The sequence below is a fragment of the Sardina pilchardus genome, chromosome 16 (assembly GCF_963854185.1).
Source record: "Sardina pilchardus chromosome 16, fSarPil1.1, whole genome shotgun sequence".
Classification (NCBI taxonomy): Eukaryota; Metazoa; Chordata; class Actinopteri; order Clupeiformes; family Clupeidae; genus Sardina; species Sardina pilchardus.
Window position 1 is genome coordinate 11614393 of NC_085009.1, and position 60948 is coordinate 11675340.

General features: G+C 41.4%; 6 protein-coding genes across 8 annotated transcripts in view; 3 read left to right on the forward strand and 3 right to left on the reverse strand.

Moving 5' to 3' along the window:
• Positions 1–2492, forward strand: part of LOC134060111 (GTPase IMAP family member 8-like) — an 8326-nt gene extending 5834 nt beyond the window's left edge. For 2 of the 3 annotated variants that reach the window (XM_062516713.1, XM_062516712.1), the window contains exons 6-7: positions 1–20; positions 799–2492. The exon at positions 1–20 is cut by the window's left edge and continues 58 nt beyond it. In XM_062516713.1, the coding sequence (XP_062372697.1) occupies positions 1–20; positions 799–1805 (1027 nt within the window). In that variant the 3' untranslated portion in view covers positions 1806–2492. The remainder of the gene's footprint in view (positions 21–798) is intronic. The other variant, XM_062516714.1, reaches the window with a different exon arrangement.
• A 10447-nt stretch (positions 2493–12939) lies between these two features.
• Positions 12940–19595, forward strand: loxa (lysyl oxidase a). Its single transcript, XM_062515819.1, has 7 exons — positions 12940–13777; positions 13884–13992; positions 14465–14596; positions 16250–16406; positions 17963–18058; positions 18781–18896; positions 19053–19595. Exons 1-7 carry the CDS (start codon positions 13144–13146, stop codon positions 19057–19059), a joined length of 1251 nt encoding a protein of 416 aa, XP_062371803.1. The 5' UTR covers positions 12940–13143; the 3' UTR covers positions 19060–19595.
• A 642-nt stretch (positions 19596–20237) lies between these two features.
• snx24 (sorting nexin 24) lies at positions 20238–29238 on the forward strand. The gene is made up of 7 exons (XM_062515820.1): positions 20238–20432; positions 23941–24024; positions 24429–24533; positions 25582–25676; positions 26129–26158; positions 26324–26388; positions 27491–29238. The coding sequence occupies exons 1-7, from the start codon at positions 20364–20366 to the stop codon at positions 27559–27561; spliced, it is 519 nt and encodes a 172-aa protein (XP_062371804.1). The 5' UTR covers positions 20238–20363; the 3' UTR covers positions 27562–29238.
• ggcx (gamma-glutamyl carboxylase) lies at positions 29187–39471 on the reverse strand. Its single transcript, XM_062515818.1, has 15 exons — positions 39266–39471; positions 38667–38885; positions 37954–38112; positions 37249–37414; positions 37078–37156; positions 36839–36945; positions 35183–35346; positions 34660–34964; positions 33244–33375; positions 32888–33039; positions 32174–32343; positions 31612–31742; positions 31213–31360; positions 30663–30867; positions 29187–30113 (listed from the first exon to the last, which is right to left on the reverse strand). Exons 1-15 carry the CDS (start codon positions 39294–39296, stop codon positions 29954–29956), a joined length of 2328 nt encoding a protein of 775 aa, XP_062371802.1. The 5' UTR covers positions 39297–39471; the 3' UTR covers positions 29187–29953.
• A 911-nt stretch (positions 39472–40382) lies between these two features.
• On the reverse strand, positions 40383–53542 carry LOC134059429 (phospholipase DDHD2-like). Its single transcript, XM_062515822.1, has 18 exons — positions 53393–53542; positions 52462–52712; positions 51076–51271; positions 50420–50610; positions 49906–49995; positions 49412–49532; positions 48898–48987; positions 47945–48086; positions 47458–47666; positions 47260–47327; positions 46934–47056; positions 46754–46849; positions 46334–46483; positions 45026–45181; positions 44807–44909; positions 43317–43490; positions 42687–42834; positions 40383–42318 (listed from the first exon to the last, which is right to left on the reverse strand). The coding sequence occupies exons 2-18, from the start codon at positions 52594–52596 to the stop codon at positions 42237–42239; spliced, it is 2274 nt and encodes a 757-aa protein (XP_062371806.1). The 5' UTR covers positions 52597–52712; positions 53393–53542; the 3' UTR covers positions 40383–42236.
• Positions 53543–53791: 249 nt separating this feature from the next.
• On the reverse strand, positions 53792–60644 carry plbd2 (phospholipase B domain containing 2). Its single transcript, XM_062515824.1, has 12 exons — positions 60415–60644; positions 59752–59845; positions 58784–58942; positions 58389–58489; positions 57342–57556; positions 56772–56866; positions 56410–56570; positions 55874–55969; positions 55674–55745; positions 55163–55315; positions 54882–55044; positions 53792–54313 (listed from the first exon to the last, which is right to left on the reverse strand). Exons 1-12 carry the CDS (start codon positions 60618–60620, stop codon positions 54140–54142), a joined length of 1689 nt encoding a protein of 562 aa, XP_062371808.1. The 5' UTR covers positions 60621–60644; the 3' UTR covers positions 53792–54139.
• Between the last annotated feature and the right edge of the window lie 304 nt (positions 60645–60948).

The window sequence follows — 60948 nt, forward strand, 5'->3', positions numbered from 1 at the left end:
ATTCCACCACATAACTAAAGGTAGGCTACATTTAAAGACACACTGCCACTCTTTGATAAATGAGCTTATCTGTCGTCCATCCTAGAGTTACAGTAGATAAGAAGGTACATAGGCGACCTTTCTCTTCTCTGTGTACTATGCAATAATGCTGTCTGACAACCCCTCAGCTAGCCTGGCTTAGCATAATTAATTGGGAATGGGTTAGATCTGTTTAGTGCTCCTAAAATAGATGAAATAAAACTTCCTAACAAGTCCAAAATGTTCTTATTTATATCTTGTGACTTGACGAAGAACAGCCATGTGGGCAGTCATTTTATGAGAACATGAGAATACAATTACGTGTTGGCCTATGTGCCTGCTTTTGAAATTCCTGTGTCTCATTTTACATTATTAATTATGTCTAAATGTGGTAAATACACAGATCACAACAACAGAACACAACCAGAACACAACCATTTTGGAGTTGTTAGGAAGTTTACTTTGTCACTTTTGAGAGTTGTAGGCTAAAGGCATTGAACCCACCTCCAGTAAATGATGCTGAGCTATGCTAACAGTGTTACCGTGTACTGTTAGTTCAGCCACAGGGAAGGGAGGGGTATGTATCAGAGAATGTCTCTTATCGAACCCTGGGGGAGGATAATTTCCCAATTTCCAATTCCTTGGAAACTGTGTTAACTAACTACACTGATAATGTATCTAACAACACACACACACACACACACACACACACACACACACACACACACACACACACACACACACACACACTTACATTTCACTGTCATTGTGTTCCCACAGGTCCTGTTGACCTTCCTGAGGTGAGTGTGATGTTGTTGGGGAAGACTGGGGCAGGAAAGAGTGCATCAGGAAACACCATCTTGGGCAGAGAGGCGTTTAAGTCTGAGATGTCTGCTTTACCAGTGGCCGAATACTGTGAGAGTCAACATGGAGTTGTGGAAGGAAGAAACATCACTGTTATTGACACACCAGGAATCGCAGTAGAGAAGGGTTCATGGCTGTCAGAGAAGGCAAAGACAAGTCTAGGACCCCACATTTTCTTATTGGTGATTCACCTGGACAGATTCGAAGAGGAGAACGACACCACATTGAAGTGGATCCAGACTAACTTGGGAGAGGAGGCTCTGAAGTTCACCATTATTTTGTTCACGGGAGGAGACCTGATGGAGACACGTGTGGAGAGATTTTTGGAAGAGAGCTCTGGACTTAAGACTCTGGTCAGTAGTGCTGGTGGAGGATATCACATCTTCAAAAATATAAATCTAGAAGGGAAGCAACAGGTTAAGGGGCTGCTGGAGAAGATGGAGGCCATGCTGAGATCGAATGCAGGCTACTCCTATTCCCGTGGCCTGCGTGAACAGGTGAAAACAACTGTTAGGGATGAAGAAGACCGGAAGAGGCGGGAGATGGAAAGATACTTTCGAGAGGCTGAAATGGAACAACAAAAGATGGAGCAGAAGATTAACAAACAGATTAAACACGAGATGACTGCCATGATTGCAAATGCAACCGCTCTTTCTAATGAATTAAGGGAGAACATCACGGCAACAAGAGAGCAGAATTGGAGGGATCTGATCGGGTTTGTTAGTGGAGGTATATCACATGCTATTTTCTTGAGGAGAGTACAGGATATAAAATGTGAATATAATCTAAAGTGGTTGTTTGTGTGTGTGCTCTCTCTGAGTGGATTTATGCAGAATTATCTTACTTTTCTGATTGGGTTCTTAAGTGGTGCAATTGTGCACACTGGATTTCCCTTTTTGTGTGCCTGGTTTTCCTACCATTGAACTAAGGCTTCGACTAGTTGCACTCAGTAAATTGCATCTTAGATTTTTCGTTTGCAAACTTTGCTAAGCCTACTATGAACTACATGCACTTTATTATTTCATGTGAATTTAAATTGGGACACAGTGGACAGGATCAGCTACTGTTACTGGCCGGGTTTCCCAAATTTGTTAAGAAGCTCTTAAGTGCTAAGAACTTCTTAGAAGCGCTCTAAGAACGTTCGAAGAACGCTCCTATGAAGTTCTTAGTACTTTTCAACGAATCTGTGTGTTGCTTGGGAGAGCACACTTTCATAAACACACCTTATCCACAAGGAGGCGCCAGCTTGCTTCTTTCACCTGATGGCTACTGTCATCAGGTGAAACTATACAAGCCTTGAAGTGTTTTTAATGATGGATGAGTTGGGCTGGATTTATTAAGGGGCATAGCAGTGTTGGTAATATGCAAAAACAAAGCTTTTTAAGTGACGCTCCTACGGCCAAAGTTTGTTGAAGCTTTGACACAATGCACCACAGCCCCATCTGGTGGTTTAGATAAACTACTGCATCAACTATGTCACCCAGATATATGTATAAATCATTGTCTTCATTTGTATTTTAATTTAACCTTTACGTTTTCTTCATTTTGTTAATTTTTTGATAAAAAAATAAATCACATAAGTTGGCTATTGATAATGTTTGTCATCGTTTATATCCTAATCCTATGCAGAATGCATGTTATTCTATTGAATTTAAGGACATTGAGGAGTCATGCACAATCATTATTTTGTGCCTTCTTGACAGAACAACAATATCCTACATACACGCATATTGTTTAGAGCACAAAAAAATGCATTTATATATTTTCATTTAAGAATGCAATTGGGGGTGGCGCTGTGGCGCAACAGGCTACAGCGGTCATACCACATACAGGACCGAGTGCCCACGGGGACTCCAGGTTCAAGTCTGACCTGCGGTCATTTCCCGAATCCACCCCATCTTTCTCTCCACTTGCTTCCTGTCACTCTATTCACTGTCCTATGAACAAAGGCGAAAATGCCCCCCCCCCCCAAAAAAAAAAAAAAAATATGATTTGGTATAACACATCCTATCCGGTCAAACCTTTCTCCTATGAGGTGGTGTCCTTGTGGCCCACTCCGAGCCTGTTGTCCAGTGATGTGTATGTGTAGTACAGAGTATATGAAATGGACAGAACTGATCAAATATATTCAGCTTCGTCAGTGAAAAGGGTCTGGAATAAACCAGGGCTCATGCCAAGACCGAATGACAAAACCTATAACAATTACAAGCAAAATCACATGTATATATGTGAAATGTTTTCTTCTTTACCCTGAAGCTCTATTATTTATTCTAAACATTAGTAAGTGTTGGAAACTAGTATTGCAAACAAGTAAGTTTGGAAACTAGTTTTGCAAACAAGTGTTTAACAGCACTAGATGGCCTCAGAGAGTTGTAGATATAGCCTAAATGTATACACATTCTGATAAATTGTCTGTATTTGTCAAGCCAAGTCCTTAAAAATGGGATTTACATAAAAATACTCGATAAGAAGTCCAATTTCAAAATATAGCCTATGAATAATTTCATATTGAGTTTTGAAAATTAGATTTATTTGGGCACCCTAATTGAATGAGAAATCCATATTTTAATCTTGCATTTAAAATGAAAATGTCCATTTCGGTTCTCAGTTTTCCAGCAGCCTTTTCTTTTCCTACTCAGTTTCAGTCCAAAGAATCGTTGGTATAGGGCCAGCCTACCCCATACTACATCACACAGCTGTAGCCATGGAGTTAGCATTGGGGGGACCGGGGACCAAATGTGCATGGTGGGTGAAATCAGTTCCTGCCATTCTATTACATCTACAAACAAAACGGGGTACATGTGTTACGCTTCTTTAAATAAATAAATAAACAAATAAAACGTTATATTACTGTCTATCTTATGCCATTATGAGCCTTTGATACAGTAGATCACAACATCCTTCTCTCTATACTCTCAAACATGGGCATCTCCGGCTCAGCTCTCTGCTGGTTTGCATCCTAACTCACAGGACGCTCGTTTAATGTATCATGGCTTGGACAACTGTGGGCCTCACTTTCTCTCCACAGGGTTCCCCCAGGGTTTAGTGCTGGGCTCCCTTCTCTTTGCTACTGTATCTACACCACCTCCTTGGGACAGATCATCTGTTCGCATGGCTTCTCATACCACTGCTATGCAGACAACACACAGCTCTATCTGTCCTTTCCACCTGATGACCCCCTGGTCTCAACACGAATCTCAGATTGGCACACCACCTCACGGTCCTCCCAGCCAAACATATCATACAGTACATCATGACATCAACATCAAAATTGATTCCTTATCTGTTGCACCTATACCAGGACTGCAAGAAAGAGTCGTTTTCGACAACCAACTAACCTTCTCCGATCATGTGGCGTCAGTAGTCAGGTCGTGCCGATACGCACTCTACACTCCTGGTACAGGCAATAGTCATCTCACGACTTGACTACTGCAATGCCCTCCTGACAGGTATCACAGTCTACATAGTGAAACCCCTTCAAATGATCCAGAATGCAGAAGCTCGCTTGGTCTACAACCAACCCAAAAGGGCACATGTCACCCCATTGCTCATCCAGCTACACTGGCTACCGTTGGCCGCCCGCATCAAATTCAAGACATAACGCTAACCTACAAAGTACTCTCTGGCACTGCGCCCACCTATTTGAATGCCCTCATCCAGGCATGCTACCACGACCGTTGTGCTCCTAAGTTGAGCGACGTCTTCCACGATGATGGCGCCATTTGGGCAGAGATATAAGGTGGCATGGAGATATGTAAGGAGAAACAAACAGACTTTGACTTATCTTGTTTAAAAAAAAAGTGTCCAGGTGTGTTGGTTTTGGTATTGTTTACATTATCACATAAGATCATGTATGATCTCCCCCATGACATAAGACAAGAGTGAGCAATACTTACTCAAATGCCACAGGAGATGAAGGGTGGAAAAGTCATTTCTCAGAAATAATGACCAATCCGTACATCTGGTGTGTATCAATCGGTATTTCATAGTTCCATGGTATTCTACCACTTTCACATACAGGGGTGAGTAAGTATCAAGGTATCTAGTTAAAAGGTGTCATGGCTTAGTCTAGGGGGCAGTTGTTTTGGTTTGAATATTGTTACTATGATCACATAAGATCATGTACTGTATATGACCAAAGATCCTTGATTACTGACTGCTCCGCTTTAACCCTCTCTGATATGACCTCCTCCGTGACAATAGTTAACAATGCTTTGTAGTAACTAGTAGTTAAGCAGTAGTTAAGGTCATAGATCAAATGCTGCAGGAGACTAAGGGCAGAAAAGTCATTTCTCAGAAATAATGACTAATCCGCACATCTGGTGTTTATCAATCGGCATTTCGTAATTGTATGGTATTCTACAGGTTTCACCTACAGTAGGCCGGAGCATCGGCTCATGAGGGGATTATTGTGCAAGACAAATCAGTGGTTTCCCAGCAATTCTCTGCAATCAGGTTCTTCACTCAACTGAGATCATCTCACCTCTGCGCTCACATTCAGCTATTTAACCATTTAGTACAAGTACAAGTCCAAGTAAACCACAGTAGGTGATACTACTGTAATAGCATTTTCTGTCTCGTATTGGGGGGGGGGGGGGGTCATATTATGATTATAGCCTTGTTACACAGGCTGCCATATTTGTGCTACAATTACAGACTGGTAAAAGAACACCAAAAGCGAATAATCTGAAGAAATGTATATGGGATATGACGAGTGTAATGGACCCATCCCTATAATTCCGATTGAAATTCCAATCGGATTGGGCCATTTTATTCCAATCATGTGTTCATACGCATATTTTTCCCCATAGAGCCATGAATCCAACTCTAATCACAACTGAATGTGTTGAATGTGATTTCTCAAAACTATAAGGGCCAGGCTTCTCGAATTGGGACAAAAATCTAAAAAAAATTAAAAACCTGATAAACCTGTAAAAACCTGATAATAACTGGGAATCATGGACTGCATTAAACATGGACATATACAGATTACTATCTACAGTACATAAGTGAGTAAATAAATGGCATTGAAGAGCGCTGACAGACATCGCTGAGTTCTTACACCAGACATATAAAAAAGCAGACTGGGATCATTCATATAAGTGCTTCCTGGTCTTTGGGTTACACAAGGTATCTTTAAGAGCTGGGAATATACTGACCTAATCCGTTGGGTCTTATGGGATTCCCTTAAAAGTTTTTACTGTCTTTTCACCCACTGGGTCCAGGCATGATGGGAGCAAACTTTACAGAGTCCTCATAACACATTTACAGTGTCCTTGAAATTCCTTTGAAATTTGCTTCGAGGGGATGATTCTTATTGAGTGGGGCATGGTTGGATTTAAGAAGAGTGAAAGTACACTTACTGAAATGTGTAGCAGATGTCAGTGAATTAAAGTATTAGCCTTTACGGTGCACAACTTTGTGTAAATACAATTTGTACAGTAAATGTGAACGAAGATCATACCACTTTGACCTTCTAGGATGTTGTGAACATCTGACTGTAACCCTGACCATGAGGTTGGAGGTGGCAAATGGTCAGGTGGGCCGGGTTTCCCTAAGAACTTCTTAGGAGCGCTCTAAGAATGCTCCTAAGAAGTTCTTAGCACTTAAGAGCTTCTTAACAAATCTGGGAAACCCGGCCCAGATTATATTCATTACAGTGACTATCTGCAGGCGATGCTTTTAAGCGATATTTCAAAGTCATTAAAGATATTTTTAAGTCAGTGTTTTTTTAAGTTCAACAAATGTAAAAGCAAGTGAACTTAAAATGTTAAAGACACTCTAAGCGATGTTGGGTAACGTCATTTCTGTTGACGTTCAAACAAAACCCTCCCTCCAGCTCCTTCCTGTGCAATAGGCTACGTGGACGAAAGTTTCAGTTTGTTTCCGGTAGAGCCAGGTGTGTTTGAACCTGGCTCTAGTTAATGTTAGCGTCTACTCAGACCCGATTGGGTGTTGCCCCTTGTGAATCAGCATGTTCCGATAAAAAAGGATCAATGCGTTATTATTGTTATTATTGGGCAAACACGATATTCAGTGTCAACATGAAGAGGAGCCGAATATAACAAAAGATGCCGTTACAACACAGTTAACGCTCCACTGGAAAGAAATGAGTGACTGAAAGAGCCTTTCATACATGTACTGTAGCATAGTGAAACTCCTATAAATGCACATCTCGTCGGCATTGGCCTGGTTTGTTATGTTTTTATGGTCCAGGTTGGACCAGGGTTTTTTTGTTGCCGTTTTTGGCGTCTATAGGCTGTCCACAGAGACTTTTTTTACAGTGTATTCAGGGCACATGCAGATAGTGGATGGTGAGGTGATGTTTGTTGTATCTGTCAAAAAAAATTTTTATGTTATAAACAGCGTTACATCGCTTAGAGCACCTTAGATCTCAAAGAAGGCAAAACTCCAGCTGATGTAACCTATTTTTTGTTGCTTTCACTTGTTCACTTTCAACAGAATATTAGCCTACTTTGATCAGAGGTGTTAAATACACTGTAATATCTGATGAAGGTCAAAAGGTTATGTCATTTAGTCTCACTGCCTTTCGTGGCCTATGGTTTTCACCACAGCTCTACTCTGAAAGACCTCCCACATAACTGAGAGAAAATTCCCAGTGGTTCAGAGAAAGTATGATTGTTGACCCTTTTGACAACACCAAACAATAATTCTTTATTGTGTAGGAAAGGATCCCTCGATCATGTACAATCACAGAGGAAATTGCCGAGAGCTTGGGCCAACGCTCCGCAGAATATGTCCAAGAATTTGGGAAGATACACATCTGGACGTGTGGACTTTTGGCTTCTCTGCTGCTGTCAGATGTTTCTCTTTCAGGCGAATGCAAGTTTTGTTTGTAATCAGTGTCTGTGGACTGCTCGAGGCAGTTTGTCTTTCAGAATTCCTCAGGGATAAATGTGCAATGTCTTCCAGAGGGCCTAGAGAGAAAAATCGAATGTTGACTTTGCGAAGAATTTATTGTATGTTGCTCTTTCTTAATCCAAATCCTTTAAAGAAAGAACAAGGCGGAATGATGGTTATAAGATGATGGAAGGAGCACGGGTTTAGAATGTTGATTTTTGAGTTGGGTAAGCACTTAGGAACTGCTCTGGTCGAGGCAAGGAACTCCTCCTCTTGTTCTCCTTCTGTGGTAAATGGGGCCTGACTTCACGTGCAGATTGCCACGTAGGCTAATGTGTGTGCGTAAGAGTGCGTATGAGAGACGGCGAGAAAGAGGCAGACATTGAGAGATGGAGAGAGAGAGAGGGGGGGGCGAATGAGAGAGAGAGGGAACGAATGAGAGGGATGAGGAGACAGACAGTGAAGAAGAGGAAGTAAAAAGAAAAGGAGAGAGAGAGAGAGAGAGAGAGAGAGAGAGAGAGAGAGAGAGAGAGAGAGAGAGCAACCTGTCGGCTGAGTTTGAGATTCTGGAGTAATGGAAAACTTCTGTTTGCTCAGGAAAAGCATCTGCAAAGGGGAATGTAGGCTGGATAAGCAAGCAGCTCAGCACAAGGCTTTTGTAATGGCTTTTATTGCTCACAAGGAGTTCTCTTTTCATATTTAGCCGACGAAAAAAATAAATAAATAAAATGAAATAATTGCACAGGGCTGGTTTATATACAGCATAGTCACTAACTTTCAAAAATCCTACTTGAAATGTTAAGACAAGATCGTGAACTAGGCTTCAATAGATTCTTAATTATCGTTTGTAATTTTTATGTCAGGAAAAACTCACTTGGATTGTTGGATAATCACTCGGACCCAAATTGACCCAACACACGATATCACTTGAATCCTTTTCTAAGGATTTGTCTGTGCTTTGGAGATCTTAAGCATGCATCCTCTTCTAAAACATCTGTGTAAATTAACTGAAAAGGCTATTTCGATGTTTATTTCAGCTATGCTGTGCCTTGACATAATGAAATACAGTGAGTATTACAACTACACCCGAGCTGTGGACCTTTGATTTATGAGTCCATTGCATAGTACGAGGCACTCCTTTTTTTAAAAAAATAAAATAAAGTTCCTTCTGTCCATCCGAGCAAACTCCTCTAAGATATCTGCAGCGACGTGGACCTTGTTGACTTTCTCTGGCATCTCTGTCCTCTTTCTCTCACTGTGCCCAGACTAATCCAAACAAAAAAACTTCTCACCACTGCCAGTCTCTTGGCCCAATATCAAAAGAGGATAAATCCAGCAACGTGGACAGAGGAACTGGGTTAATTGCTTGCAGATGTGTTTCCACTGTCTGAGAGAGAGAGAGAGAGAGAGAGAGAGAGAGAGAGCGAGAGAGAGACAGACAGAGAAAGAGAGAAAGAGAGAGGGAGGGAGACGGCGTTTTCCTTGCCAGTTCCAGTGAGACACGGGGAAGGAGAGGAAGAGAGAGAGAAAACATCTTTGTGTGGCAGAGAGAGAGAGAGAGAGAGAGAGAGAGAGGGAGAAAAAGAAAGGACCAAAAGTAGATGAAGAAAAGAAAGAACTTTTGACCTAGGACAGATGGTCCTGATCTGGTATGCAACAAATCTCAGATATTTTAAATGTATTCATTTCCAAAGAATCTGGTGGAGATGTTAATAGCCTACCTGAACTGGAGTCAGTGGAGTGTGCGCTGTTTTAATGAAATCTACAGATTTTGTGTTATACTCGTGGTGCGAGAGTAGAGCGGCGTCTCTTGGGCAAACCGCATTCCCCAGTTATATTTCCCATATTTCCCAAAGTCCCAGTCATATTTCTAATGGATGAAAACACATATGATTTATGGCCTAACACTGAATGTAATAACATCTGGGCTGGCAGATATGAATAAATAGGCTCCAAAGCCGTTTGTGACAATCACAACACTTTGTTGTGTATTTAGAGACTGAACGGTTAGATGGGATACCTGTCAGACCGTTCTCTTTTTTTTAACCAAATGTACTGCATGAATAACTCAGAGCTGTCCAGACATAGCCTAAGTCTGCAGTCACTGGCTGGCTTTTATAAACACACTGCGTCCCAAGTCTGCAACTGATCACAGTTCTCAGAGTGTCCAAGAACTTTTGTCAGGAATCATATAACAGCTCTTTCTTTTTCAGCTCGTTTTTTTGGCAGATTTCTGCCCTTACACAAGCTGTACCACAAGGTCACGTGACTAAAACGTGTGCATTACTCCCTTAGTTGAGTAAGACTTGGACATGGCTGTTTTCCTGCTGGTCTGTGTTCTTATTGAGACTGAGGAAAAATATTTGAGTGATAGGTCTAACAAGGAATCATAGATCTCTACACATCACCCCTCCCCAGGCTCATAGCTTTATGTGATAAATCGAACAGTAAATTAGACTACTTTTTCAAAACAGCTATGAATAATTTTCTTTCAGTTCTTTGCCAGATACTTGGACCAATTTAAAAGTAACTCTAAAATTGTCTTGCCTGCAGACAAAACATGACAGGCAATACAAAATATTCAATGCACATTGCTAGCACAGTGCAGACACATAGTGATGTTTGTTAGACAGTTATATCGCTGGCTGTATTGCCGTTCATATTATGCCATTCTCAATTGGAGCTGATGAGACAGCTGCCAATAATGACTGGGTCACACTTACTGACATGACTTACATGACACATCAGTGGTCCTCGTCATCCAAGACAGGGTTCCCCACATCAGATGACAAGACATAGGGTTCATGACAAGACATAGGGTTCTCCACATCAGATGACAAGAAAGACATAGGGTTCATGACAAGACACAGGGTTCTCCACATCAGATGACAAGACATAGGGTTCCCCACATCAGATGACAAGACATACAGTAGGGTTCATGACAAGACATAGGATTCTCCACATCAGATGACAAGACATAGGGTTCCCCACATCCGATGACAAGACAGATCTATAAGGATAACTGTCATGATAATTTATTTGCAGTATATCATTTGCATGTTTGCTCTCTGGAGTAAGTAAGTAAGTAAGTAAGTAGGTAAATATCACAATTAAATTCTGTGTGTGTGTGTGTGTGTGTGTGTGTGTGTGTGTTTGTCGGGGCAGCTACTGCAATCCTGTGTTTGTACTGTTCTTCACAGATCTTCCCAAACTCTTGGACATATTCTGCGGAGCGTTGGCCCAAGCTCTCAGCAATTTCCTCTGTGATTGTACATGATTGAGGGATCCTTTCCTACACAATAAAGAATTATTGTTTGGTGTTGTCAAAAGGGTCAACAATCATCCTTTCTCTGAACCACTGGAATTTTCTCTTAGTTGTGTGGGAGGTCTTGAGCTGTGGTGAAAACCATAGGCCACGAAAGGCAATGAGACTAAATGACATAACCTTTTGACATTCATCAGATATTACAGGACATTAACTGACATGACTAAAATGACCTTCACAGTATATCGGTCAGTGATGCTGAAAGGCAGTGAGACTAAATGACATAACCTTTTGACCTTCATCAGATATTACAGGACATTAACTGACATGACTAAAATGACCTCCACAGTATATCTGTCAGTGATGCTGAAAGCTCGGTGCTACAGTACAGTATGCAGTGATGAACGAAGTGAACAAAGTGCCACCTAGTGTACATCTGAGAGCACAATTCCTCATTAGAGCAGAATGCTTCACACCTGATGAGAACCTCAGGAGGGACAACACTTTAAAGTAACATGTTGCATTTTATTAAGTATTGCATTGGAGGTATAATGGTATAGACACCTGAGGTATATTTTATAAACTTGCGTTGGAGGTGTAATGGTATAGACACCTAAAGTATATCTTTATACTTTTTTGACGTTATTTGGTGGTTCAACTAACAGGGAAACGTGGCATTTCTTTGCTAACGGGAAACCGACTACATTTCATAAACTCATATGGGTGGTCACGGACGGTGGTTTAAGATGAAAAGTACAGTGAGCAGAACCACTTATTATGTTTCCCAAGCTGGCAGTTTGTTGTCAAGTGTCAGCAAGAGGTCAGTGGTACAAGTCAACGATGCAAGTCAATGCTGCAACATCGCACTGCGTAAAAAGAAAAAGCATAACTTATACAACTGAATGTGAAAGACGGTCACTGACAGGAGGACTATAAGAGACAAAGACAATGTCATGACGTTTCGTCCAACATTGATGCAGAGCTGTAGCTGTGTACATTATGTGTTTCTGACAGATAACTGACAGAAAGAACAGAACAGAACAGAAAGGTTGGTTTAGAGCAGAAAGTATATGATATACAGGCATGCTTATCAACAAGCTTACATTTGTCAAGACTGATATAAGCAGTGCTGGATGTACAGGTGCTCTGTGGTAGTGGCAGCCATTTTGTATCTACATAGTGATTCAAGATTATTATGTTTGTGTATTATACTGAAACTTCTAACAATTCTTGTTTTTATCATTATTTGATTGTGTTGATTTGTTGGATTGCTTTTTATCTATGTCATTGCTTCATATTGATAGATAGATAGATAGATAGAGAGATAGAGAGGCAGAGAGATCGACAGATGCTGTAGATAGAGATAGATAGATAGATACTTTATTGATCCCCAAATATCAATAGAGTATCTCATCATGATGTATAGAAGCATGCCAACCTTGGATGGCAGGTGTCTGACTGATGGACATTACTTATAAGGGAAGAACTACACTGGAAATACCCTGGAAATGCACTTCCAAGTAATTGGTATAGCTTCAAAGTAGTTGACATCATATTATGTCAGCTGATCCAAAAAAAAAAAAAACATATAATAAAATGCTAGACTCCATATGTCCTGGAATACAGATCAGATGAATATAAGGGTGCTTGCAGGGAAAAATCATGGACACTAGGTAGGCCAACAAATGTAGGCTAGTAGGCTACTCTGTCTCCCTTGATGTCTTAAACATTCCGAGAACGCAATTTCAATGCCAAGAGTCGTTTAATGTGTCATCAGCAGGTTATGAAACTTTATGACATTTCAATTAGCTATAGTCAGGTGGCTGGCATAACTGTTATTTACACATTTCGATGGTGTTTCAAGGACCTTGTATAACAACGGAATCAGAAACTTTAGAAATTCAACTCCTCCTACTTGAGGTCCCCATAGAACAGCAAACTTGTTGAGCGCTCCAGTGAGGAGACATGAGAGATTGCGCATAGACTATGCATATGACCATATAGGCATTTTGAAAGCATGAAAAATACATTTGATTTCTTTCCCAGGCAGTTTTTTAAATACGATTTTTAAGGATATTTTTGAGTCAACAGTCTGTCCTCCTCACGTTGTTCAGAACATTTAGCCATCTATTAAAATGCAGACGCGTTTAATTGACTCTCTAATTTGCTTTAGCGCGCATATATGTTTACTCGGTTGCATACTGCAAACCACTAATTCTCAACGCCTCCGTGAACCAAGTCGAGCGAATCCTGCCTCTGGCACGGGTCAAACCTTTCAGTGGCAGCACAATGGCCAAGTTTTTAGATTACTCAGCCACGGCTCGGAATATCAACCGGCGAGGCAAAGACAAAATAAGGAACAGCCTGAGGTCAAACCTATAACTATCGTCAGCAACGTGAACTCAGCGGACAGTTCTCCCAGCTCATACCGTTCCCCAAAACCCGTCACTGGAGGGGGACGCACCGGTGGCTTGCGTTGGTTACAATCTCAAACCCAGAGGCACAACCGGACCGTCGGGCGCATACATCATCCGGCTGATCGAAATGACACCTCAGGTAACGACACTGCTAGTGCTGAGCAAAGCAACTCTACTCGAACCCCTCCGTTGTCTAATCTACGGAGAGAAGACATGATGGTCGGGGACGACCCTTATGATCCATACAAGTCCATTGATGACCCAGACAACCCATATTACAATTCCTATGACGCATATGAGAGACCACGACGCAGGCAGCGTCCGGGATATGGCACGAGGTACTTCCAACACGGTAAGAACGACACCTTATCTGAATGGCATGGTAACATGAGAGTGCTTTGTTCATTATATACGTTTATGAAAGCGTGTGAAAACCACTAGATACACATTCTCCATAGGCCTGCCCGACCTTGTGCCAGACCCTTATTATATCCAATCCTCCACGTACGTCCAAAGAATGCCAATGTATAACCTTAGATGTGCAGCAGAGGAGAACTGCTTGGCAAGGTATAGTAAACAAATATGACAAAGACTGCCTTGAAAAGTGCTGTGGATAGACTGTATTTCATTCATTGTGTTCAGCTAATGGTATCATAACTGACTGTGTTTATTCAAATTGCTCTGATGATGGCACCATAAAGAATTGTGAAAATGTATGCTCAAAAAGTCACAGCAACATTTGTAAACTTTTAGGTCAACAACTTCTCAAGGATTTATTAATTAGTGTGTGTGTGGGGGGGGGGGGGGGGGGCTTTTTGCATCAGCATTCACTAAGTCTGGTTAAATATAAAAAGGGCTTCTCTTTCAGTAATAGGACTGCTAAAACTGAATTTAATCTAAGACATAACAATGAGTTCCAAAGAAACATCTGTTTTTTTTCTCTCCTCATGTCAACATGATGTCATCATGCATATTCTAGAGAAATTTCACAGAATGCCATGTGTATTTACTGGATCTGATTATACTTTTGGATCAACAGTTCAGCCTACGGAGCGCGAGACTACGACACACGCATGCTCCTGAGGTTTCCGCAGCGAGTGAAGAACCAAGGAACCTCCGACTTCTTACCAAGCAGACCACGCTACTCATGGGAGTGGCACAGCTGTCACCAGTGAGTGTGCACTGTGCACATACAGTACACCACCAGCAATTAGACTGCCACAGGTCTAAATTAGCTCTCTTTTCGCCGACTTCATTTGTCACCTGTCTGTCTAACTTTCTGTCCTCTTCCAGCAACAAGTTTCCAGTTCCTCAAGGCCGGTTGGAGGGTTCATTGTTCATTGTTCTTCTAAGACTAAACCAGTGCTCTTGGCTTTGGTGAAAACTAAATCAAATCTATCCAATACCCTTTTGTCTCCTCCGAGAGTGAATTTTTGCGCCTTTGACAATGCAACATGAAGCCTCCCCCATTAGCTCTTAACTAATGCTATTTTTGGAGTCGTATTACAAGTGGTTCGAGTTTTGAGTTCCAAGGGAAATGGTCTGAATGCTTGCTTGTATAAAACACATAACTGGCTCGCTCAGTTGCCCTGTAGTGCCAGAAAAGCCAATTCATGGCAGTGTCTCGCAGCATAGTTTAGTCCTGATGTAGAGGGGCCACATTACATTACTACACTTGGAGTACATTTGGCTCCCTCCCAACGTATACAGTGACCTCATGCTTGTAGTCAGTCGTAGAAACCCTGAAATGTCATGAGTGGAGAAATCCTTTCGGAAAAGGAATTTAACGTTATTGACGCTTGGTTCAACTTCTCCGAACTCCGTTTTTGAGGTATCCAACACCAATATATATGTGTGTTTTAAACCTCAAAAACTTTGTTTATAAACATACTCTAAGTCTTCAACAGTCTTCTAGTTTTTGGCCGAGGATATGTGCAAAGTTGATCCTTCTCATTAGTTTCCTGTCATTGTTCTCAGATGAAATCTGGATTTTATTGGCAGCTTATCAAACCACAGACAGTCAAAAACCACCCAGTAATATTTTCCAATGAGGTTAACACACTGAGGATAAAACTCACAAAGCTTCACAGAAACAAGACAGGCGCTGAGTATTGAAAGCAACCTTTGGTTCTTCATATAGGAAGGAGACTGGAGCACACTGATCTCACTTGCAGTCTTTTATTGGTGCAAACACCAATGACCAGTGACTCTGAAGAGGACACATAGTGTCGAAACGTTAGTCTGTTTGTACCAATAAAAGACTGCAAGTGAGATCAGTGTGCTCCAGTCTCCTTCCTATATGATTCTCATGGTCCTACTGAGAAGCTGTGACAGCAGATGACGAGGATTGATGCGCAGAGTTCTTCATTTTAACAAAACCTTTGGTTCTTATTTGCAGCATTTATGCAAAGTTGTTCAGAAAGGCCCCTTCTGATCATGATCACTGTCTCGTTTTTGTTTAATACTGTACAACACCGTGGATCTCTGAAGTGCCATATGTGGCAAAATGTGATCATTTCAATATGGCAATGATGTTACAGATGTTATGCAGCACACCCAGTCACATAACATCTTTGTTGGACATATGGCTTTTGCAGTTCATGAGAAAATGGTCGCCAAAGAATGTAACACTTGACTCGACATTTGAAGGTCTGGAGCCATTTTTTCCCCCCATCCACCTGTTATGCAATTTCTGCGGCCAATCAAGCATCTGAAATGTGCTCTCTCTCTCAGTCTCTCTCTCTGTGTTTTCTTGCTGACGTCTCAGCTGCAGAAAGGATCACACACACACATACAGAGGTACAGAACTTGTCTGTGATTTCAGGCACTACCACAGCATGGACGAGTTCAGTCACTATGACCTGTTGGATGCGAGTACCCAGCACCGCGTGGCAGAGGGCCACAAGGCCAGCTTCTGTCTGGAGGACACGTCCTGTGACTACGGCTTCTACAGACGATTTGCTTGCACCTCGCACACCCAGGTAATTACACCGTAGCTGTTTACGCACGGAGAGAGTATCATTTAAGAGCAATTCAGGCTGAATTGAGGCATTATCTCGCCGAGTGAAATGCCACTATAATTTTCTCTTAAATGGGCTGAAATGGTCGCACTTGGCACACATAATTTTGCTCGAAATGAGACGCAGGTGGCAGCCTCACTCTTCAGTGTCAGTCCAGTTTTTTACCGGTCTTCAGTGGAACACTGATTACCTGGAACCACTAAGCCAACTATTTTTTAAGGAGTGATCATAAAGGTTGATTGCCATCTTTCCAATTAGACCACCCTAGTGCGGGAGACATTCAGGCATCAGTATTACATTGCAAGCACTGAGTTGGAATTGGAGACACTGGGAAAAGGTTGTTGACATTTGAGCTCAACAGAATATAAATTCTACCTCTTACTTCAATGCCCCTGAAGCATATTAACTGTCTGGAACTGTTAACGACTTGAGCCATTAAGCTCTGTTTCTTTGACTACTGTTAACACATAATGAATAGTGTGTTGGATTACACTGGACCCTGCCTTTAATAATGTGAATTTTATTGCAGGTTTAGAAAATAGTGACATCTGGTGTCCAAACTGTATTAGTTATTTGGACTTAAGTAATAGTACACCTACACTGGCAGACGAATGCAACAGAACTCTCCTCCCGATGATTCTGGGTATTTCCCTTAGAAGTGCTGCCAGTTATTGAAGCACTGTGTAATAAATAATTAGGAAAGATAAATAGCAAAGACATTTAAAAATGACAAATGATAACAACTCAGACTTATGATACATGTTATAAAAACATCTATCATCATAAATATAAATCTACGGGCTAATTTAACAGCATTGGTAAGATGCACAATCACTGATGAGTCAACTCTGTGCTCTCACATGCAACACGATAGTTTTAGCTCATGCAAGAGAAATTTGCTTGTTGACAGACTTTGCACTTGGATAGCCTTTTAGATTAGGGCCGTATGTCTCTCAATACTGTACTCTGACTTATTTACTTTAATTCACAATTAAAGCAGAGCCTACAGCATGCATATGAATAGCGACCACAGCTATGCGTGGGAGTAAGGGAGGGTGAGCTGAATGTTGGGCTCCCATGATCTGTTCCGTATGGTGGCGGCAGTGAAGGCCAGAGTCCAGATGAAATGGCCAATATAATTTGAGATGGTAGTTTTAAGTTTGCCACGTCCTCCATGTCACAGCCTGTTTTTTTATTATTATATATAATATTTTTTAAATATTTCAACCTATAGGGCATAGTTGTTTCCATCATTATGAATATGAATTGTATATTCACATATTTTGTATAACTTTAACAGCAGAGTCATGCTGACTATGTCTGATTTATAGGCGAGAGGGGCCTTTGTGAGGTAAGTCGGACTGCGCCAGATGGGCTCCGTAATTCATGGAGGGACGCAGTAGCTGTGAACTATCAGCTGTTCTGTGTGGACTTACAGTGGTGTAAATCACTCATGTCATGTTGTTAATGTTCGAAGATGTCGGCCACATGGCTTAAAGCACTGTCTGCTGTTGTAGGGGCTGAGTCCAGGATGCTATGACACTTACAATGCTGACATAGACTGCCAATGGATCGACATCACTGACGTAAAACCTGGCAACTACATACTCAAGGTTAGTGTTAATGTTGTGTCATTTACATTCTGTTACCCTCTCATTTTCTGAGCTATTCATTCTGTGTGAAATAACACAGGTGTTGTATTGTATACCACGTTTACTCTGTTGACAAATCATTACAACAAAGTGAAAGGCCTACTACACATCTGGAATCGTTTCGAGGGATATCTTGAGTATCGTAGTAGCTGTTGGCACGTGTACTGACCACTCTGGAGAATTGAGGGATCTAGGATGCCAGACACCACTGCTGAGCCTCCTGGAAGTGTTGCAGGCCTAATGGAAAGAAACGGCGACAAAAGATGGGACCCATTCAACAAAGAAATGTTCACAAAGGACATTGTTGTTGTTGTTGTTGTTGTTGTTGTTGTTGTTGTTGTTGTTGTTGTTGTTGTTAAATACTGTACCTGTATGATATTTGTAGGGCATTCTGTGGTGTTATAATACTTGGGAGGATTTGGACTACTTGTGCACGTACATGTGACAGTGAGAGTGAGAGGTTAGGCTACTGGGACAAATTGTCAACCATTTGCAACAAGGAACGTTACACCTTTTCCTGTGTATAACTTAAAATGAGACATGAAAGGCAATCGAGTTTCCTGTTTGATCTGTCATTTGTATCATTTACAGAATGTTGCAAAAACAAGGTAGTTTGACTGTTTGTGCATGGATGTGATTCTAAGGTCGATTTACTCAGCGTGCTATTTTTATCCTTGATGCAGATCAGTGTGAACCCAAGCTACCACGTCCCAGAATCAGACTACAACAATAACATTGTTCGCTGCGATCTTCGGTATACTGGCAATTATGCTTATGTCTCTGGCTGCCATGTAACAGCGTAAGTATTCTGGACTTTCTCGTAGACAACAGATAATCTCATCCCAAATAACCACAAATAACGACATGAAAACACTCTTAGCACTGGCATGTGTTATTTTACATGTATGGTTTCCTAGCATGTTTGTAATTAAACTGAGCCCTCGTTTGATTTCAGATACTGAGACTGAAATACTCTACGAGCAAATGGAGGTCAATCAAGACAGTGATCAAACCATACATTGATCATGATCATATCAATGATAACTACTTGTACTGAATGACCATGGATGCTGTTTTTGAAGAAACACAGTATGAAGGCACCACTGTGTGAAAGACAAAATGTCTTACAAGATTATTTTAATTTTTGTAAAACTGCTCATATTTACACAATTCTACATTGTCATTGCTTACTCATTGCTTATTAAGATATTGCAGTAACTGTGCATATGAAACTACACACTGAATCACGGCTTTCCTCTGTCTTTAGTACTAGCACATAATAATGCAAATATGCCCTTCAACGGGCTATTACCTGTAGACAAAATGTTTACACAAAAAATAAATGGCAACCGTTCTTTTATAATGTAGTTCTAGAGCTTATGTAGAATTATTGTGTCCTAATTGCCTGTGTATTCTGAGTTAACATTGTACACAATAGCTTAGTGCTGCTCACCCCTGTGTATTTCTGAAATATACTTGAATAAATCATTTAAATGTTTTTACTTGTATCACTTGTTTGTGCATCATCATGTATACAACGTAGATGGCAATGTCTAAAATCGTACAAGTTATACCCCATAGGTTAACCCATTAATGTAGAGCTGTCTTGTAAGTCACAAAAATCATGTGACCACTTATAGATTAGTCAGATCTGAGCAAAGATGAGTAAGTTAAATTCATTCTTAACAGCATTAAAACAGTCTAAATCAAAGTGATATGAATGCTAATCATATTCTTATCATATTCATGTTGAATCAAGAATGCAGTGTTTCACTACTCATGTGTCTGAATAAATCCCTTCTTTCTATTTTAACATTTTGGGATATTAAACAAACCAACTGAAAATGGTGAGAAATGTTGGGAAAATTGATTATTAATGAAAATTGCAATGTACATAGGCATATTGGCGAAAGGCTAGAGAGTTATTTGTTGGCTATGGTGGGTCACTTTAGATATCATTTAGATTTTAAATTATTGTCAGGAGAAGACCTGTATTTGAATATTTAAATGTAGCGTGCTGGTCTCAATATAAGTTTAGACTCTTATTTTTGCATCAAATATGCAGCCAATGTGAACCTTTATTTTGAAGCATGCGCTGCACACAGTCGTTTTCCTGTTAGTGAAGTGACGTAAGAAAGAATGCAAATCTCATCCACCACCGCTCCCTGCGTGAGCGAGCGGTGTAGGCTTCAGCCGCTTTATGGAAGTCCACTAAATTAAGAATGTTATGTAATAGCTTACCAACGTGAAGTTTGTTTTTTTCAAGATGCATCCCTTAATGGTCTCTATTCCCTCTTTTCGATTGGAGGACAATTCTTTGGAAAGAGGATATACGGTAAGAACACGCGACCTCTGAATGAATTACTCGGTTAAAAATACCAACGTTACCAATACAGAATTAAAAAGCAATAAGCCCACACACTTAGGAAAAAGTCTACCAGCAGAGAAAATCGTATTAGCTACGCGATAGGGTATAATAAACTAGGCTTTTATCTCTGAATATTCTGATCTGCTTGTGGCAATGACGAGTTGGTATGAGGATAGGATAGGCTATTTTGGGGTCAATATTAACAGCGATGAGCTGTTGCTTTTTAATATCACCATAGGTGATCTGTCGTGCAACAATATGCCCGAAATCAGCTGATCAGCGTTCGTGACTGTGTAATGTTGACTACCTTCATTAAGCCCATCCATGTGTCGTGTCCGTGATAAATGGTGGGTGGGCAAATTATACCGCTAACACGGCACATAAAATGGCATGATGCCATTCCGTTACTGCGTTAATAACACACCGCTAGGTTATCGTGAAACTGGTGTATTGTAGCGGATGCTTTGCGAGGTGGAACCAGGGGCACGCAGAGTGATGGAATGTTTGCCTCTGTAGTATAATAGGCTATTATTCTAATGTTATCTTTGTCGCTGATTCAGTTCCCTCTTGGATACAATTGTATCATTGTGCTTTCTGTCTTAAACACTAGGCCAACTGTCAGAGTGTCAACTGCATTTGTCTCTGTAATAGAGATTGAGAACGTGACGTAAAACGCAACGCATTTTGGGAATAGGTGGCCCAAAATTAAGTTGTTTTACTGACGTGCGGGAACAACGAAGTGCAGTTGTCGAAATGCCGTTTACCTGCTGTGTTATAAAATTCAATAGAGTAACATGAAGCTTATCTTTTATCGTTTTCCAGCGTGGATAAATAATAGTACACGCCATGTTTCAGACGTGACAAAAAGGCAAGAAATGGCATGGATAGCAGCAGCAAGGAAGCGCAAGATTATGTTCTGTTTTTTGCACAATTTTTCCCCGCTTAGTTTTTCATTATTATCATGCCAGATCATAGACCCAGAACACTAGTTTACATGGGCTGGCATCAGGCGGGCCAAACGCACCCATAATTCTTTGTGTTTTGATGACGTTGGTCACATGTCTTAGCGATCTCTATTAGACATTTTAGGTAGCCTAGTGAAAAAAAAATTGAGTTAGTCCATCATCATGGCAAACATGACTGAGAGTGTCAATCCTACCACAGTTGCACCCCAGCCCTGGTTCTAGTTATTAGTTCAGGATCAATCAGTTATAATCAGTTAATGTGGGATTTAATGCAGGTGCTGAGAAGAGAATAGCCTACATCAACAGGAAGGCATTAGTAGGCCATGACCTACTGAACAACTGGTTTCATACACTGACCACTAACCAATAGGTCTGTTCAACCTTCAAAGTTCATTGCCTTGAGGTGTACTTTGCTCTTGCAAAATATTTGGCCCACACTCGGGTAGTCCATGCACGGACTATCTACATGTTCAGATCATCAACAAACAATATGTTGACACTCTGTTAACTTAATTTATGGTTATGGTTAGGAGTTGGATTTAATGACGTTAATGTTTAGTAATTGGTCAACATGATTTTACATACTGAATTTGAATCTTTACAGATTATCTTTTATGTCTCTGTGGGTGGACTATCCGAGTGCTACCAGTATTTGACATGCATACATGCATACATATTCACATGCATTGCATACATGCATACATGCATACATTTTCCAGGACCTGCATTGTCCAGATTGTCCAATTGATGTGTTTAATAGCCATTAATATTGAAGGTTTTCTCAAATCTTTATTTGATCCTATAGAAATGCCTGTATGTTGTTGAATTTATTGTGATCATAAGAACTTAACAGTCTCTCTCTATAAAGTTATCTGAATTCAACTGCCATTATTATAAGCATATTTGGCAATAGTCCGTGGAGAGGGAAGGATTTGCTCACCAAAATGAGGGATAAAACAAAAATATTGAATAGGCTGTGTTGTAGCAAGAAGTGGCAAAAGACTAATGTTCTCAGTGTAGCCGACAGTGACCAGCTCTGCACTTCATAGTTGGACTGTGAGACTGACTCAAGTAGAGACCTAAATATATTTTTTTGTTCTTGACCTTTCCCATCAGAAGTCATTCTAAATCTGTGAATCTACATCGACAGGCTTCTTGATGGCCAGAAAAGGAAGTCGCAACTTCTCTTGTCCTTCGTTATGCTTATGCACATGTGTTCCGATCAGCTGAATATTGGAAGGTTTAGGCATATGGTCACTTTTTTTTTTTTTTTGGTTTTGTTTAGTGGTAGAATTTCCAAAATATATTTTGTATACAGTTTATTAATTGGTTCTAAGTGCTTTGCATTGTAAAAACATGCATCTCCTCTGTAAATTTCAGCATTTATTTGTTGGTTGATTTATTTTTTAGGTTGATTTAAATGTACAGTCCGTAATTCTGGAAGAAGGTTGTTACTCAACAGCCAGTCCAATTACAGTACACCCATCTTCCCTGTGCTTCTGAAGCAACATGTTGCTAGAACAGTGCATGTGTAACCTGCATTGGGTTGACCGCACGTCTCAGCCCAGCACTCACCCAGATTCAAATCGGCAACTTACAGGACCTCAGATAGGGAGTTGAGCACGCTAGCAAGATAACTAAAACCCCTAGGGTGCTAGCATCACTTACTAGCATGTCTGTTAAGGCAACGGGAGACAGGTTTACCTAACAAACATACAAGTGCACAGCCACGTATCAGCTGGCTACTGTTACACATGGCCAGGGACACTTGGTTTGTTTTCTTACTTACAGTGCCAGGGGGCTGTTCAAATGCCACTGTTTGAAGACGCACACAGAACAGACAATAATGGAATTGAACATAAGAACTTGAGAGGCAATAGTGCTGTGGCACAGGGAACCGAGTTTGAGTTTAATCCGGGTAATCTCCCGAACCCACCCCATCTCTCTCTCTCTCTCTCTCTCTCTCTCTCTCTCTCTCTCTCTCTCTCTCTCTCTCTCTCTCTCTTTCTCTCTCTCTCTCTCTCTCCCATTTGCTTCATATAGGCCTCTTCACTGTCCTATACGATAAAGGCAAAAAAGATTAAAAGTATAGGCTACTTTAAAACAGAATTGGAGACTGCACCTTCAATGCACATGCTATGTTCTAGGATCTGGGAGAACCCATCATATGGTGAAATCATAAATCCTTGATTGCAGCTCTGTTTCACCCCCCCTCCTGTGAAATTTCACCAACTTGAGATTCCATCCTAGCAACATCCTAGATACCATCTCCTAGCAACATTGTGGATACCATCCTTGCTAAATCCTGGAAGTTGCTAGGATGGTGTCAAAATCTTAAACTGGTGAAATTTCTGTGATGAGTTTTCCCATATTCCCTAAATTGTACAATGCTACATTGAAAAATGCCCTGGTTAAATAGATCCAGTAACTTGCATTTGTTAAACATCTACTGTATAATAATGACAATGCTCTTATCACCCTGAAATTATTTTCTGTCCTCTCTTTTCAAGGTCTTCAAGATTGAGGTGTTGATGTGTGGCCGCCAACACACTATTGAGAAACGCTACAGCGAATTCCACAATCTGCATAAAGCGGTAACTACAGAGATTCCGTTCCTTTTTTGCTAACACTTCAGGATGAGTAAAAGTAGTGCATTGTTCAAGCAACCCTTATCAAGAAGATGAACAGTGGGCTTGGTCCCTCACAGCTCAAATTCATGAATGTGTTACATATGATATCTAATATATACATACATGCGATACTCTCATATACAATTAGGCCTCTATACTGTATATATGAAGTAATAATTTATATATTATGATGATACTGTATATTAGTTATTAGTTCAATGTTCTTCAGTGTGTGTTTGGGAATAGGATACTAGTGAGATGAAGTGAGGTGAAATGAGATGAGGTGAGAGTAAAGATCTTAGAGCAGAGCCTTCTAGAGTCTTTGATAAAGAGTGTTTTAAAACATTTACTGAATGCTTTCCTTTCAGCTGAAGAAAATAACCAAAGTTCCTGAGATTCCCTCCAAACATGTGAGGAACTGGATCCCCAAAGTCCTGGAGCAGAGGAGACATGGGCTGGAACTCTACCTCCAGGTAGACTCTCCTCACTGACACAGTCCCACAATCCCCCACTCTTTATAACATCCTGGATATTTATATTTATATGTTGGCACTGCCAGAGGTGGAAAAGTCCAGCTTTAGAAAGTAAAAGTCCAACTGTGTATGGGCTCAAACCAAGCATCACTTCCGTGTTTGGGGGAGGATACTAAGACATTTCCAGTCAGTGAGATTGAAAGCAATTTCTGTTCCGTTCTGTAATTCATTGTCTTTGAGAAACGTATGGAAACTGAGAATAGAGTTACATTTATCAGACGTTGTACATTGCGGCACACATCAGTGTGGTTTTACGTCATTGTGATATTAGTGATATTAGATTAGACGTATATCGAAACAACACAGATTAACAAAAACAACAAGGCAAAAATGAGCAGTTTAGGCTGTTTGGGGCGACTAGCACTTCATTGTAGCATAGCACACATGTGTATGGGCACTATGGCCAGCGAAAGTTTACAAGTATCCTAAGATTTCACCGGAAAATGTGTCATGCTCGCCCGTGCATTCAGCCTATTGGACCTACCTGTGCACTTAACACAGGGGATCTTGCCAATTAGCTGCCCTACCTGGCTGAAGAGTTCAGAAAGAATCAGCTGGTGTAAGTGCATGGTTGGCACAAATGTGTGGTAGGACGTTTATTTTCTGATGCTAGACTTTTCCACCTCTGACCACAGGATTTAATGTATTATTTCTGAACCCACAAATAAACCTGTTTCAAATGTGGATCACAATTTAAAGGACATCAGGCCTTTTACTGTGTGTGTGTAGTACAATTTAGTGTGACTTGTAAAACTGTCTGGTGTGTGTTGGTGACACCCTGTTTTTTTTGCCTGTTGCCAGAGTTCATTGCTGTTTTATGGCCTTGTTTTGTTTTGGCCAGAAAGATTTAGTTGGAAGTGAGGTATCTGTTGTTTACATATAGAAGCAGTGAGAAAATGAAGTAGTGCGACTTTACTCTCCACCCTTGAGATGTTTTCCTTTCTACTTCAACCTGCTGATTTTGTCTGGTTTTGTCGTTCTCTCGTAGACTATAATCACGGAAAATGAGGTTCTCCCCAAGATATTCCTGGATTTCCTCAACATCCGCCATTTTCCATCGCTGCCAAAAACCGAGAGTTGTGGGTAAGGTTGTTAAATTGGTGTTCTTGAGACAAAAAGGAGGTCAGACTGGGAACTCAATGTGCTGGCCTTAAGGAACTGAACTACACTTTTCTCAAGTCTATTGAGATGTAAACATGTGTATTTGTCATACGTGCTGTCTGCAGTTTTCCAACAACTTCGATTTAAAACTTATTTTTAAAGTCCTTTCAAAGATTATCATGAGAAAGAAACTGGGACATTTGTAGAGTTTTCCATGTAGTTATCCATCATGATATATCTGTACTATTGAGACAAAGAACTACAACACCAAAAACCAATCTTTGCTGTAAACAAATTAACAAAAATATTAAAATAGTATGCACTAGATGCTTTTAAAGACTTTTAAGGCCTACATTTCATGTCATTAAATTCTAGACTTTTTAAGACTCTGTGGAAACCCTAGTCATAATTCCTTTTTATGTCTATCCCTGTAGGTCTTTTGACACAGATTTAGAGGAGTCAAGGTAAGCCAACGTTGTTCACATGATGCATTAACGCAACAGTGTTCTTCCAGACATGAGACCAGCAGTGTGGTAGCACTAAGTTAGTCTGTTGAAAGTCAGCAGTGGTGTCATACTGCTTGCGACTGAACAGAAACCTGCTGACGGCTTTTCCTCTCCCTCCCTCAGCAAGCTGACTCATCAGCCCGCCCTTCTCTTCCTGAGGGACCCCTATGTGCTCCCAGATAACCACGGTAACGCGCCCAACACCCATTTATGTGCATGGAGGAGGGGAGGGGCATATATTTAGCGTTTTATATTCATCTCTGCTAATCGAGGCAGGAAACGGCATAGATGTTCAATGTTTTATTTAGCTATTCCTCATTTCCTGAGGTGTTTTGTGTGAAAAGATATCAACTGTATTCAAGTTAGAGTAACTTTATGTAACTGTATGTAAGAGTGTAATTGTAGTAATTGAGTGTCAAGTAAGTCAAGGAGGTGCATAAAAAGGGGAGGAGCTTTCTTGAGAAAGGCATGCAAGCTCTAAAACATCTCTCTGATTGGCTGCTACATTTTTTTGTGACAGTCCACACGCTATACCCTATGGGGGAGAGAATAGATCAGACTCATCACTGATAACCACATGTTATGCTGTTATGTCTGGTTAGCAGTGAGGTAGATGTTGTGTTGTGAAGTTTTCTGTTTATTAAGAGGTTCTAATTGTATGGCTAATTGTAAAGTACGTATAGAGATGTTAAAATATGTTCACTCAGGGAACTTGTGGTGTCTTTAATAAGCCTCCTGATGTTGGAAGTGTCGGCCATGCACACAGTGTGATAAGATGGGCTGTCCTAGTCTGTTTATCAGAGAGACAGTTAACTGCTCATTATTTTTCCCAGAACAGTCCACAGTTTGTCAGTGATTACTGGAAGGCTGCCGTGCATTTTCATTTCAAAACACACACACACAAAAGTATCGAAGAAATGAGTCAACTTTTGTAGAACAAACACATGGGCGTGAACTTTACCCCGGGGAGTACATCTTATCAATATTGGTAATTTCAAATGACTCATGTGGCTTTATAGCTCTGAATCCTTCTAGGACTAACCTAGTGAAGCTATTGATTTTAACAGTGACTGGTATGTTTTGCATTTTTTTGAGGGCTTTCTATGCCTTTAATCAGACAGGCCAATAGAGAGAGTGACAGGAAGCAAGTGGGAGATAGAGATGGGTTGGGATCGAGTCGGACTCAAACCTGAATATGAATGAATGAATAAAATTAAATGTGGACTTTCGTTCAAAAGAACATTTTGAAAACTTAACATTGATCCCTTTCCATGTCTTGTCCCTTCACAGACACATTTCCTAATGTGGTCACTGAAGGAGTGATCCATGGAATGTTCTACCCCGACCTCCAGCCGAGGTAGACTGGAGACTGAAGGACTCCAGAGGCCCTCCGTGAAGAGAAAGTACACACTAACGCTGACCTCTACTTGAGATCTCACTAACATGTTAGAGAGACATATGGATACAGATTGGAAACGTTGTCCTCTCCTAAACTGGCCTTCACAAATCGACTGACCTTAAGTTAGTACTACAGTGTGTAGTTATGTATGTATGTATGTATGTATGTATTTCACAGCCTACACAGTACCTCGGAAACCAATTGTGACATGGGCAGAAACAGTGGAAATGTCGAATGCTTAAAAAGAGTGTCATGTAGGCTGTGAAGTGTATCTTTTGAAGTATTTCTTTTCATGTTTACTAAATCCTGACTTTGGTTCTGATCTATTTATATGAAGTACTGCATGCCCCTCAGAAATGGGGTACGATATGCCTTGGATGACAAAGGGATACCTGACCATACGTGAAGTCTAAATGTACTGTATGCGTACTGAAGGAAGGAGGGAATTCTTCACCCATTAATGGAAACTAAATACACTAATCCGTGACTTGTGAAATCTGTGTGATGGGGCAATCTCACTGCTTGGTGAAGACAGTGCGATGCCGATTCAGTTACTGAGGGACAGGAGTTGACGACATCTTCATTCATTGGTTTCCCATCGTTCATTTTCCTACAGTTGACTTCTGTGTACATCGTGATCACAAACTCCCTTCATGTCAAGGGTGTTGAAGAAACTAAACTTTGTTATGGTAAACTCTGGTACATTGTTTTTGAATTGAGAAATGAACAGTGACAGAGTTGTTTTTTATATATATTCTCTATGTACATTACATGCGGCATTCAGCCAACACCTACATTTAGATGGAATAGTACATTTGCACTCCACGTCGAGCCAGTTCACTACAAATTCTATTTTTGTTTTTGTTTTGTTTTTTTTATTAACAAAAAAGGCCCTGAATCATGACTTAGTACTTCTCTGTGTGTGTGTGACTGTGTGTGAGTGTGTGTGTGTGTGACTGTGTGTGTGTGTGTGTGTGTGTGTGTGTGTGTGTGTGTGTGTGTCTAGTCATTCTAGAAGTCTTGGTGATTGGTGCTGCTCACCCAGTTGAATTTGACTGAAGCACTTTAACCTTATCACAGTGAACAATCACATGTGCTCTATAGTGAATACCATGGTAATTTCACAGCAATAAAAAATCTATTCACGTACGTATTGATGGTGCTGTCCTCTCATGTTTTGCAAGCCTTTAACCAATCCCCCCCCCCCAAATTCAGAGGTGGAAAAATCCAGTTTCAGCGAGTAAAAGGTGAATTAGCTACTCTACCTACAGTAGCTGAAGAGTTGTGCTTATTAGAATCAGCTGGTTTAAATTAATAGTTGGCACAGATATGTGGTAGGACTTTTACTCACCGAAACTGGATTTTTCCACCTCTGGCCAAATTGCTGTTTGTGGCTAATGCATGAGGTGTGTAGTCAGAATACCACTGGGGCTAAAGTAAAGTCTGCAAAAACACATAAACTCTTGAGATAATGAAAATATGAATAGACTTATTTCATGATCCATTACAGGAATGTTGCCAAGGAAATATTGCTACTGGGTACTGCCAGTAGAAATAGAAATTATTATGACACAATCAGAGTGCAAGTAATGTTTGTTCCTTTGCTTTAATCTGGGCAATAAATCGTCCCCCTGAAAATCTTTGTTAAAATGTCACATTAATATACTTGGTCCACTGTCCAGACTTTCAATGAGAAGACAAGCATACTGTAGGTCCATAAAATCAACAGTGTCTATTGTCTTTCCAGGCAAATAACATCAGAATAGTGCAAGCCAGTCACTAAGCCAGTTCATATTCTGCTTGAACATAACTTTTTTTTTTTTTTTTTAACAGTTCAATTACCTTGCGGAATGCTAAAGTATACATGACTACACATGGGACCGCTCTGGATTACTTGCATGCTATCCAAATCCAAACAGCATCTTGTGAAATGGTCAAACCCATAAATGTTTACATGCTTTACAGTTTCTTCCCACCCAGACACAGACCGAGGGTCTCCCTCTTCTCATATCTTCCATGATTAAAAGGCACTGACCATACTGTCCAGCTCAAGTTCTTTTATGCTTGCACAGCATATCATTTAGGGGAAAAAAAAAATCTAAAGCTTCAGCTTTCTGTAACGTGTTCCATCTCAAACAAAAAAACAACCGTATGCATCACATTATTACAAGTCATAGTCATCCATAAAAAATAATTACAAGCAAGCTTCTTGGAAAAACAAAAATTTCCCATCCAACCTTTCGGAATGTTCCGAGTGTCTCACTCCCACGACCAGTCCGGTAACAGCCGAAGACAAGTACGTAACACTGATCTGCTCACATAAAAGTTCTGCTTGGACGTCGGAGAGGGGGGCTTTAGAGTTCGTCGTGACCCGCCTCGGCCTTCAGGTTCTCCTCGTGACTGGGCTGGGCCTCCGGCTCTTTCATGTTGGCGTACTCCACCTCTCTCTGGAGCTGCTCCATGGGAGGGAGCCCAAAGGCCAGGTTGCGCAAGGCGATCGAGGTCATCAGGAACCTGAAAATATACACACCAGAAGAACCGGGGTCAACCGAGAGGCACGATGGTGTTTTTACAAGCCCCCAACGTCGTCTTCCAGGCAGCGCTGCCACCGTCGACTTACGCCCTGTTTACATGTCACTGTTTTACAAACAGTGATTTTTTTTCATCGGTTACACCTTGCATGTACACGACGCCAGCAGTTTCGGAGGCTGAAAACGATAGTTCTTGAAAACGGCTCCCGAAGTGGACGTTTTTGGCACTGCACCTACAATAACCTTAACCTTAACCCTAACCCTAACCTTAACTTTCCAGGCAGTAGCCTACTGCCTTGTTGTTGAAGACAACATTGGGGGCTTATAATACCAAGAAATAACCGAGAGCTCTCCTAAAAGAGTATTTATTTACCCCTAATGCATCAAACTGTTTACAACAGCTGTTCATTCTGTTCATCTATTTAGTTTCGGAGATAAGGTGGACATTGCTGTTAGTTTATCTGCAAGTACTGTATACATCTTTAGGCCTGCAGTAAACAGATGTAATCCCCCCGCCGCCCCCCACACTCACCCACGTCGCAGCATGTAGAATTTTTTCACGGCGAACCGATTGAGCCTCTCGATGACGTTGGCCTCGCGTCGCTTTCTCACTTCCTTCATGCGGCGCTGCCGTTTCAGGAAGAGCTGGACGATGGGGTCAGTGGCGTTGATCTCGGCGAGGCCGTCCTCGTTGTCAATGGTGAGGGGCTGAAGCTCCGGCGGCAGGGGCTCGGTCTCTGCGGGACGGAAAGTGCCGAGCAGCCGAGTGTTACCGAGGCGCTGTGTGAGTGTGTGTGTGTGAGAGAGTCTGTGTGTGTGTGTGAGAGAGTCTGTGTGTGTGTGTGTGTGTGTGTGTGTATGGTGAAATTAGGCTGGTGTGTGTGTGTCTGTATGTGCATGCTGAAATTAGGCTTATGTGTGTGTGTGTGTGTGTGTGGGGGGGGGAGGGAAGAGTGTGTATGGTGAAATTAGGCTGGTGTGTGTGTGTCGGTGTGTGTGTGTGTCTGTGTGTGTGTGTGTTGGAGAGTGTGTATGGTGAAACTAGGCTGGTGTGTGCGTTTGAGAGGGTATTTCAGACTCACCGGTCCCATTGCGAATCCGCTCCTGCAGCTCAGAGAGCTTGGTGAAGTTCTGCTGCAGAGCAGTCTCCGTGGTGTTCACATAGATGTACATGTAGCAGGACGGACCCTCAGACACTGTGTGGACCTTGTGGTAGGCTCCCGCTGGAAGCTGCTCACAGACACACACACACACACACACACACACACACACAGACATACACAGACATACACAGACACACACACACACACACACACACACACACACACACACACACACACACACACACACACACACACACACTTGCTGATTTTCATTTAATTTCCATAAAATGCAATGATACAAATTAAAGTTCAGATCCACAGCATGCAGTCATGTTGTATTTGCATTTTGAGGGCAGCATTTTGGCAGCAGTACAGTACCTTCATCTGTTCGCCCATCTGCAGAGTGTAGTTTTTCTTTTCCTCCAGAATCTCCACATTCACCTGCCCCTGCAGCACCTGCACCGAGGTGTTGCCCAGATCCTCACTGACATAGTTCTCCAGGTGCAAGCCTGCCAAATGAACCCACATTCACATTACACACATTACAAACTGACAAGCAGTTGATAGGAAACAGAGGGGGTGCCTCTCATTCGTCTTTTACTGTATACATCCTCCCTTCCTTCCTCGGCCCTCCTCCTCACTGATCTACATAAAGAAAGATGGGGCGGCAACAATGGGATAGTCTATCCAGTGTTAGTTATAGATGAGTGGGAACGAGCCTGGAGGACCGAGCATCGAGGATCGAGGAGACATGTTGAGAGAGGCCCAGGGAGTCAAGTCGATTGAACTTGACTGATGGATGATCTACAGGTAGTTTGACAGACCCAAAATTGGTACGAGTTGCTGTGAATTTGAGAACATGCGCTGTCTCTAAAATAATCTCAGATAATCTCAGATTATCATGCACAATGCCTCACAAAGCAGGGGAGCGGTGACTCACCGGGGAAGTCAGCAATGAAGACAATCTCTGTCTGATTATCGAGGGTGTCCTCGATGTCCAGAAACTTCTTCCTCCAAGGCGACAGGTCCACCAGCAGAGGCATGAGCCAAGAATTTGGCTTAAATGGTGACCATTCAGCTTTCACAATATTAACACGAGGATCAAAAATCCTGCAGATTCACACGAGGACAAAGGTCACTAGTAAATCGTATTTGTCTTGCTGACAGATAAGGATATTGTATCAAGCAACTGGGTTAACGACTTTATAAATGAGTAAATTGTTACTTATCAACTTGTAAGTGGACAAAAATCCCACTTTTTTAATCTGACAGACCAGCGTCAGCTATTGCAAAGGAATAACACTTGTGAGGAAGAGGCTAGGGATGGTTCACACACTGTAGAAGGGGAGAAGGTGGAGTATGCAAAGGGAGCAACTTTTTAAAAACGTTAAGAAAGTTGCTCCTTTTGCATAGACTAGTCTAGTCTTGTCACCTTCTCCAGAGTGTAAACCACCCGTCACCTCTTCCTCACAATTCTTCTTGGTTCTAAAGCACTTGGACAAGAAATGTTGCCATCAGAGCGCAGCAACAATACCTCAAATTCTTTTTTTTTTTTTTTTACATTTTTCCAAACATGCATTGCCCAGGGGCTACACATACAGAAACAATACCTCAAATTCTTCATGAGTGAGCGGTCTTCATAGTTAGTTCATACCTCTGCTGGAAGCGCTCGTTGATGGACACCCAGATGTCAAAGTAGAGCTCTGGTTCTGAGATGTTGTAGTGTGGGAGTTGATGGTAGAGGCAGGTGGCGTATTGCTTCAGCATGTCCCCATGGTCCTTCCAGCGCTTGCTCTGGGTGAACACCTGGAGAAACGGGCATGGATGATTAAAACATTTTTAAAAGATTTTATATAACATATTCTCTAGTCTCTACTGATCTGTAATGAACTGCCATACATAGATTTAGTAGCTGCATTAACGCTGGACAGAGAATATCCTTGTATGTATGCATGCACCACACACACACACACACGCACGCACACACGCACGCACGCACGGTATCCTCACCCCTGGGTTAAGGTATCCAACGTCCCCTGTGATTCCATCTCGATAAGTGATCTTAACATGCTGGTGGGATCGGGAATGAACCATCATGTCCCATGAGTATCCATACAGTCCATTGGTCCAGTTGTTGTATCCCTATAGCATAACAGGTGGAAATGTTATCCCAAGCACAGGTTGACATAGACTAACTTCTAAACAGGCTAGACACTAGAAACATAGCTGCATTTGAGGAGTGTTAAAAAAAAAAAAAAAAAAACCTTGGTCACTGGTCTAAAAATTGTTGCAGCATACTCATACTCATCAGCAAACGTAACGCTTCAGTTACGTGCCTGAAGTAGCCTGCCGATAAGTGAGTGGAGGACCCCTGAGTTGTGCAAAACTAAGACTTAAGTCTGAAAGCTCCAACACACACTGGCTATGGGTGGGGCCTAAGACTAATCACTCTATTCAACAGATTGAGGAAATTCATCTCTAGCTGCCTGTAAAAGGTTTCAAGCACACCAAACTGAACGAAAGTGCACCCAGAATCTTCAAAATAGTCCTAATATTTTTGTTTGAATCAAAAACATATTTGTTTACACAATAGACCAGCGATAATTTGCACATTGGTCTTTTTTCAGCTCTGAAAAAGCCGGAGGATTATTCCGTTCTGTGACATATGAAGGTCATTTAGAAGTACTCCAGCCTTAGCACAATGTTCTCATAAGGAACAGGACAGATTGGCAGGTTGGCCTGTTTGGCCCATACAAATGAACATTTCACACAAACACTTCCAGTCGGCTGATGGCCATGTTTACTTTGACTAAGCAAATACTGTCCATGTAGAGAATAAAATATGTACTTTTTGCTTAGAGAAAAGTGTAACATACAAACTGAGAAAAACACTTAATTTAGATTGTCCATGTTTTTGCTGACAACACCCTATGAAAGATCCAGGGACAAGGTTCAAAGTAAGGACCTAAGAACAGTAAATGTAACACACATCAAATGTTCTTTTGTGAGGTAAGTGCAGCACACACTGGCTCCATATGAGAGTGAGGTTTTAGTGGACAACGATGTTTCAGCCTATAAGGCATAAGTCTGATTAAGGCCTGGTAGGCCAAATCTCACTCTCATATGGAGCCATATGGAGTGTGCAGTACTTTTCTACCATTCAAAGTATGAATCTAATCTTCCCACCGTCTTAAAAGCTCCAAATGTAAAGCACTTTGAGCTGCATTCTGTGTATGAAAGGTGGTGCTATACAAATAAAAGTTATTATTATTATTATTATCAACATTATTATTAACGGTAGGGGCTCTGATGTGGTTGATGATGTAACCATGCAAGTCTCAACACGTGTAACAAATGCACCCCCAGTTTGGTGAGGAGTACTATGACATTTAGAAAGTGGTTTTGTTCTTCAGTTCTGTGGCATACCTGTGTGATGAAGTGAGAGTAGGGCAGGCAGACCTGCTCTATGATATAAACAACGGTGAAGATGGCGAAGAGCTTGTGCTTCAGTCCGGGGCTGGAGGGTCTAGAGGGGGCTTTGGCGCCCTCCTGTGGGGGTGCGGATACTGGCGGTGGGCTGGAGTAGACGCACGAGGAACTGGTCTGGGACGGAGGTGATGTGATGGGCAGTATCGGCTCTAGGAACTCTGGGAAGTGGCCGAAGAAACGCCTCGGCCAGTCAGGGTAGCAGAACAGGGGGCTAGTGGCCAACATGGTGTAGGCAAACATACCTGCAAACAATCAAGAGTCCACGTCAGCCTTATCGATCATGTGAGTCAGTGTCACAGTCTAACAGCCCAAATATGGAGTGTCTGTCTGGAGGTTACATTACTATGTCAACATGTATCTCTGATGTGTCATATTGTGCTGTTTGTGTTCCACTTTCTATAATACGCATCATGTATGTTATTAATATATATGTTTATTGCTTTATTTTTTTCCCCCTCACCAATGCTGAAGAGTTGCGAGTTCATGCAGTGAAAATATGAGACAAAGACGAATGCATAGGGACGTGTGAGGTCAAAAAAAAGCAGGTAGCCAGCTGTGAGGTCCAGTACCAAGCCACCTCCATGGATCACCAGCAGACTGACCAGTTCGACTGGGAGTATATACCTGCGAACAGATGCATGTAGTTACATACGTGGAGTCGTGCGGGATGGCGCAACTTTACACTGGAAGATTCGGAGTGCATTTCGTTTTGCACTTTAACCCCCAAAACACACAGTGAATCACTCACTCGTTCTTGTTCTCCCTTTCTCTGGTTTACACAATCCAGGCTTGATGGCCAGACAGACAGTATTCATTAAGTGATGACAGTTCTACTGTTATAACCTTGATAAAGGCTGTGTGCCGAAAAGTTGGTCATTACTGTAATTTCTACAGCTTACACAGCCGCAGCTTACAAATTGATTTTGAAACATTTCTTCAGCTATGAGGTTAATATAGGGGGGCAGTTAATATGGTATTAATATAGTTTCATTTAACTTGCATAAAGAAACAGAGCTCGTTTCCTGTGTCTTATACACAATGTGGCTAATAAACAGGAAACTACTTTAATAAATATATTAAAAGATCAGAGTGAGCAGCTGTTCTTTTTATTTGATAATCTCCTCCTGACCAGCTTTACTTGGGTTCTACCACACATCAAAGCTCTCCCACGCTTTTTCAATTGTACCATTATGCCATGTAAATGCATCTTTGCCCTAACACAAGGCTTTTCAGTGAGACCCTGATCTAAAAGTACCATATCAAATCTCTGTAGCCAGTAGATTTTGATGCATGCTTGGAATTTGTGTGTTGGTGTTGTGGTTCAGCTGGCTAGCGCTGACCAGAGAAGTTATATTTAGCCAAAACGTCCTGTCCCTTTGAGCCGCACTCCATCAAGTTCAGACACGGTTGACGGCTTGCCTTCCAATTGCTTTGCGGTGATAACTACAATGATCTTCTTTCACCAATCCCTTGGGTCTGGTCCTTTTTCTTTTAGGGTTGCTGGACAACATAAACTGCTCTCTTTTCCTCTCTGAGCTCAGTCAACTTAGTTTTTCATCAAATTCTCTACACTACCACTTCAGATGAGATGAAATAAAAACAGGTATTCTTTTAAAACACGTATTTGTGGAGAAGTGGTGTGCACATCCAAAATATATTTTTTCATGTGCCAGACAAAATGTGTCAGAGAGACAGAGGGAGAAGGTCTGTGCACACTGTATGTGAGCTCCAAAAACATACTTAATTTAAGTCTAAAAAAGGCAATGTTTCGATCTCACATCAGGCCTGATGAAGATCCTGTGAGATCGAAACGTAGGTCTCGAAACGTCTCAAAGTTAGTCTCGAAACATTGCCTTTTTATTTTACTTAAATAAAGTATCTTTGAAGGTCACAAACAGTGTACAGACCCTCTGGCTTTATATTACACTACATTACATTTAGCAGACACTTTATTATCTTTTCAATTTCAAACATGCTGATGCATTTCTCTTATGAGTGCCTCAGGTCTTCTTTCTGGATCCCTAAACTGAAGAGCACCAGAGGAATACCCAGTCTTTCACCCTAGTGACCCCCAATGCAAATGGTTGAGAAGCGAAGATTAAATGGGCTTCCTTACTTGAAAGGGTCAAAGAGCCAGTGGTGAGCAAGGTATCCCATTGAGTATCCCTCCACCCAGTCTGCATCAAGCTTTTTAATTCCAGCAACGAAGTATACTAAGAATATCTGAAAAAAACAACAACATAATATCATTAAATACAATTAAAAATATGATATCATGAAATACAACAAAGGTCTAATGGATTAAATTAGATTAATTGCTATTTGAGATAGAATTTAGCTGGCAACCAGACCGACCTGGGTTCTAAGGAGTGTGTAGTTCCACAGTGGAACATCAGCATTCCTCTTCTTTGAATTAAACAGTCCATCAATTGACCTGCAATGACATAAAATTAATAATGTGTGATACAAATGTTTAAATATATATTTATATAAATAATTTGCTCACCACCACCACCAGTCTCTCACCAGTATCTGTTAGCATCCATGAGAGTGAGCTGGAAGCCAATGAGGCCGTACAGGTAGGAGTGGTTGTTCCAGGCAGTCTTGTCCAGGAAGAAGATGTACCAGTAGGTGGATATGAACATGAGGCACGAGAGGCGATAGAAACATCCGAGCATGATCCCAATCGCTCCTGTGCAAACAACACACACATGCAGGAACATAGACATACATCATATCCCCTCAGGAATTAACAAAACAGGAACTTAGTAAATTACTGGTGAATCTGAATAGAATAGATCTGTTATTTAGTCATAATTATTGAGATCAACCTGAGGAGTTATTTAGTGATGATCTGGTACAGTGACACCTGTGGTTTATTCATCTTTACACTGGCACCACTAGCAGAACCTGTTCTGTCTCGTGAGTAATGGTGGCATAAGTCATTGTGCCGCTCCACTCACAGTTTCACCACTGGTATGCCACTTGCATAGCAGCAGAGCAATGTTCATTCACAGTTACAGGGTACAGTGTACTTCAATACACTTAGTCGAAGTTAACTGATATTTAGCGGCCACTTTTATTCAAAGTGACACGGACTTTGGGAATCAGTCTGTGACAACGGCACTGTTCCACCACACTGGTTCAAACAATTGCTGCTGTAAGTTAAATTTAAAAAATCTTTGTAGAAGTGCAACTGTTTCCAGACTGCATGTCTAGCATGTCACTAACCTATCAACATGATCACGTAGACCAAGTACATCCAGTCCAGGGGCAGAGGCTTGAGGAAGTTGAACAGGGGAAAGCGGCACACTGGAGCTCCATCCAGGTACTTGTAGTCCAGGTGGCTCAGGCCTCGCTCCTGCGTGATGTCAATAGCCATCACCATCCCTGGGAACCGTAAAGATTATGAGATTATGCATTGCATACAGATTGAATATTAAGATATTTCACCGTGGAACTTGGCTGAAATAATTATGTAGATGTAGGGTATTTTTGTGTACATTCCAGCATGTCTATATGCGTACATAAAAAGCAGGCCGTATAATGACCTCCTTAAACCACTAGATGGACAAATTTAGCTTTAGTGCGCGATCCAAACCCTATTCTTGCTAAATGATTGTTCCTCTTGAATTTTAAATGCTTGACAAACAAATGCTATTGGAAAGGTACAACGAGAACAATGACCACCAGTTATCACCAAAGTTTGATAACAACAAGACAATATGATCAATGTGTTTCCCAAAGGATATGACCAGACATTCCACAGGGTCCCCCATAACATTCCTTCCGTCCACCCCCAGGCACATGTCTGTTTAAAGCAGTTTAAGCACAACTGCAGGAAAAGGTTGTCAAAGCCTGCAATTACATGGAAGTGTTGCAAGGAGTGGGGGATGTTGGATATTATGTTCTCTATAGGCCTAAATCTCTTACTGCCAACTTACCAAACAAGAAGCGGAAGATTCCGAGGGAAGCTGGGTCGGTGGGCCGATTCAAGAGACACACAAACCGATGCCAGGAGGACAGGTCCTCTCTCTCAAAGCCAAATAGCCTCTTCATTCTGCTTGCACTTGGGCTATCCGCTGTGCTCTGGCTAGCTTCAGTCTGTGCACTCTCATCACTGCTCCCTCCTTGGTTGGACGATGGCTCTACCAGTGGAGCACCTGAAAGGCCAAATCAGTTCAAAAGCTGGCAATTTAAATATGGCAATTTATTACATTTTAAGTCAGTGTTTGTTACAATACAATACCAATGCTTTGTGCGTAATAACGACGTTGTATTGAGGCCTAGTTCAAATATCACTAGACAAAGCACTCATTCATTCTGCAGTGTAGGTGCACCAGATAGCATACAAGCAAGAGAGGTTAGTGAACTCTCTTCTGTTGCCCCTCCAAGAGTGTGGGAAACGGATTATTTGTATAGCTCAAAGTAGGGTACTTTGATGATTAAATCATTGTTTTGCTCACAAGAACCGCAAATCGTCCATTACTATACACAACAACTTCACAAGTAGGCGAATGTGTTGCATTTGTTATGATCCTACCGGCTGCCACGTCTAATCCCCCTGCCTCCATGCTTCTCACTCGAAGGTGGACCAGGTGCAGGAAAGGGATACCAGAGGTACCAAGAGTCCCGTCCAGGAACTTCCAGAGAACTTACTCTAGGGATGAGTGGAATCTGATTTCCCACACGTACACATTTGGGGATGTGTCATAACAAGGCGACTGAGCTTACACAACCGAGCGGGGGTGGAGTGGAGAGGTGAACGACAACAAAAAAAAAGGAATATCATAAAATAAAAGTCCTCGACGACACCATCATACTATGAGTCTTATCTGAAACATTTTGAAATAGGAACCGCGGGCTACATAATGTTCTCAGTATACAATATTTTGAACTAGGCTAGGTGTAAATTCGAAAATAATTAACTGAATTGCACTGAGAAAATATAAACATTCACCAGGACGGACACACCTACTTCTGGGTTCAGGCGCAGCTGATGTGTCATAGTAAAAGTCCTTCCAGATTCAGCCAAATTTCAAGACAAAGTCAAAGAACCTGTTCTTATGTGATAAAAGCCAGCTGGCATAGTTACTTGTATATTAAATGCATATATTATACTTGCTTGATAAAATCCATCCATACGTATACATACATATCACAGATGGGAATGAAATAAGATATTTCAAATATTATATGAAAGGTATATTATTGCTTAGACTACTTATTCAGACTTTCCATATTCAAATTGCCAGACATGGAAAAGTCCAGCTTCAGAAAATAAAATATTTCATAGGTGTATTGGATCTACTTGTGCACTTAACACAGGTGATCTCACCAATAGCTCTTCCTGGCTGAAGAGTTGGAATCAAGGTCATCAGCTGGTTTAAGTGAATGGTTGGCACAGATACACATGTATATTGTGTGGTAGGACTTTTACTCTCTGAAGCTGGACTTTTCCACCTCTGAAAAATACACTAGACTACGACTAGTCTGAATTACTTACAGATAGCCTACAAAATAATACTTCAAGTGGTGTTGAAGACTACAGCAACCCAGGGAGCCTGTATTAAACAAGTGCAAGTAACACTACAAAGGTTTTACATTATTAAACACATAATTCTGTACAATCATTCAATTATGCAGCAGTAGTCAAAGACTGATATTTGTTAAATGTTTATTTGTACACACATTTGTTCAGATACATGAAATTGGATAAATAAAACGTACAAATAAATAAATCTGTAATGCTGTATTTCAGTATTTCTCATAGGCAGTATAAAATTTCCGAGTATGGGTAACTGAACAAAATGGCAGCGTTTTAGAGTGCTCTGTGAGAGGATTACTGTGATATACCTTCGTTTTTTTTGTGACACATGCATAGCACACACAAAAAAAGAGCAAGCAAAGCATTTTGTTCTCATAAATGCCATCAACTTCATAATACTTGTACAATTCAAATAACTTCAAGCTGCAACAAATTAGCTGAGCATCCTCTGAACAAATTGGCAAATTAGAACTTTATTTTTTTACAAAGTTCATGAGCCCAGTGGCATTACCCGCACCTGTGCACTTGCACACCTGAAGTAAACTTAAGGTACCACTTTGTACATTATTGAAAAGGTATAGCAAGAGGTACGTGACTCAGGCCAGGGAACTGGAGGGGTGAAAGACACAACTGGAATGGGGGTATTTTGTTTTACCCTTTTCACAAAAGTGTTCCCTTAAGGTGCACTTCAGGGGTCATAGTGCGAGTAACAATGCCTGCTGACAATCTGGAATGTTTCTAATCCAATCACCATTATTCACCAATTTGAAAAGAGCGAAAGGTAACAAGCATGTGACTGGCTGATCAGGCAGTGAGAAACATGCCAAAGTAAAGTGCTTCTGGAAAAGTTCAGTCCTTTCACAAAGGAAATCGGGGAGGAAACTGGGAAAAAGGTCACGTATTGCACGAAAATGCAGGCATTGGGATATGAACAAACTCAACACACTCTTACCACAATCAGATTTGGCACAACACCTCAAGACCGGGGAAAAACAACATGCATCTTCTTCTGGTGTTTCTATCTTCAACATAAATCAGCGTGAAGTGTTTTAGCTTTGTATCTTAACAATCCATTCCAATCTGACCATCCTCAGATATGTCGGTTATGTCGGGGAATCCAGAGCCATATAGATACATGTATCTATATGGCTCTGGGGGAATCCTGCTCCTTGATATGAATTCTAGAACACGGCTCCTTGATATGAATTCTAGAACACGGCGACCAGCTGCTGCACTGGCTCGTCGTATTAACTTTGTTTGTATGCTGCAAAGGCTCTGCGCTGACAAAATGCTCTAATGTGATGAAAACTAAACCTGTGTGCAACAGGTTGATTAAAGGTTTGACTGATATTGGCGATGATGTACTGAAAAAAAAGAAAAAAAGAAATGTTGTACAGCTCACCCATACAAGCATTTGCCCTCATGTCACAACTGAAGGGGAAAATGTGTTTTGGCTTAGGGTGGTTAAACAGGGTAGGGTGCGGGTCTTTGGTAACAATTAAAAGTGCAGTTATCAACTAACTGTATGGCATAAAACAGTACACATACTGTATGATTAACTGAGTAGATGAAATGAAAATACTATGTTAAACTGAAAAGTTGCAGTCCGATAACATAGCAGCAAAAAGGCAGTATATTTGCTGTGTCAAGGTATTTGTACTCAGCAACGAGTCTGATTTAAGCTGGCATATAACCATGCAGTAGCTGTTGCCTATTCTGACATTACCCATCACCCAAAACATTTTATTTCAGGATTAGTGTTTAGTATATCAAAAACATTTCTAGTCAAAAATGACTACAGTGGTCTTTTAGAGGCTTAAGTATATGTAGAGATATTAAAACCTCTAATTCCACATCAATGTTATCAGTCTTGAGGTAAAGATAAACAGTGAGTAAAACTTCATCCTTCCATACTTTCTTCAAATGCTTGTTATCCTTCTATATGGTCCTTCCATATGTTAACGTCCTACGATGGGGATTGTTCAAAAGCTATACCACGTTTTTCATAGATTTCCTTGAGAAGCAGAAGAGCCGTATCTTCAGATTCCCTGTAAAGGAAAAACAAAAACATTGATGTTAGAAATACAAATTCCCCTAGCTGTAAATTGTGCAATATCGTCCTTCTGATTTTAACATCAGATTCCAAGACATTTAGAGAGAGCTAAAAGGTTGCATAGGTAAAATACAGAAATACTGTATGCAATCCGTCTAGTCTGCAAATCCTCCGATGACCAGATGGTGGGGTACTAAGCATTTCAGTATGAGTTGAACATGTGAACAGCGCAGTAAATGTATCATTTGAATTGTGAAAGATGAATAAATCAAAATGCCCCGTGAACCGTTTTAAATGTTTACTCTAAAATGGCAATATTACTATGCAAGATTTTTTATTATTGACGTATCAATGTTGTCTCACCAGTAGCAGAGATGACTCTGGATGGCAAAGAGGTACTCGTTGAAACTTTCAATAGGTGCTTCTTGGAGAACGTAGTCGATTCGCCGACCCCCATTCAGCATCCCGATCTTTAAGTCTTTGTCCTCTGTTGCATCACTCTCCTCTGTTCCTGGTGACATTAAAAAATAGCTAATGAGGTATAAATGATTTCACAGTATTCGCCTACTGACAGCAAGCATCTGATCTGAGGAAACGGCAAGACAGCATGTAGCTTCTTCATACGTACACACTGTATGATCTAATTCAGACCGTGACATTAGAAGATTGTTTGCAGGTTTGCAGGTCCACTATATTTAGCATAAAACATAATCTTATGACTATCCATCAAGTATACACAAAACATCAGTACTTGATGACTATTCTCCTGTAGTGTAAGAGATCACTATACACACTGTACCAACTGGTCATCACCACCCTTTCTAGTAGTTTGAGAGAATTTGGATGGTTATGATAAATAAACGAGTAGTCCTGAACCGCTTAATCAATAAACTAGTATGGTTCCGCACTAATATATCCGTTTATTGATCAAACGGTTCAGGACTAGCATTTGATCAATAAACTGGCACACTAGTCTAACCACCAAGTCCTCACCCTCTGTTTCTAAAGTCTCTGATGTCTCCATGGCGATGCCTGTGCACACCGCTTCCTCCACAGACGGAAGGGCAGCCACTGGTATACGGGCGAAGGACTGCCACGCCGTCCGCAGGGAGCCAAGCACGTTGTTCCTCAGGTCGGCACCCATGCGGGTCAAACTCTCCCTCAACTCTGCAGGGTCACAAAGGGAAAAGGGATTCATTACAGGCTGAGGTGATGCGTCAGCATAGAATAGAATAGAATAAAATATATACTTTTTTGATCCCGTGAGAGAAATTCAGTTCTCTGCATTTAACCAAATTTAACCGAATTAGTGAACACACAGCACACAGTGAACACACACTGAGGTGAATCACACAACCCAGAGCAGTGAGCTGCCTGCCCAACCAGCGGCGCTCGGGGAGCAGTGAGGGGTTAGGTGCTTTGCTCAAGGGCACTTCAGCCGTGATGGACTTGTCGGGGATCGAACCAGCAAATCCGGTTACAAGCCCGAAGCCCTAACCAGTACACCACGGCTGCCCCATGTAAACACTGGTAGTGTAGTGGAGCTGGGCTAGCGTGCAGTAGCCTGAAAGTTGTCGATTCAATTCCCGGCTTCCACCGTTGTGCCCTTGAGCAAGACACTTACTGTAACCCCAAGTTGCTCCGGGGACAATGTAACGACAATGTAATCCCTTATATACTGTAGTTGACATATGTAAGTCACTTTGGACAAAAAGTGTCTGCTAAATGTAATGTAATGTAATGTACTGAAAGTAGTGCTTAAGAAAGCCCCTGATTACCCATTCAGGCACAGATTGAGAATGTGCATTGGATAATAGGAGGTAGACCTAAACTGATTGAGCATATCCTGGACCAACTGTATCCAAATTTCTCTTCCATCTCTTCTGAATTTGATGCATGTATTAACAAATGGCTTTGCACAACGATTTAATTATTAGCATTACAGTTAATTACAAAAAAAGTGAAAAGGCTTTTACATTTTTACACTGGCTCAGTCATAAGGCAATGTAATGGGGGGAGAAACATTAAGATCAGTTTAAGTAAATTAAGAGTAAATTTGTGTGGGATTTTTAAAAAAGTCAGTTAAAGTTAGTAAAAGTGGCGTCCGCGCCTTTGTCTTGCCTTGTGTGTCGCTTGGTGCGTAACTCAAAAAAGTAGTAAATCCAGAAAAAGAAAAGAAGTCGCACTCAAAAACCGAATTGTAAGAACTTGTATTGAAAACATAAACCGAAATATATAATGAGCCAAAGACAGACATTTCAGGTCTAGCCCATCATCAGCGTACCCAATTGAAAAAAAGTCTGTTTACATGACAGGGTCATGAATGTGTCCTAAACAAGTCATATACTGTATGTTTATGACACAATGCTTCTGGGTTAGGGTTCATGTGTCATGATGACAGTGTGATATGTTCATATCACTCTTATGTAGATACCTTTAAGTAAAGTGTTACTTAAAAAAAAAAAAGTAATATCTTATCTTACCCAGATGCATCCTCTTCCTCCCCTTGTGATGTGGTATCAGCATGGGCTCCAGGTCGGGCTCAGACACGATCATGGGCTCAATGCGGTACGCAACTGGATCAAACTGTAAGAGGAGAGCAACACAGCATTCTAAAGAGCCAGCCATAACCTTCCACAAAGGTTACTTTAACGTTTTGGATTCGCATTGCCCTTGTTCAATGCCCAAGAGGACGCACGCACCGGGTGGTAGATGTTGAAGAAGGCCTTGCACGTGGGGAAGTTGTAGTCGGGGTCGATGCGTTTCAGCCCTCGGACGGTCAGAAACATTCCGATGGGCGAGCCGAACGCAAAGAAGGAGTGTGGATGGAAAGCTAGCTGGGGGTAGTGGATGGACACCTGTAATGCACACAACAAGGGACAAAGAGAGGACACATTTAACTCATTCTTACATCAGTGAACACTGGCACTCCGTTTAATAAAAATATCAAATTGGCAAGTTTTGTCAAATCATCTTTTCTCTCAGTCTTCCACCAGTTTGAATATCAGCTATAATCGGTATTGTTACCATACTAACAATACTACAGTGGCGCAAAATACACCTCATGCTGCATAGCACACAAAAGGGGAACTACTGTAATTTTCTCTCTTTGAGACCAATCACAATGACTACAATCTACAGTACTGTGTGTCTCATGCTAGGTCTACAAGAGGTACTACACATTCACCATGACCTCTAGTTGTTCCCGATGGACACAGATATCTCCTCTCTAGTAGTCATGCGCCCCATTTCCACAATCCCTGCCCCTCCCTGCCCAGCTATGACCCCCCCCCCCCCCCCCCCACCCACCCTAAATCTCCACAGATGGACACTGCCTCCAAACTGTTGCAACATCCTATCAGAGCCAAAGGGCGCAGCACTGGATGGTTGAGATGTCGATGAGTCAACAGAAGAAGAACACAATTCCAAAATGACAAAGGAAACTACGAGAGACATGGTGAAATACTGTACGATGCAGAAACAAACGCAAGCAAATGTAAAAAAAACAGAAACAAAACAAACAAAAATAAATAAATAAACAAATAAACAAAATAGTGGATGGAGCCACTAACCTGTCCCCTGGCAACAGCATAGTTCAGCTATCCCCGAGAGCAACAAAAGTCAAACCAGACAAGTTTAACGGTGTGACCGTCTACTCTACGTCTTTTAGTGGCCTAGGCTAGTCTGAAACAATCTAACAAAACCTAACAAAACTAAGAACAATACTATACACAGGCACCACATACACTATTATGCTTACTACCTGCAATAAAAAGAATGTAATGTCCGCAACACTGCATTTTTCAAAAAAGTCACGTTTCGACCCTACTGGGTCTTCATCAGGCATCGAAACGTTGCTTTTTTAAAAAAAAAACATTAAATGGGAGCTGAAAGCAGTGTTGCGGACATTACATTCTTTTTATTGAAGCTAGTTCCATTTGTCCTGCACCTGCCAAGAGGTGGGATGTGCACACACACACACACAGCTACTCGTATTGTATGCTTATTACCTGACCGATCCCCACATCGAAATATTTGTAGTCTACAGCGCTGGTGGTGGAATAGGTCCGCAGGAAGCTTTGGCGGTGGGCCGCGCTGGCTTCGTTGTGGTCTGCCAAGTCTTCTGGGGGCAACATGGCCGCCATCCTGGCTTTATGATCCTGTGGAAGAACACCAGACTCTGGTGAATCCCATGGTCACGTGAGTTGGGAGGGTGTGAGATATTTACAAAATATACTGTACTTAGGTTGATTCCATTAACCCTTTATTTTATAAATGATGTGAACACCATCTAAACAGAAGAAATCTATAAGATTGTAAATCCAAATTTGGTGTGAAAATACACCTGTCGTTTGATTTCTTTTTCCTCTAATAAAAGCATTACAAGCATCGCAATTACAAGCTTTTAGCTTGTAGTGTTTGTCACTCACCTTCAAGATTTGTCTCCTACTGACCAAGTCCAAGATTTTCTTACGTGGTCCAAGTGGTATTCCAACTTTTTCTAATTCAGTTTCTGTGCAAAGAGACTGAGGAAAGGATGACAATACATTTAAAAATGTTTGTCATATTTGTCATTCCAATAAGTAGACTAAATTCAGTAAATCACTGACCAAAGAGTCTAGGTCCATTTCTTCCTTCTGTAAAATAGGAATGTATTTCTGAAGCCCCAGTCTACCGAGGGCGTCTTCCAGGTTTTCTTTCTTAGGGGTCGAAAGGTCACCGCAAGAATTTTTCTGTCAATTCAGGAGACACAAAACAGACAAATTCAATGCCATGTAATCACAAACACACTTTGCCTAGCTGGAACGTCTCGTCTTTTTTGTACGTCACTTCTACAGCAGACCACAAGCTGATGTATTGATTTAGATCTTTATTAAGACAAATAAAGAATAGTAAGAGGGGAAAAACAGGAAGAAAAAAGGGAAAAAAAACCTACCGTCTCATTCCCCAAGTCCTCTGAGCCTGTTTTCTGATTGGTCAGAAGATCAAAAAGAATAAGAGATCCTGTGAATACAAAGCAATACACAACATGAGACACAGGAGTTTATCAGCATATCCGACACAAAAAGACAACATATTGCAAAATATCCCATAATGACAAAATGGAGGAACAACATGGATGACCTAAACTGACCCAAACTGTGGCCCACGAGAGACACCTGCCCCTTGAAGTCTGGGTGGCGGCAGCGGAACAGACTGTGGAGTCTGTTGACCTCCGTTACCACGGTGTCCAGGATCGTCTGGCAGTAGGTGGGGCTGTTGTAGAAGAAGAGGTCCAGCAAGGTGTCGTTGGTGAAATGGCGGAGTCGGCTGATGCTGGGGAGAGTGATCCGCTGAATGGACCTGAGGGGAAATAAATAAATCGATCAATTGGTCAGTTATCAAGTCATTTTATTAAAACAATTTTTCAAATTGTCAATTATTTTACAGGTCAGACCTCGCATGGAAGGCACTGACTATAAATAAAATCCACAAACAACGAGGCAAAACATCCAAAGACAGACAAAAAGTCCAACATCGAAAACAAAGAACTGTTACAGAACCAAACCATAACCAAACAAAAGTCCATTCATCGTTTCTGAATCAATGTTTCTGTCTCGAGGAGTAATTGGTGCCCTCACTCGTCAACACCGGTGGCGTCGCCATGGAGAGCGCTGTGCCAGTCGACAGGAAGGAACTCCACCCTGCCAACCCTGCCCTCCTCTCGGGCCGACCTGCAGTGGGAGCTGAGCAGGCTCAGAGCAGCACTGCGGAAATCATTCACTGGACAGAGGAAGAGAGAGAGACAGAGAGAGAGAGAAAGAGAAAAACAGAAAGAAAGAAGAAAGAAAAAAAGAACCAATCAAACAAATAAAGATGAAAGAAGAAAAGAAAGAAAGAAAGAAAGAAAGAAAGAAAGAAAGAAAAAGAAAGAAAGAAACATCACACAACCACAGGAGGCTTTGCTCAATCAGACATCAGGAAATCAGATTTCAAAAGCAGCGCACAACAGCAGAAAACAATAAACCTCTAAAAGAGACCCGACTACAGCAGAAATGCACTCAGTCAATAATTTAGTTCAGTCAATAATGGTCTGCAAGACAACGGTGTCGTAATTCTTGTTCAGTTCCATCAGATATGTGCAGATTAAGGATTTTTTTGAGAATGGTTTCTCCCTGCTCCTAAATATGCTTGCTTGGGCTTTGTCTTCAAGTTTCCACAAAGATTGTGAAAAAAGTTTTTCAATAACATCAAAGCTTACGTTGTGTATTGGAGAAGATGTTATTTGCAATACTATTATTTTTTTCTTCTTTAAAACACGCACACAGAAACACACACAAACAAACGGATCCATTTGAACATAGTATTATGCTGGTAAAGGATGTTAGTTACAATATCATTATTGTAACACAGACACACAGACACACAGACACACAGACACACAGACACACACAGACACAGACACACACGCGCACACAGACAGACACACACACACATAGACACACAGACACACACACACACACACACACACACACACACAGACACACACACACACACACACACACACACACACACACACACTTTTTAAACCTACCACATTGGATGATACTCCGAAAGCGGAGGTCGCACGCGGGCCCGATCCCGTGCACCATAAACACCAGGTGGTCCACTGTCTGAGGCTCCCCTGCAGGCACACAGACACAGCACTACATCAACACTAAGCTACTGCGTGATAATACATGAAATAATGAATGTTTAAAAACAGATGCTTTCAGCCAGGCCCAGGTCTAAAAGAGGACGATCTGACAACGTCTACCTCCTCAGTTTGGGGTGGGGGGGTGAGAAAAGCTGAACAAATGAAAAGTGAATAATCACAGTGCCCACAGTATTTAGTGGACCTAAGCAAATGTAATGCACACCAAGGGCTGTTGGGGAAGTGCTGGGCAGTTCTCTTTGACCTCGAGAAACAGAGATCTATGTGAAAAATCGCCGTAATTCTCCTTTAAACACAGGCCATCAGGGTTGCAAAGCACAGGCCATCAGGGTTCTACAGCACAGGCAGGCCATGAGGGTTCTAAAGCACAGGACATGAGGGTTCTAAAGCACACCTTCAGGGATGTCCACAGCAATGTTCTCAATGCCCCTCTTTACTGTGCGAGGTCTCCCCTGTTCAGAGGGGGAGGAGACCCAGTCATCCTGCAGCATGATTGGCTGGTACTGCATAATGAGCTGCCAATGAAAAAGAAGGACAAAGCCCATCAGAAGAATCTCAGCCTGACTGGTTAAGCAGAAGTCACTCACAAGAAAACCTCACTCTTAAGGTACGTGCTACATGGGTCTACGTTTTGAGCAATGTTGCCAGGCAATCGCATGAATTGTTTAGATTTTTCAGATCACTACAATTTTCCCAATCATTATCACATTTCTCCAGATAAAAATGAGCTAACCAATATTAGTGGGGAAAGTGCACAAACAACATTGTTCAGGAACATTGTCCAGCAACATTGTTCAAAACACTGTCCGATGAGTCATCACCCTTGAGGTACATCTTGTAGGCACTTAGCTGGTCCCTAGACTGCCCTGCCATGACATGCCACCTTACCTTGGGGTTGTGAAGAATGACCGTCTCGCCTGTGGGAAACTCCAGCTTCCTCTTCCACTCCCCTAATGTTACGGCGATCATGTACGCATCCTGTCAAGGAAGCACAAATCACTCATCGTCAAATCACAAACACGTGCATGATTCTCCAAGAAAAGAAGATAATATCTTATATTATATCATATTATGTTATATATAATACATCATATTTTGCACGTCTCAATTAACCTCTTTCTATTACATAAAAGTTTCAGCTAAAGGTTTCCTTGACTATTTTATCCAAAAAAAGACACAGACTGGCAAAGGCTGGTTTGGGAATCGAACCCAGGGCGACCAATTATCAGGCGGTGGTTACACCATGCCACATAAACCATTTTTGGTTTTGTTTCATACCTACAGTACAGTACTCCTAGGGTTAGTGTCGAGTGACCTCGAGAAACCGAGAATCATGTGAGAAAGAAACACAATTTGCTTGAATTCTCCTTTATGCATAAGCGCAAAAAGAGGGATGGCTTGCCTCCAAGCGGTCACTGAACGACTCCGGGTACGGCATGTACCGGGGGTCCTCGTTGCCTTTGAAGAACCACGTGCAGCGACGGACTTCGGAGGGTGCTTGGTCCCAATAGACAGCATAGCGCAGACGCTCGGTCATGCGGACGTCATAGCGACCGCCCTCCACAGCGACCACGCTCTCCTCTTCGTTTTTCACTGAAATAGACGTCAGGTAAATAACAAGACAAGATTAATACAGACTTAAAGGTGTAGTAAAAAAAAAAACACAAAACAAACTCTGGGGCTTGTGCATAATCATGGCCCTGTAAATGGGACAGCGACATAGCGGACCAATCCATAAATAATCCTAGCCAATCAACATTAAGCTTCAGCAACACAAAAGAGGATGTGTAATAGGATTGTCATTTTGCTGGTGAAATTCATATCCACTTAATTTTTGCTTTTGTGCACAATGAACGTACCCACAGTTATTTAGCTTTGTACATTTACTTAGATTCTTGTAAAACATTTGTTTCTTGAACAGCTACATCAATAGCTACATAAACTACAATGTTGAGCTGAAGCAAATCATTCCGATGATTTCAAAGTGTAATCGTGAGATAATACCAAAAAAGTATTTATTACAAAACAGCTAGGATACACATGTAGGAGTCCTCTTACAGTTCTTGAGCGCATCCTCCAGCTTAAGAGAGTCTTCATGGCTGAACGGTAGCCAGTCCTTCTCATTGGCCCGGCGACAGTAGAACCAGTGAGGCTGGACTGGTTCGTAAATGGACTCGGACAAATCCAGACCGTCCAACATCTCGAAAGACTCGGCAGAGGAGGGAGAAGTTTCATCCAAAGTGGCTGCTGCCGTCTGAGGAGTAAATAAATACAAACACACACATTGAGTAAATACAAACAAACAAACACAGTGATCTTAACCCATTCTATGCGCTGCAGTTGCAGACATGAACATGATGGTGTGAGTGGATATGTACTGTATGTGGTAAAAAATGTATAGGACACACAGGACCTCAGTTTAAATGGTGGGCAAAGTCTGTCAACATTGGCAAAGTTCTCGTGCCTCAACTATAGCTGTCACGGGGGAACTGAGCTGACTCGTCAATCTTTGTGTTTAAATGTCTTGTCCATGGTTTTTAAATGAGCAAATTCACTTTGTCTATTATCAAATTAGCTTTGCTTAGACTTTGTACTTATTGCTCAACATTCAAATTAGGGCCTGTATTGTTCAAAACAAGTCAACAGAGTTCTATCAGTGTCTAGTGAGATCTAATCAACGGCCTGCTTGAGAAACACACAATGTACTGCTCTCAGGATGCTGTCGGCTATTTATATAAGCGGTTGTGCTGCTTATGTTTGACTTACTGTCCTTGAACTTAATTTAGATGTCAGACTTCCTATATGATACATGCAAGCTTACTGTGTCTGTTTTCACAGTCATGACAGTTCATGACATTGAACGGTATTCCACCCTGTAAAGTGAGCCATCTTGTTTCGGCTTATAGAACTCCAATTTCAACAACACAGTATCTCTAACTACACCATGCTGTTTCCTTCCAAAATGAATAATGCTGCCATATCTAAGCAATAAAAATATCAGTCTAAATAAAACTGTGTGACAAGTGGACATATGTCTCTTTCACAGCTGCTTGAAAACAGGACACTATGACCATTCAGTCTGCATATAATACACACACACTGTGTCTCACTGGGCTAATTTTGGTTGAGGTATTCAAAGCATGGGTTCCAGGCAAGATGTGCTGACTAACGTGCATATGGCTATGTATATGATCAAATAAATGCAAGCTATATTTAGTGACTTGGCTCTGCCAGGCTTACTAGCCCCTAAATAATATTTTTTTTCTGGGATTGACAATAACATTCAATTCAATTGACAATAAAATTCAATTCAATTCTTGAATTTCCCCTTGGGGATCAATAAAGTATCTATCTATCTATAACAACAGCAGGGACAATAAGTGACAACTAAAGCCAACTGAGGGAACATCATTCAAGGTTGCCCTCAAAAAAGTCAAACTGTACCTTCTTTTTGTCTATTCCTGTGGAGGGATCCCCCTGACTAACGGACAAATTAGAGTCTTCCACTTGTAGGACCTGCTCCTGTCCTGGAACCACGGAAGACGCACCACCACCACCACCAGTTGGGTCATCAGACATCACGTGACCAGTTTTGAGCTTGTGTTGAGAGTCCGGACACCTGGCATCCGAGACAACAATTTCCTGGAATTTTAAGTTCCAGTTTCTCTGCTAGGTTTGAGGGAATGCTTCTTGATCTGTAAGTAATCACAAATAAAGAGATGTGGTCACTGCCATCATATGACATGCATGTGTTTAATATCTGCTTATTATGCATTTGACTGTCTGACAGACAATGTCACTGACAGCTCAATTTCTATCTAAAGTAACAAGAATATGGTTCACACACATTTTTCAACATTGCAGTCTAATAAAGATTTATGGTTGGCCATTACTGCATAGGCTGCCAATCTAACCATACAAAAGGCCCTATTATATAGAAAACTCAAGACGTAGCCTGATAAAACTTTACCACTTTACGATGACATACAATGTGAAAACCACCGTCGTCAGCACAATATATTGTGCTGGAATATGACTTTTTCTTACACACCAAACAAACATCCCAAACAGATCTTCGGTTCCTTTTTCTTAACAAGACAACACATTCAACAATCTGACATTACAGCACGTGCAATACTACTACGTACGTTTTAGATTTGAAACATTTTTATGAATAGTTATTGGACATCGTTAAAACGGAACGCAAACAACTTAATAGACAACCGGCACAATTACATAACTCACCAGATGTTAACACAAATCTGTTCTGTGCGAACGTCAGCTGGCTGGCTGATTAGTCAAAACCCCTGTAAGGATAACTAGCTGGCTAAGCTAGCGAGCCAGCTGTCAGCGATCATAAGAAAGATTCACTTACCTATACGAATGGAAATTCATGTGTTCGTGTCACTCGGAGCTGTACTTGCAGAGAAACAACCTACTTCAATGGAAGAAGTATCCAAAATAATGATCCTGTCATGGTCAGCAGGCTCTTGAGTTTGCTTTTAAACGTCAGTGTCATATGAGAATCGTTTCATTTGTTTATTTCCGGGTAACGGTATTTGTGTCACAGTAAAAGCCCACTGTTTACTTCCTCTGCGCCAATGTTGTATGCTTCTATGATGATTGGTTGATCTAGCCATCACATACGTATTTTCAACTAATCAAAATAAGACATTGGATTTAACACTACCATTTCTTGTTCTTAAAAAATGATTTTGAGAAAAAGAAACATTCAAAAAAGGTATACTTCTTCAATACATCCACAACAACAGTCACTCATATAGGCTACTTGTCTTATTCATCGTTTTAAAAATTGTTTTATTCAGAAAACTCATGAAATCAAACAGAAAACAATAATTAAAAAAATAATCTGAAACCACTGACAGATTAAACATCAGCAATCCTGTCCATGGCTTGTGTTTTCCCTTTCACTCCTTAGTCCTTTCTTTTCTCTATACTGTCATCTTGGAGTCTCCGTCTTGATTTAGACATAATGATCATGATGATTAGGAAGGCTTTGTGCAAAAGAGTGTGCGTGTGTCCCATTTGACGTGTGTGTGCGTGTGTGTGTGTGTGTCTACTTGTTGCATTTGTCCATGTTTGCATGTGTGCTACTTTGAGTTCAGACAGTGTCCCATTTGACATGGACTGTAGGGAAGGCCCAGCGGTCCGGATGGCCCATGTGCAGCTGGTCGCTGTACGGAGAGCTGCTCCACTGGAACGGCGGCACCTGGTCCCACGTAGGGCCACTGGCAGCCAGCATCTGATACTCCTTATACATGCCGTACGACGTCATCTGTGGGAGCAAGGGAAGACTCAAGTTAGCATCCATCAAAAAGCATACAGATCTGGCCCCAGCTGTGGCGCAACCGGCTGGGGCACCTGCACCGTACACCGGTGACCCGGGTTCCTTTCCCCCGTGGTCCTTTCCGAATCCCATCCCTGCTCTCTCTCCCATTCACTTCCTGTCTCTCTCCACTATTCTATCAATAAAGGCATAAAAACGCATAAAAATATACTTAAAAAACCCCCAAAAGCATACAGATCTAGGCTGGGTGAACCCTGCTGGCGAATTTGGATTTCACCAAGCAGCTCAGGCTGGAAACCTGCACATCTATCTCCCCTGATCCTGTCCACAACCTTGAGTCCAATAACAAACTAGCTTATTCAAAAGACGCACCGGATCGTTGGTCTGATTGGTTGAAGGACTATCCAAGCGTACGCGGTCATTTGAACAATTCCCATTGATCATGCCTCTTGTGCAGTAGTAATAAAGCGCAGACTCCACACACTAAACAATGTTCAATCTTAAGGGACTAATACAAATCTTCATTAAGACAGAGAGAGAGCAGACACAGGCTTGCCTTCATGTCCGTTCCACCGTGAGGCCGCTGTTTCAGTGCTCCAAAAGGATAGGTGCCATTGGCAGGGTTAAGGTCGGAGCGTGCAGAGATGGTGTTTTCTCCATTCTGTTTCGGGTTACAGCCATCACACCGGGACAGGGGATCTTTCTCATAATTGTTGTACCTGCAACAGGGATGCCACTGGTCAATAGTTTTCTTTGGTAGGAAAGTGAGAAGTGTTTTGGGTAGAGAGCACTACAGCCATTTAAATGATCAGTGGACCAAGGTAAAGTATAGATCACCTCATGAGCCTGACCATAGACTCTAGATCGGTCACTAAGGTTTGATTCCGTCTGAATATCTGAGCCCTTGGATTCATATCGAAGGAGAACCAGGGCCCGTACTGCTGAACCAACTCCTGGCAGCCGCTGGCATTGAAGACCTCTTCATAGTACCTGTATGTAGGGTGGAGAGGAAATTCAGGTTGCAATCAAACATTCAATAAATATCAAATACAAAATACAAATATGAGAGGAGAGGATGTATTGCTTCACTCAATTATGGCCTTTTCTACTTCAGACATGCAAACCAACAAAAAGTGTCTTTTTTCATCATGACTCATCTACATATGATGTTATGAATTGATGAAGTATATACTGTAAAAACACATTTCATACAGTATGAAATCATATTGTGAAATAACTGCACAAAATCACTTACAGATACAAAATGAGCAGAATTAAAACAAGTATGCTTGTGCATGCATGTACTGTAGATATGCTCTCTGAATAGCAGACTAGTCTTTACACTTACGGGATGTTGTAGCTAGCCCAGTAACCTGCTCCGTAAAGCTCAGTGGTTTTATCCTGGACCATAATGAAACCTCTACAAGAAAAGAGAGAAATGTAAACAAACACAACACAAATCAGCAAAGTATCAACAAAACCAAGGGAAAATGAGAAGCATTGGCAGCATACAAGGATCATAACATTATATGAAGGTAGAGGACTTACGGAATTTGCTCTAGAACAGTGAAAAGCTCCTCTGTGATATCAGTCCTTCCTGGAGTGAAGACTTTATAATCCACAATCATCCACTGATTATTATACCTTAGGTGGAGAGAGCACAATATTCATACTATTTATCTTGATTACAAATGTATATAAAGAAATCATTGCACATATCTGATACATAATTTAGAAATGTCATTCTACTCTCTTTATTTAGCCACCTTCTCAAATCTAGAGATATATTTCAAGACTCTTTGACATTTAAATAATTCAATAAATCATTCATGACAACTGTTTTGTTGATACAGTATGTTACTTACATAGCATAGTTATGAACAGAACACACAATTATTTAGTTATCTATAATGTCCAGGATTAAGGATAAGGTATGCAAATATGTATGTTATCTTTTAAATATACTGCATGTGATTATGTCAACCAACAGGTATTGTGTGGTGTAATCACAGAATCCATATTTGCATATGAATGTGTATTGTGTCTATCTGAGAGTGCTTGTGTGTTCACAGACGCAGACATACGTTCCACTGTTGTACTTGCTGAAGACATCAGCCCACTGCTTGCCTGTCTGTGCAAGACGATTGGCAACAATGTTTCGGAGCCACTCCATCACCGTGCCTTGCGGCACCACGTACTTCCACAAGGCAGGGTTACTGTTCCCGATTGTGGTCTCCATGGCAACCTAAACAAAAAAAAGCGCAGCACCGCGGTGCAAAACAGAGAGGTGTCTTACACTGCAGATAACCAAATGCAAAAACAAACAAACGAATTAGGTTGCATACAAATCACCTAATTCTCCTCGGCCCTGTCTGACACCTCACACCTAAACTCACGATCAAACTTATACTTGACTGCTGCAGCCTGCTGCAAAATCACTACTCACCAGCCCACTGCTGAGGATGTAGAAGTCATCGCCTGAAAAGATGGACCCAGGGTAGGAGGAGAAGGCCTGAATGGCCCCAGGGATGGGCTGCTCATCTGGAACACAATAAGCCAAATCAATTAGTCCAAGGACAAAGTGTTTTACTGCAGAGAAAAAAAGCGTTCTTTACCCTGGGGGAATATATACGTGGTTTAGTAAAAAAAATATGTAGTAAACCCTCTACAACAAGAGCCTTAAGGCATTGATTTGTTTGGCAAATGAAGCCATACAGCTCTGCTATTAGGAGGTGTACCACTTACTCAGGTTTGTACTTATCCCCCAGAGTGGAGAACCTTACAGAGTGTAGAGTGAAAAACAAAACAACAATCTGGAGTGATAATTAACCATGTACCATCATGTCTCAATCATGGTATTCTCAACTCCAAAGAGCACACTGGCTACCACATTTTCTTTAGGAACAAAAAAGACATTTGTGTACGAGGAGTTTGTCGTCAAGATAACTGCACAAAAGAAAGACATTACGAGAGAGAGAAAGAGAGATTGTGTATGTGTCTGAATGTGTGTAAACACCTTTTGATGAAGTGTGGTACGAGAAGGAATACTTCTTCATGATCCTCAACATGGACTGGTAAGTGTTCCATGTGTCATGTGACACCAACAGCTCTTTGTTGCCTGGCAGCAGCTTCACCAGGGCGGAGCAGGAGCCCGAGCCAAGCGTCCGTGATGGTCTGCTCTTATTCAGCGCAGCCTCCAGATCCTCCAGATCTCCACCCATCTGAAACAACCTGATGGAGCACAGGGAGTGGGTGGGTGTGTAAAACATCTTCAAAACATACAGTTTATCTCTCCATCTGAAATTGTTACAGAAAAAAATGAATAACAACATCTATTTTTTTTAAAGAAAAAAAAATATATATATATATGGATTATAAAATACACACCAACTGACTAAAGTGCATTACGTCATAAGCATGCCTAAAACCAAGAAAGAAAATCTAAATTTAGAAAATGCAAATAAAAGAAAGAAAGAAAAATACCCATTATGGACAACGTATGTCACATGTTTTCAGCACTCAGCTGCTCCTACGCACATCTTACTTCTCATGTGATACGTGAGACCATCACAACATCATGTGACTATTTTTGTGCAAAGAAACCTTTGGTACATTGCAAACATAGAAGTTACTTGAGCCCAGTGCTAATAATAGCATCTATTTATAGAAACAGACTCTGGGGGAAGCTTTGTTGCCGGGGCTAAAAACAACATAAAATATCTACTTGTATTCAGCGCTATAATGGGTTTAATGTGCGTCACTCTGAGTGAAACAAATAAAACAATCAACAGATCAATCAATCAACAGTCACAGTGCTCATCAAACTGCCCCGCTCCTTAATGACAGGATTTGTAAAACAGCAGAAGCTACAATCTTTGAACCCTCTGACCCTTTTGCAACAGCACACCCATTGTCCCCCCATTAATTTCAAGATCTCATTTCAAGACAGCATTTTTTTTTTAGCTAATCTCTGTAGCCAAATGACATGTATCTAGGCCACTACCTCCCAGCAGATTATGCTGAGCGAGAGCAGAAATTAGTAGGGGATGGAGAAAGCACTCACAGAAAACCGAATGGGTTGAGTTTTGGGATGGCCGTAGAGAAAGACAGCTGGTCGTTGTAGGCGTCCTCCATCCCTCTGAGCTGCAACAGTGCAAGGCGAACCTGTGGAGCAAATGAACAAACAAACAAACAAACAAACATTTACATTCAAAGGTCTTTCAATCAGCCAAAAGCTTCTTTTTTCCAGGTACTTCAAAAAAAGAGTATACTGTACATCACACACTGGAGGATATCCTTTTGCTGATTTTAGCTGATCCTTTTTGTGCAAACTCAATCAGCTTTTACCTCTCGTGTGATGCAATACAAAACATGTTTGGACCGGCATTCATTTACTGGGGAGTAACAATTTTGTTATGTGTTAAACAATTTACCAGTGTCCACAGCTGGGCAGTTTACCTGGTGCCAGTACGCTGAGTCAGGCTGTTTCTCGATCTGTTCTACGACCCACTGAAGGTTAGCTGTGATGTAGTCCTTTAACTTCTGGCAATAAACGGTATCGTATCCAAATGGCCCACAGTAGTCAACAATAGTGTTCATCCAGTGTTTGTAGATGAGCTGAACATAAAAACAAAGCAAACAAAATAATGGGGGGGGGGGGGGGGGGATGATATTTCATTACAGCACAAACAATGAAAATACAGTAAACAGTTGTGATTGTTTGTAGAGAAGTATCAATTTTGTAGAGGACAAGGAAGCATCAATTTTGCACAGAGGAGGGCAGAGAAGTATCAGTTTTGCAAAAACCTACATTCATACACAGTTTCTCTTTTAGAGGAAATTATTACTTTTATGAGTAAGACTGGACTTCCACATACAGAGTCCCATCAGGCCGACAGATGTCTGGCAGCGTTGGTGATTACTTGGCGTAGCATGTTCAGTCATGTCCAGTCATGTCCTGTCCTGCTTGGCAAATCTTTAAATGTGCGAAGTATGACCTTACACAGCAAATGTAAGGTGTCCAATAGTAGCCTACAAACAGCTGCGTATGTTTATTTGCGAAAGATTGTTTGTCAGGCAGGGCCGCAGGAGGCTTTGCCAGGCAACCATCACCACATTTCGACCAAGCTACAAAAGCACCATACACCAATTCTTAATTTTGAAGTGATGAAAAACAGTAAGGAAAGAACTTTGCACATGGGAAATGTGTTCTTCATTATACATGTTTTATCACAGTTTTTGACTGCATGGCACGTTCTCAAGTAGGCCTATGTGTTTAGATGGAACCTCTTTAGACTTCACATCACCTGCACAGTTTGATAAGTCACATCTGTCTATTGCAACTGCAATATATTTTTTGGCTGTATGATATGATATCATATCATATCGGCAAAATAAAACTGTAGGTGGGCTCAAATGTCACTGACCTCTGAGGTAGCGGCACCCTCCACCGCCCCCGCAGCATACGCCTGCATGGTGTCATTATGGCGCCCACTTGTGGTCACCTCTAGATAGGCCCAGCTAGAAGAAACACGAAAAAGAGATATACAGTATCTATTAACAAGAAGTGAAAAATACGATACATTTGGGCATCTATCCGTAGTGCTCAAGAAGGTAATTAGGCTAGTACATCGTACAAATAGCCATCTTCTAGTGAATCTGCTTAACTGGGTGACAGAAACTGCTTAATACGTTTCTTTCAGAGGGAAAAAAGGGGAAATATTCTTGAACGGTCATGGGATTGAAAAGCTTTCCGTTGCAAATTTCCAAATTAGCTCAGGGGTAACAGAAAATAGCTGATATAATGACTTCATATAGGCCTAAGTTTACAGCCAGACAACAGGCAGCACAGATCAATTGGTTATTCCATTTTTGACTTGCATACGTTGCAAAAAATCCCAACAACAACTCACAAAACCTTAGACGTTTTCCTTGTGTATGCTACATATGACTAGGCCTACAGAGAGTGAAGTGAAATGAGGAATTGCATTCGCAAGTCCTATACACAAACGCATACAAAGCCTGCGCGAACGAACCCCCTGCAAAACAACCTTGCCCCAGGTAAACAACTGATAAAGAGATAATTTTACCCTGAATTTGAGATGTCATCTGTGAATTTCGCAAAAGCCACATTGTCGGCATGATAGCCCTCGACCAGCTGAAGCTTGCCAGTCTGTTTGTCGATCACGATAGACTGAATAACAGCGCCAAGGGGGCATATCCACAGCAAAACGTTGAAAATACATATTAAACCAAAACGTCTCACAGTTGCATTTAGATCAACACAGCCAGACATTTTCAACCACTAGCTTTGGTCATATGACAACAAATGGTCATGTGACAGAACCTTTCGCCAAGGCTGCGATACTTCATAATAAGAGTCCTAAGCGACTTGTGGCCTGAACCTCTGGAATCAGCACGCCCACGCCCACGCCCACGCCCACAATAAAACATATTTAAATAGTCATACTTTTATCAGAGACACTTAAAGACTTTGCTTTTATAGGTCTGTCTGCAAATTGATAATATTATAATTATGTTGTGGTTCATTGAATGTTTCTCATATTTTTGTTGCCATAAATATGTGAACATTTATCACACAGTAGCCTATGTGTTGTAACAAA

Excerpts from the sequence above, each read along its gene's own strand:
- loxa (XM_062515819.1), top strand. The coding sequence starts at position 13,144 with ATGCAGACGCGTTTAATTGACTCTCTAATTTGCTTTAGCGCGCATATA. Across the intron at positions 13,778-13,883 it reads CACGAGGTACTTCCAACACG|GCCTGCCCGACCTTGTGCCA; the intron begins GTAAGAACGACA and ends CATTCTCCATAG. Across the intron at positions 18,059-18,780 it reads CTGGCAACTACATACTCAAG|ATCAGTGTGAACCCAAGCTA; the intron begins GTTAGTGTTAAT and ends TCCTTGATGCAG.
- snx24 (XM_062515820.1), top strand. The coding sequence starts at position 20,364 with ATGCATCCCTTAATGGTCTCTATTCCCTCTTTTCGATTGGAGGACAAT. Across the intron at positions 24,025-24,428 it reads TCCACAATCTGCATAAAGCG|CTGAAGAAAATAACCAAAGT; the intron begins GTAACTACAGAG and ends CTTTCCTTTCAG. Across the intron at positions 26,159-26,323 it reads ACAGATTTAGAGGAGTCAAG|CAAGCTGACTCATCAGCCCG; the intron begins GTAAGCCAACGT and ends TCCCTCCCTCAG.
- ggcx (XM_062515818.1), bottom strand. The coding sequence starts at position 39,296 with ATGGAGGCAGGGGGATTAGACGTGGCAGCCG. Across the intron at positions 34,965-35,182 it reads CTCGCAACTCTTCAGCATTG|GTATGTTTGCCTACACCATG; the intron begins GTGAGGGGGAAA and ends GATTGTTTGCAG. Across the intron at positions 31,361-31,611 it reads AGATGGGCGAACAGATGAAG|CTTCCAGCGGGAGCCTACCA; the intron begins GTACTGTACTGC and ends GTCTGTGAGCAG.
- LOC134059429 (XM_062515822.1), bottom strand. The coding sequence starts at position 52,596 with ATGTCTGATGACCCAACTGGTGGTGGTGGTGGTGCGTCTTCCGTGGTT. Across the intron at positions 48,087-48,897 it reads TCGGAGTATCATCCAATGTG|TGAATGATTTCCGCAGTGCT; the intron begins GTAGGTTTAAAA and ends TCCTCTGTCCAG. Across the intron at positions 47,057-47,259 it reads AGGACTTGGGGAATGAGACG|AAAAATTCTTGCGGTGACCT; the intron begins GTAGGTTTTTTT and ends CTGAATTGACAG.
- plbd2 (XM_062515824.1), bottom strand. The coding sequence starts at position 60,620 with ATGTCTGGCTGTGTTGATCTAAATGCAACTGTGAGACGTTTTGGTTTA. Across the intron at positions 55,970-56,409 it reads AGCAAGTACAACAGTGGAAC|GTATAATAATCAGTGGATGA; the intron begins GTATGTCTGCGT and ends TCTCCACCTAAG. Across the intron at positions 55,045-55,162 it reads TCTATGGTCAGGCTCATGAG|GTACAACAATTATGAGAAAG; the intron begins GTGATCTATACT and ends TCCCTGTTGCAG.